The sequence below is a fragment of the Ambystoma mexicanum genome, chromosome 5p (assembly GCF_040938575.1).
Source record: "Ambystoma mexicanum isolate Mex_15411 chromosome 5p, UKY_AmexF1_1, whole genome shotgun sequence".
NCBI classification, from domain to species: Eukaryota; Metazoa; Chordata; class Amphibia; order Caudata; family Ambystomatidae; genus Ambystoma; species Ambystoma mexicanum.
Window position 1 is genome coordinate 181,188,808 of NC_090930.1, and position 72,089 is coordinate 181,260,896.

Here is a 72,089-nt window from a genome sequence, read left to right on the forward strand (position 1 = left end):
CATCAACCTCAAGGACAACACACCTTGTGCATGGTCAGACCATCACACAATCCTCTTCAATATTGAAACCACTGACCAATGCCCCAAACAAGAACATGCCCCAGCCACCCAGACCAGAAACAAAAGAGACATTACTAAGGCTAAACTACTCCCCCTTATCCTCCCGCTATTAAACAACATTGCATCTTCATGCACGGATCCCACAGCATTAGTTGACACCTTCAACCAGTCCATGCTTAAAGCACTGAACGTCATTGCCCCAATCAAATCTAGGAAACCCAAACCCCGAGCACACCTCAACTCGTGGTTAACCCCTCACCTAAGAGAACTCTGTAAAGTAAAACGCGCTGCCGAATCCCGTTGGACAAGCCACCACCTTGATGCCAACAAAGACTACTTAACCATTGCCTCCCTTAACTACAAAGAAGCCATCTTCCAGGCAAAGAAAGACACCTACAACGGCTGCATCATGGAAGCCAAATCCAACACCAAAAAGCTCTTCAAGATCCTCAAAGAACTTGAATCTCCCGCAACCCCTCCGGATACATGTTGTAAGAACAGCTTGTGGTGCACGAACATACAAGCTGCCCTTCTGGGTAAAATTACCATGCTCCAGGTCAAAATTAATGCCAAAAAATCTTGCCTGCGGACTGATAACCAGCCCCCTCCTCCCACTCGTACCACCTCCCCCTGGCTCTACTCACAAACTCTTCAGCATCACAGCCCTCAGTACATCTGACGTTGAAAACATCATCAACAAGCTTAAACTGACCAACTGCTTAAGCAACCTCTGTCCCGCCTAAACTATAATGAAGTGGCACATGAACTAGCCCCTTTTATCACCACCTTCATCAACACATACTTCAAAACAGGCATTGCCCCTAACAATCTAAAAGATGCATGGGTCATCCCCTTACTGAAAAAACACACTCTCAACTCGAGTGCACCTACCAACTACAGGTCCATTACTACGGTTCCCTTCCTGCTTAAAATCCTTGATGGGGCGGAATACCTCCAGATTCAGGAATACCTCGAATCCAATAAACTCCTTGGTCTCAGGCAATCAGGCTTCAGGCCCAGGCATGGGACAGAAACACGCCTCATCGATTTGAAAACACAAATTGAGGACCTTAAAGACAAAGGGAAACTGGCACTGCTGCTCCTATTAGACCTATCCGCAGCCTTCGACCTTGTCAACCACTGCATCCTCTGTCAACACCTCTCGTCAGCCGCCACTTTTTCAGATGCTGCCACCTCTTGGATCAGATCATTTCTTGACAATAGATCCATGCAAGTCTTCTCCCCCACTGCGGCGGCTGAACCCTGACCTGTTCCTTGCGGCGTGCCTCAGGGCTCCTGTGTATCCCCCACACTTTACAACGTGTTCACCAAACCTCTCTTTGATATTCTTGACTATCTGGTTGTCACCTGCACAAATTATGACGATGACACCCAGATACTCATCCCTATCACTGAAGACTATTTGGCTGACACCAAATCATTGAATGATGTGTACCTGGTCATACAAGCCTGGATGGCTCAACATGAGCTATGTCTTAATGATGATAAGACTGAGCTCCTCACCCTTGACTCACATCACCACCTCAGTAAACTTGATCCTGCTTTCAAGTCTTTCATCATTGACGGCAACACCATCAAGGTCTCTGAGGAAACCAAAACCCTCGGTATCTACCTTGATTCCACCCTGTCTCTCTCCAGACAAACCAACTCAGTTACATCTGCCTCTGCCTACACGTGCAAACTGATTATCGCTTGTCGTCCCTTTCTCTCCACGGCTAACTGCATTATCTTAGCCAGAACTCTTATCATGTCCAAGATCGACTACTGCAACTCTCTCTATTTGGGAACCAGTCAACGGAAACCTAAACAAGCTGCAGTTCACCCAGAACAACGCCATCAGAGCAGCCCTTAATATTCCTAGAAACAACCACATTTCAGACACCAGATGCAACATGGGCTGGCTCTCAGGAGCCCAAAGAATCTCACTAAATACCCTGACACTCACCCATAAGTGTCTCTCTAACCAGGCTCCCACATACCTCTCCAATCGATTTACACCCTGCACCTCCATTCGCCCGCAGAGATCTGCCCAAGCCAACTGTCTCACCCTCCCAAGGTTCAAGCAACAGAAAGCGTGAGGTTGCAGCTTCCCGGTACTAGCAACCAAATTATGGAACTCACTGCCCTTCACACTCAGGTCCGAACCCTCCCTGCATGCCTTCAAATGTTAAACTAAACTGTGGCTTCAGGATAGTGACAATTAGCAGCGGCCCTGATTCATTTCTGTATTTACCTGCTAATGTAAACCTTGTATGCATATGACCTGTATATACCTCCTATTGTCATTTTTGTAAATAGTTATTATATATCTCTTTTGTACTTTCATGCGCTACATGTCGTTTAATTTTATTGTATGTCTTTGTAAGCTAACCTAAGATATGCACCCAGATGCCCGAGGGCCAGGCGTGCTTTACAAATAAAGAAATTTAAATTTAAATGTATCAATAACATTACATGAGCTGTGCCCACAACGTGAATGGCTATTAGGCCTCGTACACATTGGCAATTTGACGAGCCACAACTTAACTTTCAGCGGGCCTCCTGGATGCCCTCTCTAACTTTGTGGGGGAGAGACCAAACACTAATCTTCGTGTAACACCATCACATTTTCTTTAGCCTCGTCTTATAGCCAGCACAGGTCAGTAGTAGCAGTTTACACCTCTCCCCAGAGATTATCAGTGTGTACGGTCATAGATGAGAGTGAAGTAAGAAAACAGTAAGGGGAGATCCAATCAAATACTAAGGCACACACTTGTGGTGAGCCATGAATCACAAAGTGCTCACTCTGCTGATGATCAGCTGGCAAAGGTGGGAGAGTTGGCTATCATGCAAATAGCAACTCTGGGCTCAGCTTCCACGTGTGGGGCAGATTCAGTGCTTAATGTGTGCGAACTGCAGTGTAACGCCAAATATGTTGACACTGTGGGGAGCCGCTATGGGGGGTGGAAGCAGTGGTGGGGAACAGCTCACCCGCAGTGTCACAGCAGTGCTACAAAATATTTGGATCCTGGCATACATTTTTTCCTTTTTTTACAAATGAAGCACTGGGCAGCGTCTATGAAATATATGTCTATTAGAAGACATCCACAATTTCTACCTCTTCTTTTCCTGTCCCTCTGTCTAGGCTCCCTTTAATGTTGGGGTTCGAATGGTGGTAAGGCGCTATGTTCTTGTATTAGCCACCATAGTTAATTAATACAGTGGATTTACAACGAGTGTAACTGTATGTTTACTTTTCTATTGCATTGTTTATAATTCAGTGTTTGTGATAAAGTTCTTATTTGGTTAATGTTGACAGGAGCTTTGGCAATAATTCTTAGACAGCTTCAGGAGTAATAACGGTCGGTGTTATTACGTTTTGTGTTGATGTATTCTGAAAAAAGCACTGTACTTAAAAAAGGAAGGTCTTCAAATATCTATCGTGTTTACACCAGTTTAATAAAAACAAATGCAGAACAAAGTTACAATGTTGGAAATTATTTATTAAATTAAGGAGGAACAAAATTTCACAGCAATAGCCCCTGGTTTATATTTAGAAGTATTGGATAAAAGAAAATAATGAGTGATGTGTGTCACAAATTCCCTTAATTGAACAGAGTTGAAAGACTTAAAATGAGTCTACCTATTGATGAGAAGTATGTATGTATGTAGCCTCTTACTAGAAACAGTAACTGTTCTTTTCCTTTGTTTAACAAGCCTAGACAGGACTGAGTCGCAATGTTTTGAGTGGTATGTTCTCTAATGGTTATGAAACTGATCAATGTGTTGTAATCTCTATTAAGCTGATCAATGAACGATGATGATAATGATAGGAATGAGTTTAGTCCTGCCACTCATTACAAGTATTGCAAGGGATGTTCTTTAGGTCTATTATAGGGCTAAAGTTTTTTACAGCAATAAACAACATTTCATACCAGACCTTGAATGTGTGAAACTAATTAATTCCATCAACACCAATGATAGTTACAGAGTACACTTAATGAATGTCACTAGTGTATGTGGGCCAACTTTGGATAATATCAGTTCACTGACTTTTGAAATGGCTATATTTGGAAGCAAGACAGCTTGATTTGGGTTTGGGTCCATCCGGGTCAGGCCTCTCTCCACTGTTCTTTAAGCTGACTGGTCTCTTCCCCCCAACTTGGAAAGAAAAACCGCAGCGTTTTCCAACACAACCGCATGTGTTTCTGCCTGCTGTGGCTATCACTTTGGGTCTCCGGTGCTCCGGAGACCCAAAGTGAAAGCCACAGCAGGCAGAAACACACGCGGTTATGTTTACTTGCCGCGTAGTGTTTCTACCTGCAGCTGATTTCCCATTTGGGGCTCTCGGGCTCCCCATGGGGAGCCCGAGAGCCCCAAATGGTAAAGCAGATTCAGGCAGACACAACGCGGTTGTGTTGGAAAATGCTGCGGTTTTTCTTTCCAAGTTTCTCAGGCTCCTCCGAGCCGGAGGAGCCTGAGAAACTTGGAAAGAAAAACCGCAGCGTTTTCCAACACAATAACATTGTATTTATGTTTGCGGTCGCTTCAAAAGTGACCGCAAACATAAATACAACGTTTTTAAAGCTGCGGTTTTATTGCTCCTCCAGCCCGGAAAACTTAGAAAAAAAAAAACACAGCTAGTGCTTATTTTTTGTAAAAAAAATAAATAGCACTTACTGAGATTCAGCTGCAGCTTTCCTGCTCTGGTCTCCGGTCCGCGTCCTCCGAGTCCCGGCACTAATGAAGGGAAAGCCACCCAGCGGTAGCCTTTGTTTACTACAGCTGGCTGGCTTTTCCTTCATTAGTGCCGCAAAAGCAAAAGCCAGCACAGCAGGGCCTCCATTTCACAAAATGGCTGCGCCCCTGTGCTTGCTTTTTCGAATTTTGAGCTTGAATAACTCAAAATTTTACATAGGAAGTTTTAAAATGGAGGATGCTAGTATTTTTTTGGCCTATCTATTTTTTAAATAAAATTTTTTACTAGCCCATCCCTTTAAGATGGGATGGGTTGAGATTGGGATAATACAATGCGATAAACTATGGGTCACTGTTCCTCCTGTGAATACAGTCATTTATAATTAAATTGGACCTTGAGCTCTGGTCAATGAATCGGGTCAGGTCTACCGGCAGCAGGGCACCTCCGGAGGGATTGGATCAGCGGTGCGGTTATGGTCGATTTTGGACTGCACCTCAGACTGGATTTGGATGGGCCCCTTCTGGTTACTGGACACGGTAGGTAGCAGGATGCAAGTTTCAGCGGGCAAGCCTTAATGGTAGCACGCCAGAATCAGAATTATTCTTTTAAGTTCCTTATGTTTGCAATTGGGTCAAGCTAGAAAGAGTTTAGAAATGCTAAGTCTGGATTCTGCAAAGAAATCTGGATCTTCAAAGAATTCTGGAGTCAGCTACAAGATGAAGAGTTCTGGAATAAGGTGCTGCACGGCCATCTGGATGGGATCTGGAAGCAGTGTGAGTTATGTGTTGTGAAGTTCCTATATTTTTACTGTCAAATGCCATCCCCCGGTTTATGGTGTGGGCAGAATTTCAAAAACGCACCCCCATGGCTGTGAGTGGCTGCAGGCATGTGCTTTGTTTTGGGTGGCAGTCAGAACAGAACTGTCATCTTTACGATGGGATTTAGGAACTCACACATGGATTTTTACCAAAATATAACTTTTGCACACATCTACATTTCTAACATTATGTACCCAAATAAATTCGAAACATACATGTTATATTCGATTGTCTATCTTCACTTTCACTCCCCATCTTTGTGCGAGCTTTCTTTCTCATTCTACGGATTTTTATCAATTTTAACCATAATGGTTCAGATAAATCATATCTAATTCTGTACATCTCTGGGTGCTTATAGGTGGATCATGTACACACAATCTTTAGGTTCGCAATATTAATCGTTCTGCTATAATGAGAATTTTTTCATAACTTCGGTTCCATAAATGGTACAGGTTTCATCAATGTCTTCAAATCACAAGCCTGAAATTAGGTTAATGTCTACCAATTTTCAGATTTATCCCTCTTTAGTTTGCTCAGTTAAAGTGTTCTAAACTTTAATCAAACATAAGGATTTAACATCAAAGTTCTCCTTTGTAACCTCCCTTTCCCAAGTAGCAGCTGTCCAGTCTTTTGATCAGGGGAGTGCATTCCCTTCCTGGAGGGGGAAGTTCTTGCCCATCCCAGCAGAGGTCAGTGTTCAGCCTGTCATTTGTTTTTACCTCAGCCCCAGACGAATGTCTAGTGCAGCCTCAGTGTGTTGCTTGTTGTCATTATGCGGGAACCATTAGGCTTCCTGTTTTCAAGGAAGTGTTGAGCTGAGATGTCAACTTTCCCAGGCCAGGCACTGCCAGATCAGAATTAAATAGTGGATTAGCTCCAGACTGGGTTCCTTTAAATTAAAGTCTTTTCACTTCACATATAAAATATAAGCGCTGTTTATAAGAGATTTGGACATTTTAAAAGAATTATCTCTTCACAAACATGCTTTAAATAGGCATATTTTGCAATTTTAATCAGGAAACAGACATACTTTTAAACTGGGTTTGACATCTAATTTCCTTAAACAGCTGCCAGACAGGGAGTCCTGGATTCCTCTGACTGCCTGGAGAATCCATGATTTCAGCACACTTTCCTTTCCATAATTCTCTGGGAAAATGACAAAATCTTTAAGGGCATTTTCGGATTAGGCCCTTCTGTGGCCTGGTTTCAGGTGACAGATGACAGGTGGCAGATGACAGGCGACAGCAGTGATTCCTGTTTTTACACCAACTTTGCCTGTGTGTGGCAGAGCATGCAGCTCTTTTGTGGTTTATGAACCATGTGCAATTTTGCAGATTTAGTGCGCACAGGGGTTATCGCCTCCTATTTTTGGCAGTTTTCTTTCCCCAATTGCAAAGGGATGCAGTGTGGCGCATTGGCGTGGATAAAAATATTCCACACATCTTCTGTGCCTTGACATAAATTCCCTACCTGCAGTCCTTTTCCTGCTTTCTGGTAGGCAGTTGGTGAGAGACCTGTTTCTCTAGCTCTAAAGTGGTTAAACGAATCAGCTGATCACTATCCCTGAATATCCTAGAACCTATGTGTTGGCAAACCCCAAACTTGCTTTTCCTAATAACTCTCATGTGGTTGTCTGATTAAAGTTAGGTCCTTTAATGCCTTGATGCTACGTAAAAGTTCCAACTGTGTGATTTCATGCTATCCTGAATGTCCAGAGTAGCGTTCCCAAATGTGTTGCTGTGTATCCTCCCCAGTGTTCTAAAGCACTGGTCATCCAAGTGCTGACCTCTGCTAAATGATTTGCCATGCCTGCTGTTGACCAGTTTCCTCTAAAGCAAAACATTGCCTACTTCCGGTTGTACACCCCTTTGCTAAACTCTTGTGCCAATAAATTGAAACACACCACACACTTGTTAACCCGCTTCTGAAATGTGCAGGTTTGATCCTTTTAATTAAGTGTCCCTGTTCCTTGCTCTCAATTCAGCCCAGCACCCACTTGGTGATCCATGTAGGTCTGCTCTTGTTCTTCTTCAACTGCACAGAGCAGCAGGAGACTCTTACATACCAGGATCTCTGAATCTTGGCTTCATGTTCCAGGAGGGGCCCATCTTTACACAAATAATGCTACAGTGATTGGCAGCCCATATTGTCCTATCCAGTTTTCAGCATTGACCAAGCCAAACATGTTGTCCTCTGCAGAGCTCCTTCCCACGATACCTGCATCGATGACAAGTTGACCATGAACTCACCAACAGGGATCCCTGTACTTGACTAGATTTCATGTCTGGTGGTGTACCATTCCCAAGGTACAGTTGGCAGCTAGAAGTGGTCCTTGTTAGTGGGGCATGATAGTTTATGCAATGGAAGAATAGGTCCTGGGAGCCTCAATGCCCTTTTCCAACTGCCAATCTCTGGACACAGATTCTGGGAGCTATACCTCCCTCTGTTCTTTGTGCTTGCCTGTAGTTCCATCTGTCCTCTGCAGAGCTCCTTCCTACATTACCTCCATCACTGACAACCTGATCATGAACTCACCAAGAGGGATCCCTGTACTTGACTAGATCTCTTCTCTGGTGGCACAACATTCTCACAGCACAGCTGGCAGCTAGATGTGCACCTTGTCAGTGGGGCATGATAGTTGGTCAATGGAAGGATAGGTCTTGGGAGCCTCTGTGCCCTTTTCCTACTGCCAATCCCTGGATACAGATTTGGGGAGCTATACCTACCTCTGTTCTGCTGTGCTTGCTTCTAGATCCATGTGTCCTCTGCAGAGCTCCTTCCCACACTACCACCATTGCTGACAAGCTGGCCATAGGCTCAACAACAGGTTCCTTATGCTTGACTAGATATCTTCTCTGGTGATGCACAGCTGATCTGATTCTTATCGCCCCTATCTCCAGAGTCCTCCCTCTTCCCCAGGTGAATGTCCAAGACCCCTCCACCTCCAGCAAGGGCTGTAGTAGGAATAGAGGTAGGGAAAAGCATACATCTGTCACTTTGCATCAGTAAAGAGAGTAAACAAAAACTCCCTGCAGTGAGCGACTGCTCTCATTCATAGCACAGGAGAGGTTTACTAATGTCACATAACTTCATATTAATAGTTCACTGCTCATACCTTCCAGTAACCCTGTGTGTGTGTATTGAAGACATGCTCCATGTATATCATAACAATTCACAGTACATTTAAATTGATGCCTCACATATATTCAAAACACTTCTGAAAAACGTCTCCGTTATTAAACACTTAATGAATCATTCTTGGGCTCTCCTGTATAATGTACATCTTTTAATTATGAGAAATAAGTAATAAAAAACTGCTACCATTAAAGTCACTATACATAAAACATTTAAAATGCAAAATGTCATCAATGAATAAGCATCAATCATTGTCATGGCTTCTACTTCTACTCAAGACTCAGACTAACCAAACTTCGCAAAGCATCCTAGTCGCCTTAAACACAACAGCTTGCCTCTCCAGGTCTCACTAGGCACCAACTTCTGTCTGGTCTACGTAAGGCTGATCTCCTGCCCTGCCTTCCAATGCCTCCCTTTTATGCTATCTGGGCTTAAACTGTCAACACCCCTTATTAGCATAATATCCAATGGAAACATGTCATCCCAAAAAGCTTTTTAGCTCACTGGTCTAGTATCAGCATCTTTTTAGGGAAGTAAAAAGCTTGTCTATGTTGAGAGCAAGACAAATGCACCTTTCACCCATCTTCGCTAGCTGCTGACATAATCGCACAGCAGCTAAAAGCTTTGCAGGAAGTGCTGTAGTCCCAGTAGTTTTTTTTGTTATGTTGACTATATCTGAAGCACGGAAACACATCTCAGAAACATTGTTTACATGATTCGCCTGTGAGTACCATAACAAGATAAGTCTTTGCATGGTTCCTCTGAAATACAAACCAAAACGTTATTCTCTGCACTGAGAAAGATGTCAATACTACTTCTTGCCTTTCTCCAAATGAATTACACTAGTGGCTCATATTAAATACTTGCCTTTAAAATATGCTCAGGGTTCATACATTAATCATAGTAAAAATTAAAAAAAACAACACAGCTGGCAGCTAGATGTGGACCTTTTCAGTGGGGCATGATAGTTGGTCAATGGAAGGAAAGGTCTTGGGAGCCTCTGTGTCCTTTTCCTTCTGCCAATCTCTGGATTCAGATTCTGGGAGCTATATCTCGCTCTGTTCTGCAGGGATCTGCTTGTTGTTCCCTTTTGGCACTTTCCTTTATTTCTTGTATGCAATTTTCTCTGAACCTTGTGGCCACTGCATTAGAGTGAAGAGAGTTTTTTGACTCCACCCTTATAGTGGTGACTTTGACTTTGCATAGTTCCATTGTTCAGTGATATCTTGAGAATTAATATTCTTAATTGCTTAAAAGTGAAATCTAGATGATTGGTTCAAAAAAATATCTGTGCACTATTGACCACTCTAAGTTAGAATCTGATATTAAGACCGGCAGTGAACACCCTTTCACCCTACCCACCCACCTGCGGTTTGTAAAGAATGAACCTGGATATCAGTTTGGAATGGGGTGACTCGCGCTCAGGGAATTGAGTGTCTGTGTAAATTGAACAAAAGTGTTCTAGTTGGGATGAAGTATTCCATATAACAGGGAATAAGTTACAGAAATCTAATGTTTTCTTAATATGAACAGCCGACACGTGTTTCGACCTTGTGGTCATTTTCAAGGCTGTGAAGATCCATACACATATGGTATATAATAATAATAATAATAATAAATCATAATAGATCCAAATCAACAGTCCATTGAAATCATGTGCATGATTTGGCTTTTGAAAAATAAACACAATATTTAATTGTAAAAAAATACAAAGAGAACAAATAAAATTGAAATGACATACCACACATCAGTTCGGAATAACAGGGTAGTGCGGGAGACATACAAAGACATCAAAACAAAAATAAAAAACATACATCCAGGTTCTTAATTGCTGGGACTGCAATTGGCTACTAAACATTAGGGAATAGTTCCAATGTACACCTACAAAATAACCAGTAGTTATAAGTGTGGGAATGTGCACAGCAAGTGTTGCATATTCACGTTTGGGACTACTCTCCCTGTATTTTAGGAACACCATGGACAGGCTTCATTTTTGTGCAATTAATCTGATTTTTCAGGTACTCATTTATTTCAATAATTGATCAAAATGACTTTTAGTAGACCATTTCTGGTTTGGTTTTAGCTTTTCCTATTTTAAATCTTCCATCAAAATAATACCTGTACACTTTTAATTGCATAATAATATTTAAGTTAACTGTAAAATTCATATATCGCCATCATGTTTAATGGCCAGACTTTGGATATGGCGGTGTTGTGTACATTTTTACTTATTAAAATATCGTTTCATTTTAAATTTGAATGTTTTTAAACCCCCAGGTATGGGTCCCCTTTTGCAACATAAGAATTTGATGTGGCCCACCAGCCCTCAGCAGGGACAATGTTTTGAGATCACTACAAGTCATACAGAAAAAAACATTTTGCTAGCCAGTGTAGTGTTAGTCACAATTATTCGACAGCTTTTGGAAGTGGCATTTACGGGGTGGGATATCAGTTCTGTATGTGGTTAAACTCAAGGCTGGGTCTTTGAGGCCAGAATCTATCGGTCTCATTGATGGAAAAAACCATTAGGGTCAGCCACGCTGGAAATCGTGTGTTACAGTAGATTGAATTTCAGTGACCACAGATTCCTACAATTAACTGGCTTTCTTTCGACAATGTGGCAAAATTGACAGTGCCGGTATTCCTGTGTCACCTCAACCCAACCTCTTATCTCTCATGGCTGGGAAATGTTGCTTTTGCCAGGCTGTTTGCCAAATTAAGCTACATTTAAAGAAATCCAGATTCTCATGAATAATAAATGGACCTACTTTGTTCTCAGGCTTAACTAGAAGTGTATTTATTGTTGTCTAAGGTTGTCTGAGTACAACCAGGATCACAAATAAAAATAAAATTAAAATTAAAAGAAAACAAAAAATAATACTAGATATTAGAGAGGCTCCCAAGATGTCTTATTTGGTATGTTTTAAACTTGATATCAGCAATGTTTGAAATATGGCTGCCACTCATGGAACAAGCCATTTTTCTGAGTGAACAAATGGGTCACTGCAAAACACTAGGGTGGCAGGTTTTTTGTTAAACATATATGCATTATGCTTGCCCGGTGTTTTAAATGGCATTTTGTCCCATGGGTTAGATTGCACTTTCCCATTGGCCAATTTCTGGGCTACACGAGTTGGTATGGCTTGCAAAATCATGATAGCCTAGAAACTTCCCAATAAGGGAATACCCGCCATTCCCCTGTGTCGGCAGCATGGTTGTCGGCGCAGAGCTCCCTCTAAACACGAGAGCATCATACTGAGGGTGCTCTCTCTCTACTGGGGAGTGATGCGCTGACAGGTGTGCTGGCTCTCCTTGGCTGGGCCGCACCTGACAGTAGTGGGTCAGGCAATGTAAATGTCCCACTCCCTTCTGATGCTCCTTATCTTTTTAGGGTGGTGGCAGTTATCCACCCGTATGACACCCCGAGCCCCCTTAGCTGCCTTCAGTCTTCACTTGGTGGCCCCATTGCAGACATGAAACAGCTTTTTCTAAGCCTTGCCCCTCCCATCTCATCACGTTTGTATGTGGTTGTTGGTCACATGCTAGATCCCAGCAACCACACGATGCAGAATGCCATTATAAAAATATTTTGGTGGGGGACATAATACCTGCGCTCAGGCCTTTAACTTGGCCATGAAATCCCACAACTTTGGGTACGGCCCCCGGGCTAGCTCTGTAGAGCTTAACCAGTGCCTGCTAACCAACACCCAATATATAAAAGTACATTGTTTTCTGCTTCAATAAGTCACAAGGCAATGTTGGCGAATTTCAGGGGTGTTAACAGTAACATGAAATTAGTATTAGTAGAAGAATATAGTAAATAGGCCATGCAATAAATAATATGGCTGTAGGTGAATAAACATAGCAGGGATTGTGCAAATTAAGTGACAAACGTGAACAGAAAAAGGAAAGACAATGACAGTGCTTTGTGAGGTAAGGTCATGAGGCGTGTTGGGAGGGAATGGTCTGCACGAGGTACACCTCGAGAAAGGCAAGCTGTTTCCATACCAAGAGAAATCTCAAGTGTTCGTATAAGTAGAGCACAAGGGGAGCCAAGAGAAATGTATAGTAGAGGTCTGCAGGTAGCGAGTGGTTGTTGCCACGTGGAATTCTGTATGAAAGTCAGCATAGAGCGACGAGGAAATGGCATATTATCAAAAAGAAGCACGTGACATGGAAAGACATGGTGTCGAATAGAAGGGATTGGCCTACGGTAATGAATAATAAACAGACACGGCGAGGTAGAAGTAGAGGGTTGAAATATAACCCTGGAGGAGAGCTCAGAGGCAACGTGCTCGCCGTGGAAGCAAGAGGACATGGAGCACCACAGGTTCGGTTCCCGGGTCCGTGCTTGGAAACTTCTGGGTATTAAGCACGTTATAAATAACCTATCATATCATATCAAGGAAAGGAGCCAAAACAAAGAGAGGAGAAAGGATAGGAGCGAGTTTGTGGGCCGCTTGGACTGCAACTGCTGGAAACTCAGAGGCTGGCATTTAGACAGTCGATAGCGGTGACCATCAGGATACAAATTACAAAAATGGTCTGAAGCCTATCATGGGGAGAGTGGTTTTTGAAAAAGCCAGATTTGGTAGCAGGAGACAGGGAGATGAAGATCCAATACTGGGGACGAAGATTCCAGTGACGGAGTAAGGAGATCAGTAAAAAGCTCTCTCCGGTGAGTCCAAGGATAGAAAGCACAGGCAGTGGCAGAGCCAGGGAGGCACGGAGCAGGGGGGGGGGGGCACCTGCCTCCCCTGGCTCCCTCTTGGTGCTCAGTGTGCCCCTCAGCCTCCCGCTGGCACCCTATTATCCACCCCCGGCATAAAACGCTGCCACCACTACTTTTCGAATAGTAAGCATTGCAATATAACTTGACTCACATACCTGACTGGCAAAGCGTCACATTTGGCATAAAACTGTGTTTTGTGGACCTTCTGGTACTGCAGATTGATGAATAGTCGGTTTCAAATTGAATTGAAGGTTTTCTTCCAAAGCAAGGTTTTGAAAAATAACTAGCTGTCTGATTAGAGATGTAGTTGCCAGTGAAGAGCATAATGGCGCAGAGTGAAAGCAGAATGTGCTTTTCAAATGCTGACTAAGTACATTAACTCATGAATGACGTGATTTTAATACATTGTTTACTCTGGGATGGCAATGCTGGATCAAATGATGTTTATACGTGCACGATGATTTGTGTAAATAACCAATTGATATACATTCCATTCTGTGAGTGAAACATTGTACAACAGTTATTGTCCCACAACTGATTAAAGTTGACGGGATTTTAAAATGATACCATAATTATGCTTAATGGTGAGAAAGTGTGAGAGTTTTATTTGTGTTATGCAGTGACTAAAATAATACGGTTCATAATGCACACATAGAGTACTTGTTTTGATATAGCGCCTTAGTTGAGGTCCCACAAAAGAAAACTAAATAACCTAAAGTAAGAGAGACCAGCAAATACCCCTACATCACATTAGCCTTGGCACACCCATCTCACTCAGTGTGAAATTAGGAAACTGAAGGCTGATGGCTGGAAGGGTTTCCCACCATGCTTTGCTTCTTCTTTTTGAGCAAATGCAGCCTCTTGTCTAGCCTGATAAATCACTGGACACACGCACCCTGTCTTTGTTGCAATATTTTCCTATGTTCCCTGTCATTTAAAAACACTTGTTTTTGTCTTGTCTGGAGCCTAGAAATGCCACTGCCAGCGACCCTCCCCGTCATTTCATAAATCTCGCCCACAGCATGTCCATGCTGGGGCACCGGAAAACCATATTTCTGTAACCTGCAGCGTAACTGTTACACTTACCAAACCATCCATCGTCTTTATGTCCCGTCTATGACGTCTTGCGTGGTGTCGATTTCAGTCTTAAACAATGTTGTCTTGAAAAAGCAATAACGAATTCTTCATGTTATTCCCCTTGATAACTTCAAGCAACCTTTTCCAATCCACAAAGCTACTATTTGCATCCAATTGCTCATTCCCACCTTATGTGTATTTGGTTATCTCCATCAGATCTATGTGCCAGGGCCACGGGTGCCAGAGCGAGTGCCAGCAAACACCCTCCCCGGGTTCTATGTTGTTACATCGCAAGTTGTTTTTTCAACGAGATTTTTGCATATTTCTTTTTTTTACTCATTGAAGATTGTGTTTTTTATATTTAGGGGTTCACCTCAAGCCCCCCTCCCCTATTAGTAACTGCCTATTCCACTCCCCTACCTCTTATATCCCCCTGCCCACCTACCCCTATATTATTTGAGTTGTTCCACTAAAATATTTGCAGCAAGAAACAAATTGAGTTTATTATGGTCATCAAAGAATGATTTCCCGAACGTGGAAATTTAAGTAACTTTGGGTCTCACCCTAAATTACTAGGGTAATCCAGATGTGGAGCTGTTGCTCACTAGTCTTAGAGAGGCACAGCTCCATTTTACTGATGAGGTCCAACCGGACCGAAACACGTGTCTGGGGATGCTGTTGGTACTCTTGTTCAGAGGAGAATTGCCCTGCATTTCGGTGCTGAACTGCCCCAGGGCAGCACAAAGACTGATATGTTTGGGATATTTCTCCTCTGTGAAAGATAGTGAGCTAAAGACTCTTGGTAATGCTCTTGTAACCAGGACTAATGTCTGGGAGAAAGACTCCCAGGACACCCCTTGTTTTTTGTATATTTCCCTAACGTGTGCATTGTGTAAAATGGGTGAAATATCGGTGGCTGTTGCGTCTATCTCACCATTACACATGTTATGGCCTTAAGCTGTGACTGTGGCTCACATTGAAGAACTGAGTTATATACATATAGGGACATGGTCGTCCATAAATGACTGAAGAAAGTTTCAGAATTCTGCATGTTGCCTACACTTTAGAAGAACACATGTGTGGCTGGGTAAACATTGAATACATATAGATTGTAGCTGTGATGAAAAGGGATATAGTCCAAACAGGAGTGATACGTGACATTTGAGAGGCAAGAATAGTGAAACACGTGCGGCCAGATTCTCAAAAAGTAGCACAAATGTAAGGAACACAGAGAATGTGCTACTTTCCTTCGTGCTACTTTCAGAAATGCATAGATCACCTTAGTCTCAAATGTGACTTGAGCATGCCTGGAAGCGCTCGATGGTGTTGCAAATATGTGCCATCCAGCTGCCTTGCATAAATTAGTGTCAGGATCACACTCCCAACGCTAATGTATGTCAGACTCCCAGCAACGCCGAGGTCCATCTCGGTGAAATGCTAAAAAAAAAAAAAAACATTTCCATCCAAGTTTGGGGGCTAGAAATGCAAGTCTGACAACCACGTTTTAAACCCTGGTGGTCACACTTCAAAAACAAATCATAACGGGGCCAGAAACGACCCTGTCATGATTTGCGCCTTCACCTGTGCCTCTTCTCACAGGCTCAGAGGGATGACCCTTAGTTCTGGCATTTGAGAATTTGAAATGCGTTTTTAAAGACCCAGAACCTCCCTCGCCCCCTTGATATGTGCAAATGCGCAAAAGGGTAACAGGGCATCTGAATGAGCACATCTAAGATGCACTCAATGATAGGCCTTTTGAGAAAGTGCTGCTGCTTTTCCTGGAATAAGTGATGAGAGGTGCCAAAAAAAGGTTTTGAGTATCTGGCCCTCGATGGCCAAGATGCCAAATCATTGCAATGGATCATGGAACCAGAATTGATGTTCTGAAGCTCTTGAGTTCATGTTTCTTAGGTACTGAAACTCCTCTGTGTAGCTTTCCTTTCAGTTTGACAGTTTGTTAGCTTGCCTGTGCCATAACCAACCGCAATAACAAATATACAAATCATTTGCGACCCCAACTGGGAGGGTGTAGTCTTAACGGAACTGCTAATTCTCCCCCCCCCACAGGGGAATCCAGGCAACAACAGAAGGTCTTTCCATCTTGTTGGGCATCATTGGGGAGTGGCAGCTTGAGTCTCAGGGACAGCGGGCCTCAGACCCACATCTGGGCAGTAATTCCTCCACTTAAGGGGACCCAATGTCAAAACCTGTAAGTGAAGGAGGGCAATGTGTGACCAACCACTTCTCAACATATAGAAAATCCTTCGAGTTGCATTCTATCCCATCAGTTGATTATCCAAGTAAACTCAGAAATAAGGCCTTTGGGAGATTATTTAAGCAGATCGCCCAAGGTAAAAAATGATGACACATTGTAACCTGATTTAAGAATGAAATCAAGCTGATTCAATGAACTGGCTAGCAGCCTCAAGAGACTGTGTCATTGCCCTAATGCTTCAGATGGTTTAGTAATGAACCAAAGACTTACATCACCAGAGCCCTGATACTATCTAAACTGAACTACTGCAACACGATCTGCATGGGCACCACCAAAGAGAACATCAATGCTCTCCAAATCCTACAAAACAAAGCCGCCAGGCTCATCATGGGATTAAAACCATGCAACCACATGACAGAATACTAGAAAACTCTGAAATGGCTGCCCACTAGTCACCAAATACAAATCAGAACCCTCGTCATTACACACTACCTACTACATATCAAGAAACCACACTGCCTCAAAATGTTCATTCACAAAACGACCACTCCCGGCACCCTCTGCACCTAATCCAAACTTAAACTACAAACCCACAAATACCACAGAAAATGTCACAGGACACAAATGATATTGTCTATAAACCCCCTTTGTGGAATGCCCATCCATAGCACCCAACACTGGAACCTAAAAGTCACGCCTTGAAAAAGCGCCTACAACAACGGTATCTCAACAACTAGCTACAAGAACAACAAGCCCCTCCTGAAAGTCTAATCAGCAACCCTCTGCCACCTTCAACACCCTCCCAATCCCCTCTCCACACACACCAGCAGTCACACTCCTACCCTCTCCACTGTAGCCTATGCCCCTACCCTTCTAGCACTTAAATCTGTACACTGACCTTCCTGTCCCTCCCTCCATTGCTGTCCCTAAATACGTCTCCCCAACTCCTCGTTGTCTCTTTTCTCACACCCTTCCCACTCTTTCTCAACCTTTCTAAACTATCCCCTCTGACAACAATCTCATCTGCCCTACCTGCCCAACCCCCTCAAACTACCTGTCTGCATTATCATTTGTTGATGCACTTGTCCTTCAACTGTCTTGTCACCCTGTTTGAATTTTCATCACGCTGGCTGCGGCCAGAGACTGTACAACCAGCGCTGTATAACATGTGGAAAGTTAGCGTTTGTAAACAAAACACCACATTAAAAAAAGGTAAAATATCAATCAGTCATTGCTCAAAAATTAGGAAATAGATGGTTTGAATATAGTACTTTTACTAGGAGACCTTCCCATGGCAGAATGAGAAGGTGGCATATTGCCAGTTGTCTAGCTGAAGCTCTGTTTACCTGATAGTTTGACATGATATATGCTATCTTAACCTAATGGGACTGACATCAAAGCCTTCAGATCAGAAAGAAATGCATCACCAGTCAAGATAAAGGCCCCATACAGCATGGCTTCCGCTTGCCTCCGTGATTGCCTCAAGATTCATGAACTGATTGGCCTTGATCTATCCTGGCTATTTAAGAGACAAATTAGAGCAATGCGCCTATGAATTAAATATGATTGATGTGTTCAACGCCAGAAGAATTGGACTTAATCAAGATTTTGGTTTCACATTATGACATGACAAGAGGCCAGCCCTTCTGTACTCTGCCGTTGTCTTTTCTGAGCCTTGCCGCCAAAATTGCCTTCCCAAATGCCTGATCAGTGGTTGTGTCACATTTTGACAATGTTTTAAGCAACATTTTGCCTCATCAGAGATAGTGCTGTCCTGATAGGATCTGACAGGCTGTCAGTTTCCCATATGAATTTAGATACAAACGCTGCGAGAATTCTAAAACATGCATTTATATTACGAACAGCAAATAGCACCTCTGCACTTGGCCCCAGCGCTGCGGGACAAATGTGCAACACCTTAGGTGAAATGACTGATAAATAATTACCTGTACACATCTTCAAATAGAAAAGATAGGCATTTATTTATTGATGTGATCATTTATGTTTTACCCCAAGTACTTATTGGCTTCTATTACACAATTTTCCCTCTCAGAACAAAACTTGCAAATCTAACCAGTTCATTGTATTACCTGAAGGACAGTGCTTATGATTGTCAATGTTAATGCACATTAGTCACACCTTCATTATAAAGTCGCTAGGTAAATAAATGGTATGGTAGGGATCCCGCTTGCGTTCTGTGGTTTTCTTTAAGCTAGTAATCATTTCCAACAATTACACTTTTATGGCTTTTTAGGGATCCTCATTTGACTTTGCTAATCCCCCAGATAGAGGATTTCATACTTAGGCAATAAGCACCGAACCTGGGTGCCATTACCGCATAAGGTAATGCCCCTGGGGCCCATAGTTACAGGCCTGAGCGTAGGGAACAGGGAGAAGGGACTACATGTAAAGTTTTTCCCTTGAATTTCAGATGTTTTGTTACAATGTATTGCTCACCTTAACGTCCCTGCAACAAAAGTGTTTTCCTTGAATTTCAAGGGTTTTGTTATTCCATAGATTTTTACAATGCTTCCAGACCACTAGCATGGTCTTTGACCATGGTCAGTAGGAACGGCCTTTGGCTGTGCCCACTATCCATTTTAAAACTCTACCAGGCCACTATTCATGGCCTTTGGATTGTAGGCTTTGAGAACTCACAATGTTTTAGGCAATGCGCAGTGAGATTACATTATTTGTCATGGACCCAGTGGTCGAAGTGTATGAAAAGAAGTAGTGGAGCTGTACAAGGTAATTTTAAAAAGTATAGGAGCACCGCTCCCGACCGCTCCCGCTCACTTCGACCACTGCATGGACCACACACTCTGATTAAGCCCCTTGTTTTATGGCTAGTCTGTTGGGGACTGTTGTGATACATCGCACTACCCCAACTAACCACATTTAAGCTGCACGGAAATGGGAAAAGAATGACCGGCTGCAAGGATAGCATATGCCCAGGTACTTTCTGCAACCATAGTGAAAATAAAAAGCCGGTCCCCATGAATATACGCACAGTACTGCTTAGCTTCAAAGTGAGGCAGGAGCTGGCCCCCTTGGGCCATGTTGCTCTAAGTGGTCTTGTAAGTTTGCATAATATATTAGGCACTGTGGCCTGAGGGGGGCTGGCCTTTTACTCACATTGACGGAAGCAGGGTCGGTCCTGGTTACTGCATGGATAGGAGACCCCAGTCACCAGTGATCTTTCACCCCCGATGTCACTGCAGCTGTACAAATATCTATTTTTTCTTATTATGTATAAAAGGATGCAGGCTTTGAGAACTCCTTATGTTTTTAGTTAATGCCCTTTGCAATTACATTCTTTTCAGAGGATTACACACTTTGTTTAGTCATCATGCTACAAGCCCCTTGTTTTATGGATGGTCTGTTGGTGACTATTGTCATACATCACACAACCCCAAATAAATGAATTTAAGAAGCACATAAAAGGGAAGGAAATGACCAGCTCCAAAATTAACATATGCTCTATTACTTTTGCCCCATAGTTAAAATCAAAACCTGCACCCATGAATATATGCACAGTAAGTGAACATATATCTTAAAGTGAAATATACAAATGTAGATCAATTGACCTTCTCCTTAGAAGAAAATGCGCAAGACAAAATAGCATTGGACTTTTAAAAAAAAGTAATGAACACCAGAAAAATAACCTGAGCGGAAATCATTCAATAAATATGCTGAAAGAGCATAAAAGGTTCTTACCTTTTAAACCCAGCAATCTATGGTGAAATATTCAATGGAAAACAAAATCCCAATACAAAATAAGTGCTTGTGATCTTGTGGTTAAGCATTTGCACTGGGAACATGACAACCTGAGTAAAATCCTGCTAGCCAAATACTTGAGCAAGCTTGCCAACCTCAAAAAACATGGGGTTGCGCCCGCACTCTGAAAAAAAGGTACACTGTCCACCCACATGTGTCCTTTACTGATGCCCTGAAAAGCAGCCAAAATCACTGGAGAATAATTGCACCAGTGTCCAGGATTGCAAATTCTCTTGCCGCACCATGGGTAAATACTCATGACTTACTTGCCCTCTCATCATTTCCCCTCCTCACCCCCATATCTGGCTTTCAACAATACTCTGCCTTATAAAGATAACTTGGAAAGTACACATACCATAGTGTCACTCAAATACATGAATCTAAAATCAACTCTGAAATTAATGGTTGATTGGAATAGCCATACCTATTTCAGAAAGTGTTTTGCATCATCACATCCTGACATTTTGGAAATGTTACATAAAAAATTATGGCATCTCAAAACTCTATGCTGAAGACTTGGATAAGCAAAATGTTTAGAAAACTGGAAGAAATTGGGGGCTCGCTTTGGTTGCTACTTGACAACCCCATGTCGATCAAAACTAAAGGATCAGGACTGGATATCTACTTTGGAAGCAGCGGAACAACACCAATTGGTTGCACTCATGCCACCGGAACCACGTAAATTGGACCTCGTATGTGGATATGTAAAACAATTTCCGGATAAGAAATTTAGAGACCAATTTCTTTGAATCCGTCTCAATCTCTACCCTGCAAACGAGATACAAGCGAGGCGGGGTTTGTCCAAAAACAACAAGTGTCATTTCTGTAAGAACGACTCTATGTGGAGACATTAAAGTACCTAATCATATCTTTTCCAGCCCTTCAGGAGAGACGTACTAAGCATTTTAGACACCTACTATCTGATTTTCAGACACAAGAGATAGAATTATGGTGGTCTGTGTTGTTGGACGGGAGTAAGACTTGTCATGTGGTAGGAATGGTTAACTTTATGGATCAATTGTTGGATCATGAGAAATCATGAAAGGAATGAATTTACTTATCTTTGAATTTTAATTGGATTAAGGAATAATTTAACTATTCTTTGCCTTTGGTTGGGACTTTAACCTGGAATGGATTTCTTTTTCCTTGACATTTTATTTCACTCTAGTTAGTTGCTAAAAAAATTGTTTCAGTTTTATGCAATTAAAATAAATATATACATCCTTATATAACTAAATGACGCAAAAAGCGTACAATTGTGCCATTATTCCCCCCATCTTGACTATGAGACTACAACTACCAGAATGCAATTCCACAAAAGACAAGAAAATGGTCTCTCTATGCAAAACTGTCAAGGTATGACAGTAGCACTGTTTGAAAACAAAAATGTATATGCCGTGTTATGAGATATTTAAATATTTAATATTTTGAGATATTTAAAGCTTAAAAGAAAACACACAGCGTTCAGGACTTTGGACTGTGTCCCATCCTTGCAATAACCAGAACCAATCCTGCTTAGTTTCAAAACAAGTAAGGATCCATCTGCCTTAGGCCATGTTTCTCTCAGCGGTCTTGTAAGGTGTACTCATTTATTAGGCAACATGGCCTGTGGGGCTGACCCCTTCCTCGCTTTGAAGCTAAGCAGGGTTCATTTCAGTTACTGTCAGAATAGGAAAGCCACTGTTGCTGTAAAAATATCTAGTTTTTTTATTATTGACTGGGAGACTATAAAAACCAGAATGAAATTCAGCAAAAGGCTAAACATTTTCTCTGAGTGCAAAACATTCAAGGATTGACATGGTTTAAAAAATAAATTCGATGCCCATTTGGTCGCCTATCCATGCTTAGCTTCATAGCGGAACTGACAATGCTTAGCTTCAAAGCAATGAAAAGGCTGGGCTGTTTCTCTAAGTGGTCTTGTAACGTTAACTCATTTATCAGGCAATATGGCCTGTGGAGGCTGGCCCTTTCCTCACTTTGAAGCTAACCAATGTCTGTCCTGGTTACTGGATGGATGGGACACCTGGATGGCAATCGTGTCACTGGTCATCACCCCCGACTTCACTATAGCTGTAAAAATATCTTTTTTTAAAAACTGTAACTACGGGTACTATAATACAAATACCCTTGGCTATGTATAGTCCTTTATAGCAGCTAATATTGGCAAAATGGCCAGAAAGAAAGACTTTCCTGCCCCCAACCTCTTACCAACTGCTCCCCTCATCTGTGTCAGCTCCCCCGCTCCACAGATGGCCTCCTCACATCTCCTTCTCCATCCCATTCCACCCACAACACAAGTTTTTTCTGTGATGCAGTTTTCTTTGAGATGTCGGCAATTTGGGGGTAAGTCTAGGCTACAGAAAGCTTTGTGTTGCAAACTCGGCCCTGAGACCCCTGCCAAATCCCATATTTCACTTGGTGCCCTCTAGTCACCCCTCACCTCTAGCCTGATGGCATTTGCATTTTTTTCACCTGTAAATCGCTTTTTTCCTACGTTTCATTTTCCCATATCCTCGGCTATGCTGCGGTTATCTTTCGCATCAAGAGAAAAACAAGATGGCAGACATTTCATTTCTAAAAGACCCCAGTGTAGGATAAATCCCTGAGATATAGCTAACTATATCTTCTCCATCAAATATTTAAATAACTACTGCACGGAATAACCCCAAACCATGCATGGATCGCGAGTCAATGCTTCATGCCCAAGTTATTTTGGACCGGGTCCAAATCCGTCCAGCTGTTTGGGCTGTGCGCTTTGGCAAAAATTGACTTGTTTGTCTATGGAAATATGAATGGGAATGGGAAGCAGGCCACACTTTTGGAAATATTTTATTTTGTCTTCTTAATGACCTTTTTTATTTTGTAATTAATCTTTATGAAACTTTGCAGTCTGGTGGGGGCGCGGGTCCTTAATCACTTTTGAAATTTCAGTCAAATCCGTTACTCGAATCAAAAGTTATTAACGATAGAATTTTGTGTGGTTCCTATGGGAGACCAACTCACCTTATATATATATATTCAGTGAAAAAAACTTGAGATGAAGTGACTACAAGATGCCAATTTATTGCCAGAAAACCCCTGAAATTCTGAAGGTGATGGAAGCTATGCCACCTTAACTATGAGGCCCCATTGCATTTTCTGGCTGTAGGAGCACAAAGGAAGAAGGAAAGCAGAGAAAGACTGGAGGCAGAATGTTGTCAAATCATTCCTGTTCTGGTGGGACAGGTTTTCCCTTGGAGGTGACAGAGGCAGGCAGAAGAATGAGTAATAAAAGAAAGGGTAAGACAGGATCAGTAAGGTGGAGCAGGGCGTCCAAAGTCTGACTCTTGGAGGAAGGAACAGGGAGGTCCTGTATACTCAAATCCCAGGGAGACAAGAGAATCCTGCCTCCATGTCCTCACCAACCATCAGAAGACCAGGCCCTCATGGAGGATGGGATATCAGTGCAAGTGCCAGATGTCCTAGCGACAGAAAAATTCCAGCTCTATTGTTCCCACTTCAAGGAGACCCAGCAAGGCCTGCAGATAATGGATGGACCTGCCTGTAGACATTTAAAAAATGAAGGAAACATGAAAACTGTGACTGAGGCTATGTGACTCTTGCAAATCTTTACCAACTTCTTTTTTCCTGTCATGAACCTCTTCCAGATCGTTCACAACCTCCTCTGTACTATCACCGATGACTTCCTCAGTATCTCTACCCTCCTCATCGCTCTTTTCCAAATCTCTTGCAACCTCCTACGTACTATCGCTTACACCCTCACTAGTTATTGAGTCTGCCTCACTCCACCAGCCTCCTGTTGGGTTTGGCACTCTATATATCTGCTGGTCACCTTTACCAATCTTGTCTCTGATGTCACCACCCACCTATGGGTTAAAACCGCCAGGAGTCTGCAGCTGGTCCCCAACCTGTTCATTTCTATCAACATGTCCCACCCACTGGGTCTCTATCCAGGATAGGTCACTCCTGGGATGGTCTCAACCAGCCCCCTATGCCTCATTCCGCTCACACCACTCCTGTGCCTAGTTTCACTTCTCCTGACTCTCCATCCAGGGTGTGCCCATCCTGGTATGGCCTCATGCAGTCTACTGGTCCTTGACCAGCCCACAGATCTCCCTTGCCTGACATCACCAAGTCTCCTGGACCTCTACTCCAAACTCCTCTGTGTGCTCTCCAGGCTCACTGCGTGTCTCCAAAGTCTGCTCTCCAGCTTGAAATCCTCTTCAGAACCAAATGTCCACTCTCCAAACTCCTTCCACTGCCAAGCTTCTACCCTCACTGCTCAGGGCCTTTGGGTTTTGTAGTGATATCCCTCCTCTCCTTTGGCCTATCTCTGATTACATATCTGGTTCTTTGCCATGTAATTGGGGCAGGTCTGGAATTGGTTTTTGCTTTTGGGAGCACCTGGCCTCCCTTTCAGCTTAGGGGCAGGAGCAAGCCTGCATCTTGCACATCTGCCTTCTTGATGTCGACTCTGCCTTTCCAGCGGCACTCTGGTTACAGTTCTTCTGTTTCTCTATTAAGTGAATGTAATACGGGAACAACTCTTGGCAAGCTTTTAATTTCCGCTGAATGTCTAGAGAATTGAGTCTTGCTTTGGATTCCCAACAGTGTATCGAAGGAATGATGTCATGGTAGACAATGGGTGTGTCACTCTCCAACACCTACAGTTAAGTCTGTGGTCGGAAAGATGTGATTTTCCATGCTCTGGGTGCAACCCTTGCACAATTTGAAATTATTTCCTCTCTACTGCAAGATGGTTTGCAGCAGTATCAGTATCGGCTTGAACAGTAATACATGTGTGAAACATTTCTTCCTTGGGACATTGGTCTGACTATGGAGAGATGTCGGCTCTCTCAACTGAGGAGGGGAGCGTCTTTATAGATTCTTTCTGTGACTATCACTGTCCTTTGCCTTATGATGAGGGTGACTAGGGGATTATTTCCATACCACCCCTCAGCCAACCATCCTCTAACTCGGCGAGGAACCCAACCCCATTGTTCAGCCCACCTGGAACCCCCATAAATAGTCAGGGGGCTCTGTCGCAGCTTCCTCAAGCAAGACGTGTGTAGGATGCAGCAAGCCAATGTATATCAGGGGCCAGATTACAGAAACTTTGCACTGGTGCAAATGCAAAGTTGCACGGTATTAGAACTTCGGCAAAGTTTTCCCTATTTCTGAAAACACTTGTAAATATTAGAAAACCATTGCACCATGAAAAATGCAGCTTGGCATGGTATAAGCATCAAGCCAAAAATCGGCCTAGTGCAAAAAAGTTACATTTTCAATGCATGTTTGCACCACTTCGTATTAGAACTAGGGCAAGGTTTGCCCTGGTGCAAAAACCCAGTGAAAATGTATCTTTTTTGCACTAGGGTTTGCCCTACTGCTTATAACACGACAACATGCACTTTCCATAGTGCAGTGGTGTTCCAATATTTGCAAATGTTTTTAGAAATAGGGACAACTTTGCTTTAGTGCTAATACCGTGCAAACTTTGCACTTGCACGAGTGCAAAGCTTCTGTAATCTGGCCACTCGTTTATACCTAGTGTTAGGAAATGCTCCGCTGCTTAGGTATCCATCGAGTTGCCAGTTGTGGGTCATTTGTGACTCTACATTTCAAGAATGGTCACATCAAAGCTACCAATGACCTGTATCTTGATTTGGACTATACATGTGTAGAGCTGAATATGGTCGAGGGTGCCTCATCCTAAAAATATTCTTCTTTACTGATTGTTTTAAAGGGGGTTGTCAGTGCAATCTTTGGTATACTACAGAAAGTAACCACTTTACTGCCACAGTCATGGCGTCCTGTGCTGGCCCTGTTTGTTGCCCATGATGTGGACTGGCACACGCTTGCTGCTCTTGGATTCAGCATTTCAATGCATTTTTCAATAACAGCAAAGTGGCTCAATTGTGTATTTCTCTCTTTTAGTGGGAGTGCAAAATTGTCCTAAATATTTGAGTCTCTGTAGCAACCGTAATGAAAACTGATTCCAATGACATCCAAAATGTGGTCAAGTACCATTCCGTGTTGCTCAGATACATGAAACAAAACAAAACATTCCAGACTGAAAATCCCTTCCACTACTATGTTCCACCTCGCACACTTACAAAATGACCTTCCTTCTAAATTACAAAACATCCTGATCAATCTTAACTTTTGCAGATGCAGTTGTAATCCGTTTGAGAGACTTCTAAAACCTTGCCATCCTGGAAGATGTTACTCTTAGGCTGGAAAAAGAGGAGCACACGGCGACACATGTAGTGCCTTCAGATCTGTGTGCTGTACACTTCATGTAACTAATTAGAGAACCTTATCAGCTGTCTGCACACACTGGATGCCATGTTTTGCAAAGATAATTTCACCACGGTTTGTTCCCCAGCACTCTTACCTTGGCGGACTCATCGTTCCACCGTTTCAGTATCTTCACGCAAACAATGCCATCACCAAACATCAGCAAAGCTCCATCGACATCAATCAAGCCCCGAAACGAGATCAAACTGGACAGGTTCCTTGAAAAGCTCGATTCACCCAAACTACTGCCCCAATCAGACACCTTACATGAATACAAGATGAACAAAGTAACTACATACTTGAATATCAGACAGACACCCTTGGCCTTGTATCCCCGAAGAGGGCCTTCTAAAAGAAGCAAGTCACCAAAAGGATCAGCCCAAACTGAGGCTTGAGAGGGGTTGGAGAGAATATTGCCCAGCAATAGAGAAAATGGCTCAAAACGGACAGCTCTGGATCTACAGAGTGCACGTGCTCAAAGAAAAAAGAGTTCACTATGCACAGTGCATATGTTTCACACAACACAACGAGAAGGACATCTGTAAAATGATCCACAAATTCTAAAACGCCGTCAACCTGAAACACAGCAGCAACATCACTGTAATGGCTTTATATCTCCATTTTGGAAAACTTTAGCACTTTAGCAACCTAATTTGGCAAGTGCAGGACTACCTAAATAAGCAAAGACTCACATCACCAATAATATTGATGAAAATGGCACAGAGCAGACCACCTACTCCAGCACGGACCCTTGCATCGCTACTCGATACAGGAGTTCTCACCCACGGCCCGCATGCTTGCCAGGTGAGCCATGCCTCCCTCCCCCAACATCTGTAAAGCAATAATGTAGCAACCTGGACTCACACCTTCCTTGCATGCACTCCTAGATGCATCCAATTAACAATGCACCCATCGCTCGGGCTTTCTACAAAGCCTCCATCACACTGCATCTGTACACAAAACCTCCAGCTGATCCCAAAGATCAAACACCTTGCCCGACAATCCCCAATAGGCCATTCACAACAGGTCAGGGAGCATGTGGAAAGCCGCTACACTATGCTTTATATGGGACCTGTCTACAAAATGATGGAAGTGGCAACTCACATAGTGCACTCTTCTTACTGGACACTGCGCCCGCATTCTAAGCATAGAACAGTAGTTAGAATAAAAAAAACATTGCTAAATCGATTGGAGGACATTGGGTTGAATCAAATAGTTTTACATTGGCTTAATTCCCTCTGATAGGAATGAAGCAACACACATGGCCCCTTTCATATCATGCTCCCACAGCCACACCTGTAGAGGACTGCAAATATCCAGCCTCTCGCCTCTATTTTTTAATAGCCACATGACATCCCTCTTTGAACATATTGATAATTCAGGCCTCACATGTTTCATCAACACAGACAACACCCAAGTCGTCTAAATGCCAAGAAATACCTCTACATCAAATAAACCTGAGCTTACCACTTGCCTCATGCATGTCCAGCCATAGATGATGACAGACAAATTGAAACTTCTTTGCACCCCCATTGTGCATTGCATTTATGTGCTTTTTGTTCATTCAAATCCTGGCGTGTTTTTAACATCTTTGCACCCCCATTTTGCAATGCCTTTCTGTGCTTTATGATAATTCGTACCCTGGTGTGTTTTTAGTTTTTAACATCTTTGCAGCCCCCCTTTTTTGATAATCAAGTGTTTCTATTGCATCTGTTTTTCTCACTTCTTTGGCTACTTGGCCGCTTGTTGAATTTGTGTACGTGCTGTGCAACCTCTCCTCTATATTCCATCCTTATCTCTCTGCTACCCCTATGGCACTCACCATCTCCCCTATCAATTCTAACTGCTATACTATCATCTATCCTACCTCACAAAGTATGGAAGGACAAAGTTTAAAAAATACTTCCTCGCCACTAACCCTGCTCTACCCATTGCAGACACCAACGTAAGTGCAACTTCCAAACAGATTGTCACTGATATATTCTTTTCTGTCCCCACAAATTTTCCTCCAGTGTATTGTTATATCATTTTCTGACACCAACTTGTCTATAGCTTGAATCATTCTCTCATGTTTTTGTTATATGTGAGCATGCCTCCTCTTGCTTTCCAGCCAGGCAAATATTCTACAAAGCTATTTCATGCACAATCAGAAATAGTTACCAAAACAATTTCCTTGAACTTGTTATCGACTGCAGTATTAATTGCTTTGTAAATGGCAGCTAACGCTGCTATTTGGCTACTCCTGGGGCCAATTCTCATCAGGAATGCCTTCACACTTTCTCCACACATTTCCTATCCCTGACACCAGCTGTTTATTGCTATCGTCTTCACTGTGATAAGCACACCCATCTACATACACAATTGGTAATTCCTTGTACGTGTCTTCATTAAAAGCTATGTGTGGTGATTGCTCAAACTCCAGCAAACTGTGCTCCACCTCTGTCTCTTCTGAGACACACTCAGCTGCACAGTCATGCAGATCTGCTATCCCTTTAGCAATCGGGCTCTGTTTGTTCTGTCCATATCTTACTTTTACACGGAATCCCTGCAACGCCAACATGGACTGTGCTAGGTTGCCTGATCTTATTCTTTTACTCTGTAAGAATTGCAACGGTTGATGATTTGTCTCAATAATTACCTTTTCTCCTTGAATAATGGGCGTTCTAGACCAAGGGTATTGCGTTTTATGAAATGAAAAAGTGCGAACAAATTCTGAATGTCTTCTGCCAATGGAACACACCAGTACCCAGATGTAAGATCTAATGTGGTAAACACCTTTGACCCATGCACCTGAGCAAGGCATTGATCAATGAAAGGGAGTGGCCAACTAGACACTGGCAACCTTTTATTTAGCTGCCTCAGATCCGCAAACAGGCGCCATTGACCATCTGGCTTTAATACACCCAAAATGGGAGTGTTAGAGGTGCTATGAATGCGTTGAATAATTCCTCTGGATTCTAGATTCTTAGTTATCTCTGCTAATTGTTAGGCCGAATCATATGCACTGCCCTTAGGGACCACTGCACACAATTAGGACTACAAGTGGTAATACAATTTCACCTTTGGTAAAAGCCTGTACTACACAGGAAAGTGGTAGGAATGGCTGAGCAGCCATATTTATCTCAAGAGCAAATGCGCAGTAGTAGAGATCACACTAAGGAGTACAATTACTGTGACTCAAGCAAACACTGACTCAAGGTTTCTGGTTAAAAAATATAAGTACATTTATTTTTAAACCATCTGTTCACAAAACACTTCTCTTCTATTAAAATAAAACCACACTTCAAAGATACTACACACTAACAATTCCCCTTGTGCAGATCAATTCAAGGTAAGTACATTGGGATTTGACAGACCAGTGTTGTGAAACAAAGATGTCACTGTGGATTCATACGAGATCACTTTTTGACAGTAATGACAGTTGGGTCTTACGAAAGATAAGCGTACCCGCAGGAAGAAATGTAACCGAAGTCAAACACACTTAGCACATGAATTAACACAAGAGAATTGGGGATAAAAATCTTAGGCAATTCTTTTGTCAAGGCAATTGGAATCAGAGGACACTCTCTTAAACCTAGATAAAAGTCAATAGGCCTGCGCCAGTGTCAAATGGAACAGGAATTCTGTTGTCGAGGATCACAAGGTTAGAACAGTTCATGATTCGAGATTTGCCAGGAGTACTTGGATTTTGTCAAAAAGGGGGAAGCAAAAGTTATAAGAGGGAAGGAAGAAAAGGACAAGCCTTTTGTGAGGAAGACGGGTTCGCCCCAATTCCTCGAAGTCAGACACAGTACCTTATTCGTTTGAAGAAAGCTGGTACTACGGCAGTTGTTCCTGGTAGTTCCTGCAGACTCACGGTTCCTGGAGCTTCAGTCTCCGGGACAAAAAGCAGCCGTCTGGAGTGATCTTCACTATCCAGGGATGAAGCCAGCAGCAGCGTCGCAACAGTGAATAAAAGGTGCGCTCCTTTAAAACAGAAGAGGCTCTTCAGATGGCTATCCGGACCACTACAGCTGTGTGCAGTGATTTTGACCAAGAAGAGGATTCTCTGGCTGTTGAGGGTGAGCTGGTTGATCCCACCAGGCTCAAGGGAAGAAGACTCCGGACTGGATCTTCTCTGTCGTTGAAGGGTAGATAGCTCAGGACTGCAACAGGGCTTCACCGGGACTCAGGAGTTGCAGCCGCCGTCTTCATCTCTGGTTCTCTTTGGTTCTTGCAGTTCCAGTGTTGACTCTGACTTCCAGCCCAAGAGTCCTGCCTTTTATGCCAAAATCCCCCATTCACACAGCCTGGATGTCAATCACTCAGCAGGGTACGACTTGGTTCTCCAAGGAGACCCTGTGCAGGGGGCGACTAAATCCCTCCCTCACATTCAGCACACCTAGACATCCAGACGCCAAAGGAGGGATCCTGGACAGAAGCCTGCCAAAGGATGGCGAACAAAGAAGGCAAACCTGTTTTTGCGCGAAAAGTAAAACACAAGAAGGACTTTAACAAAAAGAAATGGGGATAAAACCGACCGGAGCCAAAATAAAAAGTATTTGGTCAAGCGGGTTTATGTTTGAGGCTAATACAATAGCCTAAAACAGTACCACGTTTATATTATATAATCGCGGTAGAAAATTTAGGGTAGGTACCACAGCCACCAGCCAAGTCTTAATGTTAAGAGAGCGAAACAAAGCTCCCATAGGCACAGACAAAAAGGGGTAGGAATCACTCCTTCCCAATGCTCCATTTAAGATGGGGTGTACTGGGTCTGTAGTTTTAAAGAGACTACAAAAAGTTAATGAAAACTTTACATGTTTCTGGGGGACAGTAGTCAGCCCCAGAGTCAGTGGGATGTCTGAAAGGCAACCCTGTGTCACTGCACTGAAGGTGCTGTGTGACACACAAAAAAGTGGGGCTCATGGAGTGGTGTGGCTCCAGAGCCCAAGATCACACGTAAAGTAGAAATACACATGGCAAAACACATGTAAGAGTGGAACAAAGGCTCACACTCTCACCAGGTGGAAAGAAATAACCCCAGAAATCCAGCAAAGCTGCAGAGGGACTCACTAGGTAAGGGAAATTATCCATAAATGAGAATTCTCCCTAACACTAATGATTTCAAGCATGCCAATGGCAACCGATATTGGTGCACAAATACTGGATTTCTACCACATCCCTCTGGTAATGTGGCAACATGTAGATCAGTTAGGCCGCAATCATATGCATCCTTGGCAAACACCTCCTTAAATTCCATAAATTTTTCCTCAATTCATTCCTGTCCTCTTCACAATCACAGGCATCTGCTAACAGAATCTGCTCCTCTACCATTTTTGAAAATTCTGGGAAATCCTCCAGTGGAGGAACCTCTGTGCTTTCTTCTAACTGTGTGGCTGTATCTCTTTGCAAAGTTTCCACTCTTAAATATTTTGGAATATCAGCCTCCATTTCAACGGGCTGATTTCCTGTTTCATTTTCACTTGAATTAAATAATATGCAATTCTCTTGGTGGCAGCATACTGTCTCATTGGAATTATAAGGATACACTGACTGAATTTTGAACATCCCTTTGGGTTGAGAATCCAGAGACTCTGGCAACATACCTGTGCATCTACATACCTCTCAGGGATATTCCCAATGACCATATTGTTGAATTCTGCAGTATAATATGATTTTTATATTGCCATTCCTAATGTAGAATTCTCTAAATAAATGTCTTGACACCCTTTGTTATTCAGCATGATTTGAAATGGCCCTTCCCCAATATCTTGCAATGGGGTATACTCACAGTCCAGCCCTTTCTGCTTCATGGATTCAATTACTCATTCAAAAACATCAGAATCCTTCATCTGCTGTCCGCTTTTGCGCTTTAATGTTATAGCAACCTGTCTAGTTAATGCAGGAATGGTAATATCCTTTTTCACCTGTAGCTCAATTGCATATGGCACCAACTGCGCTCAATGATAAGCCTGTCTTTTATCTTCAAATTCAGGGGTAGGTCCCCCTAGTTTAGACCACACATTTTGATTAAGAAAATCCAACACATACACATTCTGCTCATAATGTCATTTCCCAAATAAAAATAACTATCCACACAATGTGGTATATGGTTTTCTGACCAACGGTAATTTTTATCATGCACCTTCCAGCAATTCTATTTTCAAAATCCGGATTGACCGACCCAGCAATGCATTGGTTTTTAATTCTGAATTTTGTGATGTGCTTCCTTTCCATTATTTTCTGAAGTAACTTCTCACTAATAAAACTCATTTCTTGTTCAAGTGCTAAAATGGCTTTTATCTTTTCAGAATGGCCATTTATACCAACATGAATTTATGGCTGCTCATCTTCCATGTGTATTTCAGAAAGGGTTGTGATATGTTTTTCTGTGGTTGCCTCAGGAATAATATTCTGCTTGCACTTCTCCTCCCTTAGATAAAATCGCAATGTATTATCATCTATTTCAGTTTGCCATTCTTTCCTAGGATCCAAATAAATCTGCATGGATTGTTTTTCCTTTTCACTTTGCTTTTCGCCCTGACACATCAGGATGACATTGACACTAGGTACACAGCATTTTCAAGATATGCCTCCGCTGCATTTGGCAACAATATGGCATTTGTTTACACTGCTGTTTTGTGACTTTATTTTCTTAGGCCTTAATGGTTTCTTTTTCAGAGACCACAAGACCCCATTGACTCCATCAATGTGGGACATCAACCATTTCAGGCAATCTGTTCCCATCAGGAATGGAATTTCACTAATAGATATGACCAGTACGTCCAGTCTCATTCTGTGTTTTCCTATCATTATGTCAATTTCAGTTACATCTTCGATAGGTACCTCTTCACCGCTAAAATCATGTACTGGACCTTCATTTTGTCTCACTTTGATTTGATTTTGTGGGGATCTTCCTTCATTGATACTTTTTACCAACTCTTTGGACATAATCGTGGCCTGATCACCTGTGACAATCATTGCAAATGCATTGCACATTTCTTCCACAGTAATGGGAGCATAATACCTGTCCTCAACATCTTTTAATACACACAAAAAGTGTGATGTGGGATGTTCTAACCCAATAGTCTATGCCCTGCAACATCTTTGTGTGCTGTTTCATGAAAACAACAGAATGGCCGCCGAAAAGTCTTATATGCGCTAAAAATCTCTGGAAAATGTGCCGGGAAACCTGAAAAATAGGCCGCCAATCCATTTTGCCTATGTCAATGATAACACAGGAGACCACTGTCAAAACCTATCATGGAGCTGCCCACAGAGGAAAATGAAACTACTTGAAAAAGCAGTGCTGCATTGCAAGGGAAACCCAGAACTGCTTTAAAAATCAGTTTTTCCTTGGCTGTTGAAAGTGCAAAAATCATCAAAAATCATCACAAAAATCATCACAAAAGATCCAACATCCTTGTTGGGTGTTAAACATCACTTTATTTAAAGAATCTACCTAAGCACAATGTCGTGACAAGCACATTTTATCATAAGAAACTCCACATTCAAAGGTGCTTGCTTGGAAAAATATGTCAGATATGGGCGCAGTACCGCCGCTCGCCTGTGTCAGAAGCTGGCATTTACTTATACTGTCATTTAAAACATGTACATTAAAATCAAAGTATGGTAAAGAAGAGATTTCCTATCAAAAGCGATATAGGTTGTACAATTCAATCACTATGTTTTAGAAAGGCTGGAATTAAGAGATGTGTGGCTATATTTGTTAAAAATGTTTATTGTATTTTAGAAAAAAGACTATTTTAAACATTGTTTTAAAAGTGAGTTAAAGTCAGCCACACTGGGCTTTAAAGACATTCCACAGTTTCTCCCAAACAAAGTAATCTCCCCCCCTGCTCTCTGCTGAGGAACTGGCAGGGAGGTGTTAATGGAGGTGGGAGGAGGACTTTGACCTGTTGCTCTGACAGGAAACAAAAGACTCCCTTGAATGAAAGGAAATGCAAATTTGGGCATCAACAGAAACCAGCTGCTTTCAGGAAGAGGCTCAGGTTGCTCTAGCCCAGCCAAAACCTTGGGAGTGGGGCAAGACTGAAATGTGTATCTGGAGCAGTAGAAAATATGAAACTGTGACAAACTGGGAAAAAATCTGAAAATTAAAGGTTGTTAAAAGGAAAATGTTGCTCACAAGTAGAAACTACTCTGGAATTTGTGCCATGTTCAGAGACTGAACCACGAAAATGTTTATATTATAGCCATTGTGATGATGCTAAAAATATGAAACTTCACAGGAATATGCCCAGATGTTATGTGCATGTATGTGGAATGATTTGTACAGATCTGTCCTGGGACCCCAACCAAAAGCGCGGAAAACTGTCATTTGTGAACCGAAACTCGTAAGAAGATGGGACTTGGAAAGATACGTGCCTTATTTAATTTGGGATATAAATATGTATTATTAGCAAGTTGGTGATATTGTAAATATGCTTTATATGAAAAATAGATTTTCTGTGTAAAAACAAAGGGGAGAGGGAATACTTTGACCAATCAGTTTCCTAAAGGGTGGGCTTATTATAATCATCCTATCCACCCCTTTGGGAAATACATAAATAGGGACTGTTGAGGACCTAGACACACACACATTCACCCATCAACTGATTTACTGGTGAAGCACTCTGCAGGAAGAACCCAGATCCAGACTCCAGAACCCTGAAAGCAAAAGGCCCAATCCAAAGCTAAACCCTTCTCAGCTGGCTTTTAAAATCTTGCAACCTGATTTTTTAACCCCAAACTTCCAAGGGGCACAACAAATTCAGCAGCCTGGCTGTGATGTTTTTCTGCTTCTAGCCAAGAAGCCTTGCTAGAACCCAGAGATCCAAACCAGTAGAGCAGAGCTGTAACCCAGAACCAACTCGTCAGATCCAGTCCAAGAGGCCGTGCAGAGACCAGAGTGCCTTGCTGAGTGCAGAACCAAGCGCCTGATCCTGTCTGGTGGCTAGCAGATTCCAGTCCAAAACCCTTTGACGAGATCCTGACGGGCCCATTCCAAAACCATAGTTGTGAGTATCTAGCATATAACTGTCCATAGCTAATCTCTTATCCCTAAGTAATCCCATCCAACCCATTCTATCATATCCAGAACTGCATTACATAATCTCTTTTGTCTGTCCTGAATCCTTCTCTCATCATATAGCCCTGTGATAATTGTAGTGATAAATCATCTTTGCGCTAATATATTTGCTGAGGAAGGCAAGTGTCACGGCAGGCAAAGACCAGACAGAGGCGCCTCTGGACTGGTGGCTGTACCGTTGGTATCTCGCATCTTCATAGCCCCTTAGTGTAAAGCCAATCCTTGTTTGTAATATTCAAAAGCGCATCTTTCATTTGAAATCTTGACTCTTTTTGAGAAAAATCTACCTTTATTAAAACCTCTGCAACTTTTGAACCGTACGTGCTAGAAACGAAATGTAAATTTCAAATTAAGGCTAACATCCTCAGCTTTTGCCACGATTCTGCATTTGGCTCAATTTCATCACATGTAAAATAGATATTTCTTTGCATTCAACCTCTGAATTCAGTTTCCTATCTGCCAGTCATTCAAACATCATTGCTAGTGTCTACCTAAAGCGGCTCCCACTAGTTTTGAATCCCATTTAGTGATTTAAAGTCATTTTCAGTGTTTTTCCCATTCATTACAAGCCACATTCAAAAGTGTCTGACCTGTTTCAAAATCATTCCTGTTTCTCTATGCTTGCTGGGGGAATTAGGATTGAAACTGCATTTGTTCAGATTGTATATTCCTGAAGCCTGTTTTCTCTCCTTCCATCTCTATATTGCATATTAGGGGGATTGAGTAGTATCAGGTGGAAAGAGTGATTACTTGCATTTGATTGAATACACAAAAGTATGATTTCTGTGCTGCATTAATTCCCTCTCATTGCATTTCATTGAACCCACACAAAGTTTTCTTCTACGCTACATTATTCTTCTCATCCATACTCCTATTGATTAAAGAGATTGTTGATTGTAATACAACCCATTGCTGATCATTGTATACATATTAATAGTGTGATATTTAGATATTGTTTCTATTCATAAAAGTGTGATATATATATTGTTCAATTCATAAAATACATCTTTTAACTTTGCAAAACAACCTACTTCTTGGTTCAGTGAGACCGGGGGGATTCAAAGAGAGGGGCGTGATATAAGGGTACATCGTGCAGAAATAAAAGAACTTTAGACATAAAAATATATAATTAAGGGTTCCAGCTGGGCATCTCACGCCAGGCATTGACTTAAGCGGAGTGCTGGGTTGAAACCACTTACAGTGAATTTCTGCTGATTTCAAGACTCACTTTTCTCAGGCCCTTCTCACTTTTTGCCATGCACAGTGGCAAATGAAATTATATTTTTCCCTCCTTTTTGCCCATCTCATCTCAGGAATCATGGTTTGTCTTTTCACGCTCAGAAGTCATCTGGGGTGTAGCATCTGTGCGCCTTTCTACCTGGGGACCATCAGCGTTTACACTGCAGTTCTTCAACTGAATATGTTCATAACCATCACATGGTAAGTCATCACTTTTTAATTCTGAGCACCTATTGATGTTTGGCACAGTATCAGCATTTTTAATTTCTTCAAAAATATGTGGCTCAAAGAACTCTTCAGGTAATTGAACTATACCCTCCTTCTTAGTAACTATTTTCCCTATTTGCATTTTACGGGCCTTTTGTTCATCTATGGAGAAAGTTTTAACAGCCATACCTGCTCCCCCATCAGTTATTTTACCAGTACATAGGATATCCTTTTTGAATTTGTCTCTTTGCCCTTTTGGAACGTCATGTTTATTTTCTCCTTTCTCTTTTCTATTTGCACATACTTCCATAGTCTGATTCAACGCTATGTTAAACCAAACCTCTTTTTTAGGTGTGATTGCAATCCCTGCCTCATTTTCATTTGCGGTTATCTTCATGTTTAAATCAGTAAGCAAATCAGGACCGTAACACAACACTAGTTTATGTGATTCTGTATTTTCATCAATGCAGGTACCATTAGCATTTATTCACTTATTGTTAGGGGTCCCAAGATCGCTTTTGCGACCTTCGGCCCCTTCATTTGATGACTGTTTTTGAACTGTAGAGATTTTTCCTACCTGTTCAGACAACATCTTTACTTGGGCATCAAGACATTGAAATCTGTCAATTTCTATAGAAGCTTCTTTTTGTTGCCTAGACCCGTACCCTGGTTAAATCTGTTCTAGTACCTCTCAGGAGATTGGTTTCTATTTAGATTGTTTCTGAACACTTGATTCATGGTGGTTGGGGAACGTGGTGTGCTCATTCTTTGGTTATCATCCATTGGTGGTGGTGATTGATCATAGTGGCACGGGGCATAGTCCACTTTTTGTCTTTCATTTTGTGAGTACTGTCCCCTATGCTGGTTTCCTTTTTCAATGAACCTATCCACATATCGTGGTCTGTCCCGGTTGCCATGCACCATAGTGTTCGGGTCAAATCTGCTCTGTGCCCCCAATGTCTGGCAGGGAATAATATTTCTTTGATCCTGATTTTGTCTCTGATTGTTATTTCTGCCTGACATATCAGGCCGTTATTCCACCCGGGGTCTGTCTCCCATGTACCTAGGACTAATGTAACTCTCCCTCTGATTGGATGCCACATTATTTCTAGTGGGAGTCTGGGCTGATTCAAGCGACATTTTGGCAGACCTTATCTCAATAACTGTTGCTGAGGAGTCTTTAGATTTTGGTCTTGTTTCTTTTACCTTATCTCCCCCTCAACTCTGGCAATAGAGCACCTCATATAGATTAGTACCTTGGTCTACAATCCATTTAAGGGGTTTCTTGTGATCAAACTTGTGAATCAATTGTGATATAATATCTTTTTGCAAGCCATAGAAATAAGCAGTCTTAAACTCAATTGAGTTAGGATTAAAATATACATCAAAGTGAGAGAAAGCTCTCTTCAACTCTGAAATTGTCGAGGTGACACATTTGACCCAGCTGCCATCGTGTATGCAGTTTTCTTTGCATCCTGCAATGACTGATATGGAGAAAAATGCTGCCTAACTTCCTTTTCAAATTCTGCCTCAAGACATGTTTTCCTGTTCATTCAAAGCTCTGATGATACTCGCTGTGGCAGCATCAAGAGTTAAATGAAAGTACTGTCTATATTGTTCCTTGGGTATATTGAAGGCTTTAAATATATCATGCACTGCGTCTAGATGATCTTCTGTACATCACTCCCCTCCTTATCTTGATCGGGCTACTTGATGCTATGTTTGGAGTTGTATTATTCCGTGGGTCAACCCTTTTCTCAGGTGTGTGGGATTGGTGGCATCCCCCAATGGGTGAATCAAATCCCCCAAAGGCTTTGCAACAAAGCCCAGGCACCGGCACATTCATCAGGCCATTATTCCCCCTGTGTAGACATGGATTTAACCTCAATCCCACTGAATGTGGTGCCTTGTTGCCTGCCCTGAGATCTGAAATCGCAAATCTGCTGTTCCAAATCTTTGCACTTTTTGAGGAGCCGGTTTGCCTCCTGACCCAAATAAGAATTCTCATCACCCATTTTATTAATCACATTCTGCATCTGATTTATTTTCATTTGGCATTCATTAAACTCTTTGTCCTGCTTGTTCCTTTCTTGAAATATTTTAGCTATCTCTTGCTCAATGGCTTGGAGCTCACCTTCTTTCTCTAGATTATCTCTTTATAATGATTGCATCTCTAAGATAATCTCCTCTTTGTCTTGTCTAATGTGGCTTACCAACCCTTTTAAGTGTTTCAACTCTTGCTCACTGTCTTCAAATTGTTTTCTCCTTTGAGACAATTGGGTGTTAATTCACTGCATTTTGATTGCATGTCTTTTTGACATAACTCTAGTTCTGCTTTTAACTTTTTCTCCTGTTCATTCACTCCATCTAATTCGATTTTTAGTCTGCTAATTAGTTTAGCATCATTTTCTTGCATTCGTAGAGACCTTTTTAAAATGAACCACGTTTTGGCACAGAGCCATATCAAACAGTCTCTCTCGGAATGTTTGTCTGCAGCATTAAATAATCTCAGAAGACAGACCTGAATTATGCTGCCATCTTCAAAAAAGCTGTCCAGCGGTTCTTTCTGCACTTCCCCACACAGACGGTCGTGACACTGTATGGCATTATCTGATGACCATACCCCATGCGCATACAATTTTGTCTCTAGATATTTTACCAGCTAAGGAAATGTGGCTTCAATTTGAGACATTATGGACTTCAATTTCCAGCGTTAGACTAATCTCACAAACTGTGTTCCCTTTAATGCACGTATGGTGGTTTGGAACACACTTTCCACACCCAGTAATTGCACTACCGTCGGTTTCCACAGGGCCAACACACCATGTTATGTTGGGTATTTTGTCTTTGGGGAAAATTTCAGATTTGGTGGTAATTCAGCACCAGGGTATTTTGGCTGTATTTTTGGTGGTAAATTAGCCTTACCGTTATTGGTAGTTCAGTATATTGGTAATAGTCTAGCACTATTTTTTCTTGGTGGCAATTTAGTGTTAGCTTACCTTGGCAGTATTTTAGAGGTATCTTACTTTTGTGGTATAGTGGTCATTTCACTGGTATCTTATTTTCTACAATACTGCCCCATAATAAGACAAACTTTCCCTTTTTTATAATTATGATAGACATTGGCTGATGATAAACAAACCCTGGACTTAGCACACTTTTAGGGAACCCAGTAAAAATATATAGAATGTCATTCATGGCATGTAACGCCTGTCACTGATTTATTTACATCAGTAACCTACGTGCCTTGGAAGGCACTGCTTCCTCTTCAGCATGCAGAGTGAAGCCCATCCACACATATACACTCTACCTGGCTCATCTGTATGTATTTACTTTTTTTCCTAACATTGTCCTGGGTGGTAAATGAGGTAGTACATTTTTACCACAGTGGTATAACACTAGGATCACCCACTGAATTTTCCCACTGACACAGTGATCATCAGAGGCAGAAAATAAAACACAAAAATCAAGCAGTAGCCTCGTTCTGTTTTCTTTTTTTTATGCTGTTACTGTTTGATTACCACTGTTATGTTGCACTAACAGAAAAATAAGAACAATACATTACATGATATCACAATTACATGTTCTTACCAACAGCGAATACAGCTTTGTGCCTCTAAAGGATAAACGGAAACAAACATATTGCAACATGTAAAATATTTTAAACGTGGTGTGCAGCTCTGTTTACCCAGTGCAGAAATGCAAAAAAAAGAGTAAGACTTTTGTTTTCAAACCTAATCTCACTACACTGTCTGCCAAAAAAATACAATGCATGTCATACATTCTCACGCTCCTCATTTTTTAAGGCCTAACTCACCTGAGTATGCAAAGTTTGAATTTCGTGGTGTTGGACCTTATCTGTACGAATCCCACACAGTTCATGGACACAGCCTATGGAATTTCATTTACTCTGAAGCCCGGTCGACACTCTCTCTCTCTGCCCCGTCTTCAGGCTCTTTTCCAGCATTACACCATCCCACAGTGTGCTGATAGGAACCAAAACTCCAACTGACTGACTACACTGACTACACCCTCCTACCCCTGCTTACATTTCCTCTGGCTGTCCATCAAACTTAGATCATCCTTCCCTGACGTGGTTCTTACACCTCCAGAACTGCCGATCACATTAGCCAATCACCTTACACGAGCATACATGTAACAAGTTATTTCCTGCAAGGACAATGGAAGTTTTCAGCCTGCACAAAGACAGCCATTCTGTTTTTTTTTACCATGCATCTCCCCATAGAAAAACACTAAATTAAATGAATTTCAAACTGTGCCTACCGAACTGCATTATAAAGTTAATTGGGACAGTTCATTGCTTACTGGGCTTTTATTAGTAACATTAGTTGGTTATATATTTCCAATGCAGTTCCACACAGATAGAAAAGCATTCATGTTTCTGCATTTTAAAATGACTGCACATTCTGCTGTGTTGGGTGTCCTGACCCACGTTTGAGCTATCATGCTGCAACATTTGGTGCTGTGGGCTTAGAAAATCCAAGATGGCCAAAAAGCCCACAAGTGCGCCAGAATCCAGGAGAACCACGCAGTTTGTGCGCACACCAAAATGGTTACCTCACTTGCCACCCACCAGTGTAAAGAAAGATCTTTGTTAACAAAATCCACTGTTACTGATGTCAAAAAGTTGCTGAAATCGTGGCTCACCGGACCACTTTAAAGATTCAACCCTTTTGTGGGGTTCCACATAACCATTTTACTGTAAGGAGCCCCATCACAACAATGTTAAGCAAGGATTATTTACTACCATGTAAGAACCATTCCTGTTTGGAATGCATTAATCCAAGAAAGATCCCAAAAATAGATGCAGTACCAACAAAATCTCAAGGCGGCGCTAGCGGTCTAAACTCTGACAGGAGAACTAAGTGCAGTTGCTGACAAAGGGATTTGACTCAGCTGACTTCAAAGGCTGCATTTTAATTAAAAATTAGCCACCTGCTGTTCCCAGAGGCCAGAAGCCTGGGAAACCCTCTCACCTCAAGAGATTCACACCACAGCCCAGGATATCACATGGTCATAATAACCAAATGCAAAGTGACCCCCTGGTCTGCTGACCTCAACCTCCTGGAGACCACACAATAGGCTATTGCACATGAACAGAATATGTTGATTATGACTGTTTCCTGTCAACAAAGGCCTGCCTGCCAGAAGACACATGTGATCACTGACCCACCCAAGTCTTGGAGGCGGACTCCAACACTCTGAGAACTGAATTGAAAGCAAAATATATATTTTACAGAAACACTAATAACTCTTTGTAATCAAATGACAGGAATGTATAACTTTGAGAGCCTTCATTTAAAACATGTACCTTCGATTCAAGCCCAAACTCCAATTTGTGTGATGTTCTGGGGCAAAACCCTGCTATTTATGTATACTACAGACTCTGTGTTTAAACTAGAGACATGGTAATTTACTGGAGTATGTATGGACAGGCTGTGTACATGTGTATAAATCTGGAGAAAAATCCGATGTTGCAAAACCCACTAAAAAGCACCAAAGGTTGCCATTTCTGAATGCAAGCCCCCAGGAAGAGCAGAGTTTGAACAGGGTATATCTCATGTGATATGTGATGGGTGCATGTAATTTCAAACCATTGTATATCTATAAAATATGTCTTTTTGATCAAATATAGATTTGTGTGCAATTTGACAGGGGAGTGTCCTTTCTACAGGCCATATAATGACATCGCTCTGACACTCCACTTCTTTTCCCCAATCAAGAGAGAAAGGAAAGCTTGACCAATGGGCAGTTGAGAGAGGGCCTGGCTAGTGATGCTGCACACACACCCACTTTCAAAACACATAAGAGCAGACAGTCAGAAGCTAGAGAGGACATTCTATTCCATCTGCTGCGAGACGCTCTGCCGGGAAAATCCATACTTTACCTCCATCAACCTCCAGAGAGCCAACACAGAGACTTCAATCTATCCACCTTCAGAGACCAAGACTTTACTTCAGAATTTGTAGCAGAGAGGTCAACTAAAAGCTAAATCCCTCTTTAGCAGGCCTCAAATCATTGCCACTATTCACAGCCAGGTGAGCTGTTTGAATTCTTTGCAAGAACTCTGGCCATTTGCCAGGGAGCAGTGTTGTATCCAGAGAGAGACCAGCTGAACCGGAGACCGCTGTATCCGGACCCACAGACCTGATCAGAACCAGAGACCCAGACAAGACCAGCAGAGTAGAGCTGACCCAGACGCTGTGAGCAGAAACCGTCCGTGGCGAGTAAAGAAAACCTGTTTACCAGATCCGTGGCGAGGCCTATTTCTAAATATATTGTGAGTACCTAGCAGAACTGTGCAGAACCAATCTCTTAGTTAAAATAATATAATTCAATCTATTTTAATCTAACCAGAACTGCCTCCTAACTGTCACCTGTCATTTGCAAAGCTGCCACTTGTCATTTTCTAGCTGCAAGCTGTAACCTGTCGCTTTGAACTTTTAAAATTTCAAATCCGAAAAACTACCTTTATTTAATCGTCCGTATCTCTGAAACCGTTTGGGCCAGGAACTTGGTTTAACTTTCCTCTGAAAGCTTAGAATCTTACCTTTCCAACAAGCCTAGAAGCGACTCCCCACTCCTTATACTTTCACCGTAATCACGATTCTCGCACTCACGAATTTTACCGCGATTTGCGATTTGGTTAAAAATCCAGCCACGTGTGAAAACAGCAGCTTCATTGCTTTCCTTTGCCAAAAATTCGTTTAACCTGTTAGTTACTCCTAGATCCTTGCTAAAGTGAGCCCGAACTCATCCCAAGTATATTTCACTCACCCTGAACCTCCTAAAGGGAATTAAAACCATTTTCAGCATATTTCTCACTGCATTGTCACCATATTCAAAGCATTTTGCCTGTGTTTCAAAACTCCTATCTGTTGTATAAGCTGCTGGGGGGAATTGAACTGAATTCTATTTGATTGCATTCCTAAGAACTGTGTCATCTTCATCTCCTTACAGTGCATAAAAGGGGGGGGGTGAATTGTCCAAGAAAGTGATTTCATTGTCTTTTGCTAAAATCCTATCAAGTTATTTTCTGTACTGCATTTCATTCCACATTGCATCCATTTGAAACCATAAAAGTATTGTTGCTATCGTATCCATCCTATAACCACTCATCATTGATTATAAAGAAGTGTGCTAGTGCCGGACTATCCATTATTGATTACTGCTCAGATTAAGTGTGATATTCAATTATTAATTTATTATAAAGTGTCATATATATATATATTGTTTAAATTATCAAATAAACCTTTTAAACTTGCAAAACAGAACTATTTCTTGGCTCAGTGGGGTCAGGGGGATTCCAAGAGAGGGGTGTTATATAGGGGTAGTCATCCAGAACGCATGAACTGGACGTAAAGATATATCAATAAGGGTTTCCATTCAGTAACCCAGACTAGGCATTGACTTAGCTGTAGTGTTGAATTGAATCCTCTTACAGCTGGGTATCTTTGAAATAACCATCCTTTGCTGGCTTGAATGCTTTTAAAACAACACTCATTTTACTGGCTTGTTGCTGAGAAAAGCTGTCCCTTTCACCCATTTAAAAATAACTGCTTCTAAACACTGCCAGTAAAATGCCAATTTTTGCTTCCCTTAGAATCTGTACACATGTTTTATTATTTACACAAATATATCATACATGAATATATCCCTACAAAGCATACCATTATTAAAGTTAATTAGTTTAAGTTGGTATCAGTGAGAAATATATATATATATATATATATATATCCTTGCATGCCAGGTGCAAGTAACTACTGTGGCAACTGGTCCCATAACAAATTAATACACAGTCGCCGGAGTGGCTGTTGATATTAGAGTACACACACACGTTAGGATAGCAGAGCATCCAATAAATAGATGACATTGAGTTCTGAACACTGGTCCTCTACCATGTGATCCAAACAATGGTCATTTATTCCAGGCCCAACTAAATAGTGCACCCGCTATTTTCTTAGTACACCCAGACATAGATACGACACTCCAAGGCCATGAACAGACCAGCAGATAAGGCCTCAAGCGTGAGAATGAGAAGGGAGTCACTTTTTTAAACTGGATCATAGTGGTGTGCCCATCTCTCCTTCCCTCACCACACATGAAGGTGTCCAAGGCCGGATGAGCACATAGATGGCCAATCGAACCGTGTTCTTCTTTTCGACTAGTGTAGTAGAGTGCCACCAGTAACATGTTAGATTAAAATGTATAATTTTTCGGAGGATGCACCTGGGAGGACTTGTTAGTTGTAGAAGAACCAATAGTAAAAGGTTCACTTACAGATAACTATATGTTCTTTAATCTACCAACCAATCCAGTGAGAGAGTAGAAGTGTTTTATGATGATTACTAACTATGACAGCTTTGACATTTTCTTTTTTTAAAAACTTGTGGTTCCTTGTGCCCTTTTGAGATTGTCTTTTGTACGCTCTCCCAGCAGCCGTTTGTATTGGAATAAAGCTGGGTTTTCTCGTTCACTTGGAGTTACTATTTTATTGGAGTTTTTCTATTTAATGATATATATGGGCCTGTCTGAACAATCTGGCTTTTCAAAAGACACAAGGATGTCACCAGTAAACTCCTTACCAAACCTAAGCATCTTAGACAACCATTCACCAAAAGTCACCCAATCATGGTAGCATTGACCAAAAGGAATCATCTCCATGACCCTGCTGTATGCCTGCAGATAAAGCGTCAGCCAAGTATGAAAGTAGATTAGATGCATTCAGGTTATTCTCAGTGCATCCTTTAAAAGAAGCCAGATTAGCAACAACCTTTCACCATCAGAGACAACCACACATTTCAATGACACAAGAACAATTACCTTTCTCCTCTCCCTCTAATCACTAACCGACTCATTTTGTCATCTCTTGTCACTTGCATTATAAATACAATCAAGCTGCCTACTGTGACAAAGTCCTTTGGCTGAAACTGGTAGTTAAGGATGTGGTGGCAAAGGGGGCCTGGCTGCCACTGCCAGTTGGGTGATGCTAACCATGGGGGAGAGACAGGGAGGGTCTTCTGGCTAACTGCACCAAGCCCCGGCAGGGAGCCAACGGCTTGTCACATCAAGCCATGGTAATTGATCCATATAAAAGTCAGCCATGTTGGACTAGGGAAGCCGGACAGACTTTCTTTTGGAAAATCCAGAGGCTCCTTAATGTAGACAATCTGGACCCTCTTTAATGTAGACAAAACTTGCAATCCCATATGCAGGTGCTTGTCAGGAGGTTGCAGTGTGACTGGGGGTGGAGAGGAGACAGCTAAAAAGGGAGCAAAAGAGTGAGAAAGCATGTGTGATAGACAGAGACAAAGAGCGAATACCCAGGTGAGACACATACGTAGAAACTTGCTGAATCTTACTTACGTAATGTAGGCTAAATAAAGCAGGATAATTTAAAGAATGGCCTTTCAATTGCCACTTGAAAAAAATGCCCTTCATCAGTGGTTTAATTGGAAATCCTAGGTGAGGAGCCAACACCATAATGTCCTGGTCCAAGGACATAAAGGGGAAGAGGACCGGGGTAGGCTGTATTGCTGGGCTCCAGGCATATAACGGGATGTCAGGAAAGTGAGTTTGGAAGGAGATATGAAGATGATTCAGGAGCGAGACAGTCATTTTCATTATCTGGAGTGAGGAAGGAGATAAATAGAAGGAGATGGAAGTAATTGAAGGAGGACAGTGGGTGAGAACAGAGGAGACAAAGAAAACACTACGAGGAACGAGAAGAAGGTGGAAGTTATTGGAAGAGATCCGATTGGGAAAATACATTAATATCATCCAAAAGGATACAGAGAAGCGAGAAAGCCATGATAGAAAGGTGTAGGTGAACCCAGAAAAGAGCAAAAAAATGTAGTTGTAGGACGAAGGAAATGGTGGAAAATGTGATAGGGTAAGAAATGTGATAACGCATAAAAAAGGAGGTGGAATAGGTGCTGAAAAGAAGTTGTAATTTGTAGAGAAGGATAGAAGTACAGTGGAGATGCATACAGAATCATTGCATGGACAGGAGAGTAGTGGGGAAGACAGACTACAGGAGTAGAAAGCAAAGGCAGCACCCCCTTTGAATGGGAGATGTCAGGAGGTACAAAAACCTGGTGAAGCATTGACAACATTGTGAGGAGTTAGAAGGTGGATAAGAGGATGATAGTGATTGTTGTGATCCTTTTAGATTGTCATATCAAATTAAGGAGATAGAGAAGCTTTGGTTGGGGAAGATCCAAGTTTGCCTTCCCACTGTGATGTACCAGACTAGACTGCCAAGTCAGCCTCAGGCAAGTTCCAAGTGCCACATCCCATGGTGTTAGCTCAGGCCTAGAGTCTATGGTTAGGCTCCACCATTGCTGAATAATGCTGATGAATAAACATTTAAGGCCTGGAGACTATAAACTGAGAGAACCAGGAGAACACATTTTGGAAAGGCATCATCTACCTCAACTTAGTGAGTCGCTCTATTTTATTGAGAAGTGGTTGGAGTTGAAGCAGGTCACGGATGATATCTCAGAAGACTGATGAAGTCCTCATAGCACTGACTTCAAATGACTGATCTTGATCTTAAGCTCTCCCATTTGGAAGAAACACACACATCCAGTGGTCCTGTTACTAATCACTTAAAATCACAGCCATACTCAGGACTCATTGCTTCCAACCTTCAAGCCTCAACAACACAGAATGTGCACATGACTTCCCCACCATCCCACCCTCCTCTGTTCTTGAAGAGCCATGCAAAACAAGTCTCCCAAATGTTCAGAGGTGCACTGTTGTGTATGCTTTCCACCAGCATAGAAAATGATGATAATGATGACTGTCATGGTGATAAGGGAAGGTGTTATCATCTCATTGAACCTCCACAGCACCATAAGGGGATATGTAAAGGACTATCAGTCAATATTCAGGATTTCTCCCCTTGCAGCTACCCAGACTGCGATAGTCAGGTTACTTTCCATTTATCAGGACCAGGATTCCACAAAACAGATGACCCAAAGCCAGGTGGAGGTGCTTGGTGCCATCAACCAGACCCAATCATTTTGAGGCCAATGAAGTGCCAGGTGCAGGAGGCATGGCTCCTTCGATGAGACTTAAGAGACAACGGTTGTGAGAGGCCATGAAGGATCTGAAATAATGGCTTCTCACTCCTCTCAGGAACATTACAAAGGACAGTAATAGGCCGTCACTCCCACCTCACATGGGGAGCTTATGTCTCTGCAATCAGCAGTCCCGTGCACAGAAATAGGGATGCAGTAGATGAGGGGTGACAGTGTGTAGGGTAGCTGTGTGGGTGAGGTGCATGTAGAATGTTGTGTTACAGTGAGTGTGTATGGACAAGTGTGTGTGCATTAGGGGTCTTGTTGCTATAATGGTGCAGAGATTGGGGCGTGTGATAAGCTTGAATTGAGGGGAGTGTGATTTGAGGGGTATTTGATTGATGTGATGTGGAGGGAGACAGGTTTGTAATATGTGGTTAGTTAAGATTTTGGAGTGGATGTTAGGATTTCCATTTTTGTCAGTGAAATGAATATCTGCCTAAATATACACACTTTCATGCATCAATGGTATTCTGAAGTAAATACTATTGACTATTGAATCTTGGTACCACCACACAGGAGCCAGCTTCCCTGTCCAAGCTGCCAAACGATGGAACTCTATTCCCATCCCTCTTGTAGACAGAAACCCTCCTTCCTCTTTCAAAGCCAGAATAAAAAACTGGCTGAGCAACAAACCTCCTCACTAAAATGCCATTACCATGTTATCTGATCACTGTCTATTTATCTTATTGTTCAGATTAGTTATAATACTGTACATTATCGCCTGTTTTATAACCCACCAGTAACCAGGGTCCCAATTGTTGTGTCCACATCTGATTGTAATTTGCCTGCCTCATTATGTATTGCCAAGGGTTTTGACCCATGTTGAATTATTAGACGGGGTAGATGTGGGGATGAGCTGTCGCCGCCCATCATTCTATCCCAGAACAAAACTAAATCAATAGACCGGGTGGATGTGGGGATGAGCTGTCGCCGCCCATCATTCCATCCCAGAACCAGGAAAACCACACGGTTGTGCGCACACCAAAATGGTTGTCTAACATGCCACCCACCAGTGCCAGCATGATGGACCGGAAGCGCCAGGGGTGAAAGGTGGCGTCAAAGGAAAAATAACAGGCCTGTTAGCTTACAAGCGCTTTAAAATCACCTTTGTTTCCCTGAATGCAAGCTCAAAATGTCTATTTTAAACATCACAAGATATTCAAAAATCTCAATGAACACCAGCAGACATTTGGCAGAATGTATTCTTGTGTGCATACAAAATCTGGGAAGATGAAGAGCCCAAAACAATGTTTATAACAAAATTGGTTGAGCTGTGGATGTCAGCAGCTTAAGTGAAATTGGACTAAAACCACTAAAATCGAAATGTTTAAATTAAGTGAGTGACCTACTTTTGAGTGTCACATAGTTTGCAACTGTTAAATGTCATGGTTTTGAACTTAGAATCAGCATTCTAGCTGCATGTGTAAAAATTGTAAGTTTGATTTAAACTGGGAACAAACAGGACATTTAGCTGAAGCTTGGCTTAAAGAAATTGAATTCTGGCTGACAACTACCCCCCACAGGAGTTGAACTGGCTCAACAACTATTCCCAGGCCTGGCTGCATCCTGCTGCCCCACCAAAAGGAGATCACACCTCTCTGATTGAATTAAGGTAGGGGTACCTGCAGACTGCAGGAAGTTGAACAAAACCCTCTCCTGGGCTCAGGCAAATGTTATATTGGGGGGGGGGTCGTAAAATGGCTTCCTCTTGGGAGAAACTGGGAGGGGCAGTGCCTATGAGAGCCAGCTGAGCTTGGGGGAAGTGGATAAACCAGTTATTCCACCATGTGATGTGGGAAGCCACACCCCTTTTTGACCAGGGCATAATTTTAAAAAGATAGATAACTCATAGTGCGGACTGGTCAAAATTATATAAATAATATCATTATTCTTGGGATTTTTCCGTGCACATTTTAAAAGGCGTTAGGACACTGTACCATGTTCTGAGGCAGAACCCCGCTATTTATTGATATTGCAGACACTGTGTTTAAGCTAGACAAATGAAAATTTACTGGAATGTGTGTAGAAGGGCGGTGTACAGTTGTGTCAAACCTGAAAAGGTTTAAAGGTCGTTATCTGGATGAAAAGGGGCAGAATTCTGTCAAAAGTGGACACGACATCGTACAGACAGGGATCGGATGGTTTGGTACTACAGAAAATATGTTAACTGGACCTATAATATTAGAAAAATGGTACATAGATAAATGTGTGTTTGGATCAAATATAGATTTGTGTGCAATTTGACAGGGGAAGGATCCTCGGACCATAAAACCTACAGCATCACTCTGACTCACATTTCCTTCACCCAATCAAGGGAGAGAGGAGGAATTGGCCAATGATAAGTGAGAGGGGCAGGTTTAGTTATAACCAACGCACACACCCACTTTCTAAAGACATAAAAAGGACCACTGAAAGACAGGCAGGACATTCACTTTCCACTTTCTTGCGGGACGCTTTGCCGGGAGACTCCAGACTTCAAATCCATCAACCTCCAGAGAACAGAGATCCAGAGAGACCAGAGATCCAGAGAGACCAGAGATCCAGAGAGACCAGAACTGTGCATTGCTGAGAGCAGAACCAGAGACCAGACCGCTGTGAAGAACCGCTAGCAGAAGTCAAGCCAATCCTGACCCGATCGGTGACAAAGCCATTCCTGTCCAAAAGATAGTGTGAGTACTCTAGGACTGTGCCAGACTAATCTCTTAGTTTAAAATAATGTAATTAAAACTATTTTAACCTATTTAGAACTACCTCATAGGAATCGTGTGTGTCATTCTGTCCTTTTTAAAGCTGAAAACTGTCACCTGTCATTTTGAACTTTTAAATTTCAAATCCGAAAACTACCTTCACAAAATCGTCCGTATCTCCGGAACCGTTTGTGCTAGCGAGATTCAACTTTCATCTTAAAGCTAAGATTCTAGGCTTTCCAACGAAACTAGAACCGACGTCCTACTCCTTATAGTGCCTCCGTAATTACGCTCGACGCACGCGACTAATTTGCCGCGATTTGACATTTGCAATCATTTCAGCCACGTGTAAAAATCAGCAGCTCCTTGCTTTCCTTTGCTAAAATTCATTTTAACCTGCTAGTTACTCATAGAGCATTGCTAAAGTGAGCCTGAACTAATATAATCTAGATATCACCCACCCTGAACCTCTAGAGGGAATTAAAAGCATTTTTAGCACATTTCTCACTTCATTGTCATCACATTCAAAGCATTTTGGGCCTGTGTTTCAAACTTCTACCTGTTTTCCTCTAAGCTTGCTGGGGGGGAACTGACTTTCGTATTGTATTTGATTGCATTCCTGAGAACTGTGTGCTCCTCTTTCCATCTCCTTATATTGCATAAAGGGGAGGAGTGAATTGTCAAGGAAAAGTGATTACATTGTCTTTTGTTGAAGCCATATCAAGTTATTTTCTGTACTGCATTTCATTCATCATTGCATTTCCTTGAACCATATAAAGCATTCTCTGCCACCTTATTCTTCTTTTCCTATTCATAAGTAACCAAGAACTGTGCTACTGTAGGGTTACCTATTGCTGATTACTGCTCATATTCACAAGTGTGCTATCCATTATCAATTTATTTATAGAAGTGTGATATATATATATATATATATATATTGTTTAATTTTTCATATAAACCTTTTAAATTTGCAAAACAAGCCTACTTCTTGGCTCAGTGGGGTCAAGGGGGATTCTAAGAGAGGGGTGTTATACAAGGGTTCATCATCCAGATTATAACTTGCCATAAAAATACATAAATAAGGGCTTCCCTTGGGCATCCAGTTACCTCAGGGTTTGGTGCGCGATACAAATAATAAACAAATACAAATACAAAGTGTATAATTGTTTTAACAATAGGCAATAAGGATTTCTCATAATTTCAGCACATTCCCAGTCTAATCCCAAAAATAATCCTCTATAACTGGCTCAGATGGATGTGGCTGCCTATGGACCTCTGGGTCAATGTCAGAATCCCTTTGCTCTGGATCAGGCATAGGCAGCTGACTTCTAGCCATCATGTTATGCAACACAGGATAAGCCTCCAGGACTTTGGGGATGCTAGTAATAGCATATAAACTGGCTTTTCCTCCATTATTTTTCATGGGCATTGCACAGATAAATTTACCTGTGGGTTTGGGCACCCCACACAGACCTCAGGAACATGGGAAATGAAGGCTAAAACATTTCATGAATTATCCCAATCGTATGCTGCAAGCTGATACAAAAATGCAAGACCGCCCTTCAACTTGCTGACAGGAACTGTGCTGGTATGGACTTTGAATGCTGTTCACATATTCTCCCTGCATGTGCCTCACAATGGAGTGAATGGTCCGCCTGTCTACCATTTGCAGGGTGAGGAGTTGGTCACTGCTCAGTACACAGGGAGATAAATACTCCTACCCTTTGAACTGGATTCCACCTCATCCTCCTTCTATGTAGCACCAGTCCACACTACTCTTGTGTTGGCAGGATCATCTCTCTCTCGCACTCCATCAACAGGTCATTCACATGGAAGTCGAGGATGCTGACACCTAACCTGTTCATCCATGATATGGATGCACATATCTGACACTTGTCGTCTTTTGGTCTTTTGCAGCTGATTGGCCGCCCCCGTGTTTCTTTCGGTGCACTTCACTATCAATACTTCAACTTTTAGCTGGTGGAAATCTCAGGTGGTCTGGGGATTTAATTGAAGTTTTTCAACTCATAAACAGGAGGTAAATACCACAGGCTATTCTTTAAGGAATGCTGGATGGGGCCTTCAACAAATGCAGTATCCCTCAAATACTTTATGTGGATTTGATTATATTCCCCATGTTGGAAATGATTCATACATGAACAAACTCTACATAGTCACACACTAAAAAGATCAATTTCTAAGATGTGTACATTGCATGAAGGGAAGCACCAACATGCACTTTGGTCCCATCTTTGCCATTTTCATCATTTGTACTACAACGTTAGACCTGGTGGGTTCAGGTTAACGCACATTGAAAGGGAGTGTATAAGCCCCCTGCAATGTACAGATGTGGACTATACTTACAATGGATTCTGTAAGAGGATTCAATTCAGCACTACAGCCAAGTCAACGCCTAGTCTAGAATACTGAATGAAAACCCTTATTGATATATCTTTATGTCCAGTTCATGCGTTCTGGATGACTACCCCTATATAACACCCCTCTGTTGGAATCCCCCTGACCCCACTGAGCCAAGAAGTAGTTCTGTTTTGCAAGTTAAAAGGTTTATTTGATAATTTAAACAATAGATATATATACCACGCTTTATAATAAATTAATAATTGAATATCACACTTAATCTGATATGATAAAGATTAACAACGGAGAATCTGGCACTAGCACACTTCTTTATAATCACTAAGGAGTTGACATGAAATGGATAAGGTAGCACACTGGTAAATAGGGACAGAAGAATAATGTGGTAGAGAATGCTTTATAGATTTCAGATGGATGCAATGTTGAATGAAATGCAGTACAGAAAATACTCAATATGATTTCAACAAAACAATGTAATCACTTTTCTCAATTCACCCCCCCCTTTTAGGCAATGCAAGAAAATGGAAGGAAGCACACAGTTCTCAGAAATGCAATTAAATGTGATTCAGTTCACCCCAGCAACTTAGACTACAGACGTTGAAAACACAGGCAAAATGCTTTGATAGGCGCTGGCAATGTAGAAAAAAATATGCTAAAATGCTTAAATTCCCTCTAGGAGGTTCAGGGTGAGTGAAATCAAGTTAATATTAGTCCAGGCTCACTCTTGCAATGATTCAGGAATGATTAGCAGGTTAAACGAATTTCTGACAAATGGAAGGCAAGCAGCTTCTGTTTTCACACGTGGAGAAATTTGCAAATCGCGGCAAAATTCGCGAATGCGTGTTCCGCGATTGCGGTAAAACTATAGGGGGTAGGCGGTTCTAGGTTCTTAGGAAAAGCCACGATTCTCAGCTTTCAGGGGAAAGTTACTGCAAATCTCTAGCACAAACGGTTGCGGAGATATGAGCGATTAAATAAAGGTCGTTTTTCAGATTTGAAATTTTAAAGTTCAAAAAGACAAGTGCAGCTTGCAACTAGAAAATGACAAGTGACAGCTTTACAAATGACAGGTGACAGTTAGGAGACAGTTCTACTTAGATTAAAATAGGATTGAATTATATTATTTTAACTAAGAGATTGGTTCTGCACAGTTTTGCTAGGTACTCACACTAGATTCTTGAGTGAAATGGGCCTCGCCATGGATCTGGTCAGGTTTTAGACGGGACTCTGGTCTCTGCACTTCTCAGTGATCTGGGTCTGCTCTCTCTCTGGATCTGAAGATTGAGGGATTTAAAGTCTGGATCTTTCTGCACAGCTTTCTCTGGAGATTGATGGAGGTAAAGTATGGATTTTCCCGGCAGAGCTTCCAGCTGCAAATGGATTTGAAGGTCGCTATCTGTCCTGTCTGTCTGCTTTTATGTGTTTAGAATGTGGGTGTGTTCTAGCATCACTGACCCTACCTCTCTCTCAGCTTCTAATTGGTCAAACTTCCATTTCTCACTTGATTGGGGGAGCTAAGTTGTGTCAGAGTGATGTCATTGTATGGCTTGCAGAGAGTCCACTCCTCCTGTCAACTTACACACAAATCTAGATTTGAAACAAATACATATTTGCACAGGTAAACATTGGTTTAAAATTACATGCACACATCACATATCACAGGAGATATACCCTGTCCAAACTCTGCTCTTCCTGGGAGCTTGCATTCAGAAATGGCAATATTTTGCACTTTTTAACTGATTTTGCAATTCCGGACATTGACCCAAATTTACACACATGTGCGCAAGGAGTATGGACATTAGTTGATGAAGTGTCAGATTTTTCACATGCACACATTTTGAGTAATATCCTCTTTTCCGCTAAAACCCCCCTGAACATGCCACCGGTTCGAAAAACCTCTTAAAATGTGGGCAGAAAAATCACAAGAATTATGGCATCAATTAAATTATTTTGACAAGTCCACATTGTGAGTTATTCATCTTTTTCTAAAACCAGATTCTGGCTACAGAGGTGTGTCTTCCCAGGTCACATGGTGGAAATACTGGTTTTCCCACTCCCCCCAAGCCAGCTTCTGTCTCCAGTTTCTCCCCCTCCCAGTTTCTGCCAAGAGTAAGCCACTTTTACGACCCCTGCAATATAAGATTTGCTTGGGTCCTGAAAGGCCCATTGTTCAAGAGGAAGCCATTTATGATCCTCTCAATAAACCCTCTGCCTGGGTGAAGGGAGTTGCATTGTTCAATCTCCTGCAGAGCACAGGTAATTCAATTATCAGATAGATGGTATATCCTTAGTGTGGCCAGCAAAAGGCAGATAGGCCTGGGAACACAGCTGTGACTCAAGTTTCACTCCTGATGGGGGTAGCTGTCAAGCAAAATCAAGTTCCTTAAGCCAGACTTTCAGCTAACTGTCATGTTTTTTGTTGCTTTTTAAATTAACTTGCAATTTTACACATGCAGCTAGAATGCTGATTCTAAGTGCAAAACTATGACATTTCAACAGTTACAAAGGCATGTGACACCAAACATAGGTCACTCATTTAATCTAAACATTTTCGATGTTAGTGTCTTTAAATCCAGTGCAACTTAAACTGCTGACTCCATAGCAGTTTTGTTATAAGCATTGTTTTGGGCTCTTCATTTCCCAGATTTTGTAAGCACACAAAACTCCATTCTGCCAAATGTCTGCTGGTGTTCAGTGAATATTTTGCACATGTTGCAATGTTTGAAAATAGGCATTTTGAGCCTGCCTTCAGAGAAACACAGGGTGGTTTTAAAACGCCGGCTTTTGGATAGTGGTGAGTACTGGTACTGCACCCATTTTTGGGATTTAAGAAATGAATTCCCCACAATTCTAGGTTTGCTTTTGGCAATCAGCATTGCCATTCCCAATGGTTTCAGACTACTGTGTGGGTAGTCCAATGGTGGTTTTAGGCAGTGTCCTTCTGTGCCCATAACATCGGCAAAAATGGGTGGCAGCCTATTCTTCATGCATTTCCCTGTGCATTTTCTGGGAAGCTCTGGCCATCATGAGGTTTTCCATGTCAGTACTGCACAGTTTTGAGGTAGGGCTCGGATGCATGGGTAAATACATCCCACAATTCTTTTGGAATCTGCTTACTATTAGCATGTGCCTTAAGGAGGTGAATTCCGTAGGAATCATCTTCAGCCTCATTCGGATGTGACGCTGGTGATGGTGTATGTCTGCCGACAGATGTAGAGTACAAGGCGGGCAGGAACTATAATTTCATTATGTTCCCCTTTTCCACCTGTCAAAATGTTCACATACACCTGCTACAATTCTGGTAGTAAGGGACCCATCTCCCTTATTACAGTTGTGATGACAGTATCCATGGAAAATGTTTAAATCTTAAGTGTTTGATTCTTTACTGAGAAATATCCCTGATTTAATACTCCCCACCGTGACAATCCCAGCCCACAATCTTGGACAACAAACAGAATGTTTGTAATCTGAATAGTTTGATGTATTTAAAATAATAGATCAAATAATTAATTAAAGATGATCTCTACCTTTCAGTGCTGGAAAAGTATGTATAATTGGTTATTTATAGCCCACTTAATACCAAAGAGGTATTCACGGACACAGGATTGGAATCTGTGTTGTTCTCCGCCGTATTTCTTCTAAGATGAGCAGGTTGCCAATGAGCTATACTACCAAAAGCATATCAGATAAATACAGGCAGCTTGTCTACAGAAAGTAAAACACAACCTGCATTCTATTGGCTCGCTAATGTTTTCATTCCAATTCATCCAAACATCCATACATAGAAAAACAAATAACAATACCTATTCTATATAATAAGATACAGCTTCAGCAATCTATTTGACATGCTTATTTGATTCAAAAGATGAACCAGTTCATCATATGTAGTTTCACACAGTACAATTCAGTTTCTTTTCTCTGAAGCCATTGACAAGTATTGGCATCAGAGAAAAACATTACTCTTGTATATGGTCTCTGATTATTGGGCTAATTAAAATCTGAACTATCAAGCATTATCTGTGACAAACTATTGGCTCCTAGCTTGGGCATGAGTACAAAAAGGCTGGTCACTTTCTTTGTGGTGTTCAATTAGATGCAATTTCTGTTTTGTTTAAATGCTTGGATTCAGGAATTCGGTTAATTTGGGGAATTTGAGGATAGCAGCACCTAACTATTCTCAACAAAACGTGTTTACTTGATTTACTATAGAAGATGCCAAACACAAAGGCGTGTCATTCCACATTTCAATTCCCAGTTGCTGGAGAAAAGCCTTATTATGGTGAAATGTCCTGGGGTTTCCGTTGTAATTATCAATAACAAAGCATATACACCTTGTACTATATCCCCCTTTCAGGGATGTAAACTGTAGACAGGGTTCACCCAAAATACCTCTTGTTGCTAACTAGGATTAAATTGCCAAGAAGCAGTTGCCACCATTGAGGTGGGAGAGCACCAGGGCCCAGATGATGGATTTGAAGTCTGAGGTGGGATGAAGCGTTTCATTCAGCGTAGGAGCGGCGGCTAGTGCCACGTTGTTTGTGTTTCCTTGGTGATGTGTGCTTTGAGTGATAGGTCACAATAGATGGTGAAGCTGGGGGACTTTCAAAAGCTGTCCAGATCCATCTCTGGCAGGCAGGTTGAACATGGATGGATTTGGTGGTGCCACCGGAGAGGATTAACTCTGTCTTGGTAGTGTTATGTTTCGGGGAGGCACTTGACCTCTAGGCTTGAACAGTGGAGAGGCAGTTTTTTCAATTGGGGAACGTCATTGAGGCAGTTGACCTCCAGGTATAGTTGTGTGTCATCAGCAAAGTGTTGTATTTTGAAGTTGAATTTAGCCAAGAAAGCCCCCACTGGCTCCATGTGTGAGTTTAAAGGTGACAGGGGTGAGCATGGATCCTTGTTGGACTCCATAGGCCACTGGATGTTGTTAGGACCTACAGGTGGCCATCCGGGTGAGCTGGTGTCTGTTGGTGAGGTAGCAGTCCCATGCAGGACAGTGTGTTTTGTGGCGCTTTGTGGTTGACCGTGTCAAATGTGGCAGAGGGGTTGTGCAGGACCTGGAGGCATTGCCCATGATAGAAGTGCCCCACCGATCACCTCTCATTCAATTTGTAATACATTTCTGTGTACAATTTCCTTATAGAATACTTACAATCGAGGTGTATAATTCGCCATGTTCCCTTGCACATAACAGAGTGAATACGGAACGACTTTGCATCAACTAATTTCATTTTCAGTAATGCCTACAGCATTGCACGTTTTCTCTGCTTATTTACAAATCAGCTAGAGTTTGAAAGCATTTGAATTTGTTCTGCTTAGAATGAGCAAATGGGACATGTTTTGCATTATTTCATCAAATTTATATTGAAAAATTATTCAGAGTAAAAACCATGTTTCATCAGGCAAACAGAAGTTCTTGTTTGGTCTATTGCCATTTCAGTGTGTAATTAACTCCAAGTTTTCCTAACTATAGAAAAGCCGTAGCAGTTTGTTGTACGATGTGTGCATTCAGACAGTAAAACTATTTTGATGTATGTAATTGTGACGGACAGACTCTAAACAGGAGCATATGTAAAGGAATGATTATTTTCTCCTAATTGAAAAATGAAACTCACTACTTTATTTTTATTATGACCAGAAAAATATACCCGGCCGCAGTTTGAGCTCGGCAGTGTGGTACATTTTTGGCGGTATTTCCATTGTGCCGCTTTTATTGGTGTTAACAGAATTACTGCCAATTGTACTGCACCACCGAATTCCGAGATGTGAGGTGAAGTGGAGGGTTGCCCTCTAGCGCATTGTGGAGGGGAATCCTCCACTTTACCGTCCAAAATGGACAGATCCAACCCGGCAGAATTACCGCCTGTGGTAAATCTGCAACAATCCCCATGGAATACTGTGGATTCCAAAAGTGAGGATGAACAGCATCAGTGTCCATCAGCAAACCGAAGCGGGGCAAGTAGGCGTAACGGTAAACAAATGTGGCTATAATCCTGCTGAAAAATAGAGGAATTACTGCCAACCTCATCCAGACAACCTTTATATGTTATTTCATTAGGCGAGCTGATATCATATGTGGCCCTACTACAGCGCTCATTTCAAAGGTTACGTAAAAATATCTCTAGTATCATGCACGTTCTGAATGCTCACAAGGCCCGGAAGGACCGCCGTCTCTCTCTTTCATTGGTATATTTGCCTTTCATTCCCATGATCCCGCCCCGTTGCCCCCTGGGCGCTTTGAAACACAAATTACTTGATGTATAAGCGCCTTACACATGCACGATAAATAAATAAATAAATAAATAAATGATAGTGCCACAGTGCTGCTTAACAGCGGTGTGCATCGCAAGGAAGCCTTTGCTTATGTTTTAGACATGCAACTAAATATCTTACTATTTACTCCGTGTGCCCGAATGAATCGAATTCTTTGTATGACGCAGCCTAATCCAAAAACATGCTTCTCCGATCAGTGAATGTAGGCTGACAACGAATTGGTATGCAATTTGGGATGGCGGTCTATAACCTAGACTAAAATGTGTCAGGAGCGGTGGGTGGCAAAGGACTGAATGGATTCTCTGCTTTTACCTATGCTTCAAAAACGGACAGGGCCCAGAGCGTTACAGCAGGTACAAAAACCATGCCTACACCTGTAATGCCAGGTCTTCTCGAAAAAAGACGCCCTAATCGTGTGTAAATGGAGGTGAACGCAACGTGTAGTTTCTCAAAATGTGGTAGGTCTTGAATTGATGCTAAACAAAGCCTGGGTGGTTAGCGACGCAGGTTCTTTTTTTTTAAGCTCTCCTGAATGTGAAAGCATGTGTGTTTTGAAACAGTGGAAGAGCCGCAGGGCTGCCTGAATAAGTGCTTTTGTGTCTGGGGGGAAATTACGATTCCACCTTCTGCAAAGCGCTCGGCGACTCTCGCTTGAAAGGTAATGCGCCCTGAAAAATGTCAGAGCCGCTTTTCGGCTGACTGGTAAAATGCAGCTCACACAATACTAACAATCTAAACTCACATTAAGCAGTATCCTAAACCGAAGGGTCTACAGCAGTGATAGTAAACAGGTTGCCAACACATCTGGAGTGTCACAGGCTGCACACGAATGCTCTACAGCATAGTACACTCTTATGGAAGCCTGCACAATTAGAATTACAGTTGTTCGCCCTTTCAGTAAATTGCAGTTTATTGTGGCATTGTAAACCTTGTTCCGTTGGTTAGGCGCTCTCATTAATGAACACAGGCCAGTCACAGATTGCATAATAAGATCCAAACCCCATCCACTGAGGAAAGCAGCAGCCTTTGCCGTGTGCAGGGTGGCCTGCAGGAGCCTGTGCTTGACATAATCTCAGGTACAGAAAACAAAGCCTTGTCTCTACACTTAGTTGTGCTGTGACTAACTAAGCCAACTGGGTGGACCAGATGGCCAAACTATGCAATGCTCTTTACACAGGAAGTGCCTTTGTATTCATTTTCGTTAAGGGAGGGTTTAGGTAACAATAGTATATCAGCCTCAAATTCTTTCTCACAAAGTAACCACAGGGCTGAAAAGTTAAAAAGTTAAAAAGGAATTACTCAATTTGCGACAGTGACGGATACGGGAGGTGGGCGTGGGTATCTTGAAACTCGCCACTCCTATGTTCCAATTCCTATTGGAAGATGACACAGGTCGTTGCAACTGATCCTTTTGGAAGAAACATGCAAAACGTTGTTCTCAACTTGTAATCAAAAAAGGCTTCTTTAACTTGGCTGGTCAAAGCTCCCACCTCTATCCATTGCTTTAAAGTCACACTATACACTTGCCGGAAGAGTAGCAGTGACTTCCATGTGCTCCTCCTAGCATGGAGCTGTAAGCCGTGAGCCTTGTACCTGACTGCACATGAGGAGAAGAAGACATTGCTGCAGGCTTTCTGTTCTCAGCACACCATAACATTTAATTCCAGGGGCTGAATGATAACTTGTGGTCCATGGCTCTGTTCTTCCAAGTGCTAGGAAGGCTGGTTCTCAACTGCAGGTGTCCTGCTACACAGTCCAGTCCTACGCTTTTGGCATGGAACTTAGGAAAGGCAAATCTGATCAGAAGATTCCCCTTTCAGAGATGGAAATACCCACATTATATTTTTAAATACAAATCAAGAAAGACAGGGCGTCTACACCCTTGCCAAATGGCAATCCATCACAGCCCCCACTGCCTTCAAAACCAAAAAATGCCTCTTTAATTACAGTCCTGTGATGCGGGGAATAAGCTCCACTTGACTTGTAAATTGGTGAGATGGGATTACATTAGCTTTTACCATATCTCTGCTCTTAGCATTTTCTTTATCACCCCCAGAGGGCAATCTGCTGATCAGATGTCCCTCTCCTAAACTCCATGCCAAAAGCATAGTGTGTTCCTACACCCTGATGCATCTGTGTACTGCAGGTCCTGCTCCACCAGAGGTACAGAGCAGGTTCAGAGGCCACAGGGGCCCATTTGACAGATGCAGTGACAGCCAAGTCTCTACAGTGCAGGAACCACAGCAGGTTCAGAGGCCACAGGGGCCCATTTGACAGATGCAGTGACAGCCAAGTCTCTGCAGTGCAGGAACCACAACAGGTTCAGAGGCCACAGGTGCCCATTTGACAGATGCAGTGACAGCCAAGTCTCTGCAGTGCGGGGGCCACATTTAAGATATGTAACCTTGCACCAGAACTAACATGAGGACATGTAGCCCAGGCTAGTGGTAAGGTAAACTCTAAAGAGAGACCAGAGCATGAATACCTTTAAGAACTATGCCTAAAAAACAGATATTAGACTCTGTTTTACCAGAAGCCTGCAAAGAAGTTCCAGATATGCAGAAACATCAGAAGACCAAACAATATTCTAATCACAAAGTGCAACGCTGAACATAGAGGTTGAAGCGAGTAATTAGGAAGACCCACATATAAAGAACACAGGCACTTAAGAAGAAATTAGGCAGTATTTTGTAACACCAACTTCATTGGAACATAAGGTTAACAGATCATGCATTTTTTTTTTATATTAAAGAGATAGAAATGAGAAGATTTGGTTATGGGTGAAATGTGGACGTGTAGTGAAAAAGAAGAACTAAAAAAATAAAATCCAAGTTAAGCAACTGATGCCCAATAAACAGATGAAACAAAGGAAAAGAAAAGAGACAGGACGAAAACATCACAGAAGATACATGAATAAAACAGAATTTCCATTTTTTTACAGTTAAGACAATGAACATAAAACATCCATGATTCAAAAATTAAATTAAATAAATATCTCAGTATCATCAGCGTAGAAATGAGCCTAAAAACCATGATCTGAAATGAAAGACGACAAATAAAACAGTTAACCAATACATAATAATAGATGTGAGCCAGATCCCTGGGGGACACCATAAGTGCGCGCATGTGCTCATGAAAATGGACACTTCCAAAAAACAACAAACGAATGGTTAGGTAGGTAAGAAGAAACGCACTGAATAACCATATCAGAAAGACGTAAGGATGAAAGGGGAGAAAGCAAAGTAGGGGGAACCACTGTGTCAAAGGCTATGCTACAATCTAATAACACCTGACGAGAAACAAGTCAAAGTCCCTGGCATGGAGTACAGCATTTCAGAAGATAAAAGAGTAGTGTCAATTGAATAACTCAGGCGAAGTCCAGCTACATAAGAAGGAAGCAAGGTGTGCAAGTGAAGATCTGAACTAAGTTGAGAATACACCGTACATTCAAGCAATTTTGACAGGCACGGAAGGAGAGAAAAAGGACAAACGTTTGACAGTTCAGCAGGATCCAAAGACATTTTTGCTGATAAAGAAATACAAGCGGCTACCTTGATTGAAGAAGAACAGATGGCAAAGAACTACTGAAAAGAATAGTTAGAACAGAAGCAAATGGGGTCAAAACTGACGTAACTAAGGAAACAGTAAGCGAACCAAAAGGAGCGGCAGTCGGATGGGGGCAGGCTATAGAAGAGATAACATTCCCTTCGAAATAGTATCAAAGAATGAAAAAGAGTGATAAAACTGGAGGGTTGAATTCACTATTTCATTCACAGTGCTTAGATTCAAAACTTAAGTGTGTTTTTATTTTCTATTCTTGGGGCTAGCACAAGGACTCAGCGAGACAAATTCATATTTTCTCAACACATCTTCCCTGGTAATTCATCCCCTTTTGCTGCTTGAAGAGACATCTGGGTGGCATCCTATTGCTGGTTCCCAGTAGGTAATCACATAGTATTGCCAAGTTACAAAGCAGTGTAGGAGGCCCTCTACTGAGAACGAATATGGGCATAAAACCCTGTTCTATGGATTTCTTCCACTCAGGGGGGCCTACAACCAAGTTTGAGGTCATTGCACCCTTCACAGAGGAGAAATATCCATTTGCATATCAGTCTTTGTTCCACCCATAAGGGCAGTCCAGCACCGAAATGCTAAGCAAATCTCCTCTGAACAAGAGTACCATCAGCAACCCGACACACGTGTTTCGGCCTAGTTGGGTCTCATCAATGAGGACGAATCTCAGCGTCTCTATATCACAGTGAGCAAGGGGTTCACATCTGGATTACCCTGGGTTACTTAGGCTGAAGCCCAAAGTTTAACAAAGTTACAAAGGAGTGTGGGAGCCCCTCTACTGAGAATGAACATGGGTCAAATACCCTGGTCTTTGGAATTTCGTCCACTCAGGAGGCCCTACAACCACGTTTTAGCTCATTGCACCCTTCACATAGGAGAAATATCCATTTGCCACTCTACTGAGAACTAAAAGATCTACTTGAGCAAAAATTAAAGTGGTTTGCTTCTTTCAAAACCATACAAAAAAAATCAGTATGTTGTATATAGTGAAGTAGGTCATATGTCAGTAGTCTTGTTTCCTGCATGTTTATGCAGAGCCATGCAGGGTTCAAGGCACAAGGTATCAACAAATAGTTCATAATCTGGGACCGAAGCCTCACACTGCTGCTTGGGCATGATAGCTGGCAAGGGTCAAACAAGTGTGGGATAACATCAACCTCTTTAGCATTGCCATAGCCTTTCCTTTCCCTTTCCCTTTTTTCTATTTTAGCTGCTGCTTTGTGGCTGAAAAAACTCATTGATAAAGATGTGGGGGGCTTGGTAAAAGTATTTAAGGGGTAGTGGTTTATGGGGAATAGGTAGTAAAAACCTTGGAAGAAAGGGATTGGGGGAACACCCCCAACAAAAAAAAGATCAATTCGTTTTTTGACCCAGAAATCGGCAGATAAAAATGCAGTGAAAAAAAAACCTGCCGATGGAATGACATATGACCAATACATACACATACAAGTTGGATCTCAGGTAAATGACAGACAATACACATACCATGGGTGAGGGGGTTTGTAAAGAGCCCAGGCTGACTGGAATACCTCTTGGCATTTTTGTGCACAGACTACAAGGGAGCAAAAACGTTCAATCTAGCTGATGTCAAGTAAGGCCTTTAAATGTGTTCTGGAGTGTAAAGAGTTGGCTTCAGATAAGAAAGAAAGTGGGAGCTTATCCCAATGTAGATGACACCATGCATAAAAGTGATGGACAATGTAGGAGAAGCAGCAACATCTAGAGGAGAGCAGAAAGGTTTTGTAGCTGTATGGAAAACCGCGGGAAAGAAACATGAATTTGGATAGCAAAATAGGCAGTGGTTGTGTGTTAGGGAAGCATCTGAAATTGCTCAATGCTTTTGACTGGGAGCCAATGCAAGATTTTGGTGCCTATCAAATATGAAATCTTTTTTTAAAAGCTGAAAATGAGGTGGATTGCAGCATTCGGAATAGCAAATCTGAGCAGGCACAGGAATGAACCGTCCCCCCCCTGGGATTGGTGGGAAGGTGCTGGGACCGTGGTAAGCCCTTGTGAGTCGGCAGATACCCCATTCCCACGTTGGTCTCCTGTGTCTGTTCAGGGGTGTATTGCCCTCCGGTTCTTCTCATGTGTGTATCCCTACATGCAATAGGATATTGAAGAGGGCATAAGGGCAGCAGCAAGCAGTTGAAGAATTGTGAAGGCGAAACGAGAGTGAGAGGACACGAAGTGTAGCTAGGTTCCAGGCAGAAGGGGTGAAAGGGAGAGAGAAGGGAGGAATTGAAGGAGAAGGGGATGGAGAAGGGGATACATGCCTTCCACACCCATCTGGCTATCGTCACTGGGGCTAACGCTCTGAACGGTTTTCTACACATGAGGAGTAGCTGAGACACTCCTGCAGGTCTCACCTACTCTGTCCTTGTTTCACATTCCTTGATGAATTGTGCCACACACAACTTCGGCTGCTCTACAAAATAGGGGTACCTTATAGTTGACGAATGGCACTTGGTCCTTTTCATGACGGAGAAAGTCACTCCTTTGGGTCCGAATGATTTCCCCTCTATTTCAAGGGCCTTCACTTCTGACACTCTTCTACATGATACCAGACATAACAGCATTGCTTGTTTCCCTGAGAGTTGCTTGTCGGATAAATCTCTGTTCTGCTGCCAGCTTTGAAACAGCCACAGGACCTCGCCGACATCCCACAGTCTAGCATATTTCCTACCAGGAGGCGCATTTATTTTGACGCCTCACATCAGTCTCGCCACTGCAGTACTTTCCCCGATAGGGGCCCATCTAGCAGGTTATGCCCTGCTGAGATTGTCGATCTGTAAACCCCTATGGTCCGGAATGCTTTTCCGCTTTTGGTTAGAGAGGCCAGAAAGTTTAGCACTTGCACTACAGGTACTGAAATGGGTAGAAGGTTGCACTGTCTGCACCATAGGCCCCATCCCCTCCAAACTGTCTCGTAACTCCCTAGCGTAGAGGGGCCCCAGGATTGTTTGATGAACTGCAGCCATTAACAAAATGCCTGGCATGGTCCATCTACTCCTGATAGTCTGCACGCTAGAAGAGGCAGTTGGCCTGCCCTCATCAGTGGATGATACTTTCCCGATGGGTCCACTAAGAGATCCTCTTCGGGGTGGAATGACTCGCAGAAAATCTGAATAATTTTCCATCAGAACAGGAAACCATGCTTGTGACTTCCAGTTCGGGGCTATTATGACCACTTCCGCTCCTTACCTCCTGACCTTTGCTAATACTCTCGCTAGCATCATGAAGGAGGTAAAGGCATAGGGGACTGCGTCTGTCCATGCTTGAAGGAAAGCGTCTTGCCCTTGTGCCTCCGGGTCCAGTCTCCAACTGAAAAATCTTGTTAATTGTATGTATAACCTGGATGCGAATAGATCGGTGTCCAGGGGACCCCAGAAGGCTGCAATGTGCACGGACATGCCTTTGTGTTGCATCCAGCTGCTGGAATAGTTCCAGTAGCGCAAGTTCCAATCCGCCACTACATTCTGCACTCCTAGGAGATATTCTGCTGTCATGGAAATGTTCTGATTGAAGTAGTAATGCCTGAAGTTCTTGGTGAGTTCCACTAGCATCCGCAATCGCGTACCTCCTAGGTGGTTTATGTATCAGACTGCTGAGATGTTGTCCATCCTCAGCAGAACGCAGCACTCCGCTTTGCCCTTGGTGAAGGCCATTATCACAAAAGAGCCTGTGAGTAGTTCTAGGCAATTGATGTCGAGGGCTAGTTCCTCCTATGACTACCTGCCGCCTGTCTGAAGATGACCGCACCTTGCTCCCCAGCCTGCTCTGCTAATCCGACTCTTATTACTAGTTCTGGGCCATCCCTGAAGTTGGCTAGCCATTCCAGGATTCCATGTTCTGGAGCCCCCATTCCAGTTCTGATTTCCCTTCCTGATCTAGTGGTACAAGCTGGTGATATCCTAAATCTTCCTGGTGGTGTCAGATCTTGAGTCTCTGCAGGGCCCTGTAAGGCAGGGGTCCCGGAAAGATGGCTTGTATGGAGGCTGCTAGGAGTCCCACAATTCTTGCCACGGCTCGAAGCGATATTATGGGCTTCGCTAATGCAGCTCTCAATTCCTTCTTTATACCTCTCATCCTGGGGGCTGGCAGCTCTAGTGTCGCCTTTGTTGTCTCTACTACAAAGCCCAGAAACTCCATTCACTGCATGGGGACTCTGACTTCCCTTGATTTATAAGAAATCCTAGGGTGGATAGGCGCTGAGACGATAACTGAATCTGGTCGTCTGCCAGCATGAGGATGTTGTCTAGGTACGCGATCATGCATATACCCCTCTCTCTCATGGCTGCCACTACAGGCTGCATGATCTTCGTAAATGGCTAGGGTGCTGAGGCTAAACCAAATGGTCATTCCAAAGAAAACTGAGGAACTTGCTATGCTCCTGGGCAATCAGAATCATCAGGTAAGCATTGTTCAGGTCCAACCTCACTAGCTAATCCCCTGTCAGGAGGATGTCTCGGTGGACGTGCACTCCTTCCATCTTGAAGTGCCTGCAAACCAAATACCCATTCAGCTCCTTTAGGTTTATAACCAAACTTACTTTCTCTTTCCTGTGCACCAGGAACATGTTGCTCATGAATAAAGTCGCTGCCTCGCTGCCGTTCTCTCTATCGCACCTTTGGCCACTAACTGGTCAGCTCCTTCTCTAGAAGGGCCTATTCTTCGTGTGGTAAAGTGAAATGCTTAGGCTTTGATCCCTGCACTGGCAGTGCTCTGAATTCTAGTTAAAAACCTGTCATGGCTCGCAGCAGCCATGCATCACCTGAAAACATTTGCCAATTGTTTAAGCATAAACAAATCCTGCCTCCAAAAGTTGAGTAGGTTATCGTGGTCCACACCTGATTGTGTGTTTGGCTGGAGGTAGTATCCTCATCCTCTGTGTCCTCGATTTCCTTGCCTGCGGATCGGGAAGAAGGTATCTTGTTGGCTGTAAATGTGCCCACAAATCTCTCCATCTCTTATGCAAATGCTTTGCAAAATATGAATCCCTGGGCAGCTTTGTCCGCCTCGTAGTACTACAGGTTGCCTAGCTTCAAATCTTTCTTCAATAGAAGTCCTCTCCTCCTTCCGGAAAACAGGGTGCAATTTGCATTTCCTAAGAGACACGCCATCCTTTTTGCCTTGTTGGCTAGGGTGTCCAGGTATACCGGATCTCTGGTATCTTTGGCCCTCTCTGCTAAGAGCATCATTTTTGCTATGGGGACCGCCATGTCCGAAACCTTTTCCTGGAACAACAAAAATGAACCTGGGAGAAACGAGATCAGAACACCTGTACACATTTAAACAATACCAGGTCTTGTCAAAAAAATATATATTTATTTATAAGCAATTTACACAAATATTTATTTTTCTCAACATCCACATTTAAACACCACCATTCATTCCATCATTCATTCACACTCTCACTATACATGTCAATATTCCACACTTGTGGTACTAAGACCACCTAGAACCAATATATCAAAATACATTTCAACACCTCTTGGTGATAACAGTAAGTGTTAATACAAAAACAAATCGCATATTGCTTATTTGCTGTAACTCAACATATGTTTCGGTCGTCACAATAGGCCCCTAATTCAAGCCGGGAAATATAACAACCTCCTTCAGGAGACGGATGGTTCTGTTGCAACCACTTCGAAATGTCAAAAGGTGGAGGATGTCATCAAACCTCAATCTACAAACAAACAATATACATAACATCAGAATTCCGATCTCTTATTTGTTTAGACACAAATATATCTTGTGTGTATATCTCAGTTTATGTGTATACAGATTGGCACTCACCTCCACGTGAAATAATGGAGACGTGTGTCAACGATGGACTAAATCCTGCAGCGGTGCTAGATAACTCTGCGCCTATACTGCAACGTAAGAGGATGACAAAGCATCTTAGTAAGCCTGCCCTATAAACAATACACCATTGTATATATGGTATGGACACACTATTTTACCTGATCAAAGATTCAGGTATGGGGGTGTCTTGCGTCTTTAGTCAATAAATCCAAAAAGGAAAAATCCCTGTTCTCGCCTGAAATGCAACACAGAGACTCAATACTCAAATATTTTCATCTTAACAACACTGGAGGTAATCAAAACCTCCAATCAATTTGCCTCACCTCATGTGGCCGAGTCCAGATATGTTCTATTCTGGTACCCCAGTTTTTTCGCAATGCGCAGTGATTCCAGTTCGATGTTCCTGAAGGGATACATGGAACGAAACGTCATGCTCATATATGTAACTAGCTCAGAACATTGTCAAGATTTTGTTAATACTGCTGTCTCACTCCCCTGCCCCTCCCCACATAGAGTTTTGTGGAGGAAACAGATTAAAATTCCTTTAATGAACCTGTGTTCGATCATGCTGGAGGTCTATAATCTTAATCTGTTTCCTCCACAAAACTCTATGTGGGGAGGGGCAGGGGAGTGAGACAGCAGTATTAACGATATCTTGACAATGTTCTGAGCTCGTTACATATATGAGCATGAGGTTTCGTTCCATGTATCCCTTCAGGAACATCGAACTGGAATCACTGCGCAGTGAGAAAAAACTGGGGTACCAGAATAGAACATATCTGGACTCGACCACATGAGGTGAGGCGAATTGATTGGAGGTTTTGATTACCTCCAGTGTTGTTAAGATGAAAATATTTGAGTATTGAGTCTCTGTGTTGCATTTCAGGCGAGAACAGGGATTTTTCCTCTTTGGATTTATTGACTAAAGACGCAAGAAACACCCATACCTGAATCTTTGACCAGGTAAGAAAGTGTGTCCATACCATATATACAATGGTGTATTGTTTATAGGGCAGTCTTACTAAGATGCTTTGTCCTCCTCTTACGTTGCAGTATAGGCGCAGAGTTATCTAGCACTGCTGCAGGATTTAGTCCATCGTTGACACGCGTCTTCATTATTTCACGTGGAGGTGAGTGCCAATCTGTATACACATAAGCTGAGATATACACACAAGATATATCTGTGTCTAAACAAATAAGAGATCGGAATTCTGATGTTATGTATATTGTTTGTTTGTAGATTGAGGTTTGATGACATCCTCCACCTTTTGAAATTTCGGAGTGGTTGCAACAGAACCATCCGTCTCCTGAAGAAGGTCGCTTATATTTACCGGCTTGAATTAGAGGCCTATTGTGACGACCGAAACATATTTTGAGTTACAGCAAATAAGCAATATGCTATTTGTTTTTGTATTAACACTTACTGTAATCACCAAGAGGTGTTTAAATGTGGATGTTGCGAACAATAAATATTTGTGTAAATTGCTTATAAATAAATATATATTTTTTTTACAAGACCTGGTATTGTTTAAATGTGTACAGATGTTCTGATCTCGTTTCGCCCAGGTTCATTTTTGTTGTTCCATTATATTTAGCCTGCAGAACCTGTGGCAGTAAGGCAATCCCTATTTAGAAACTTGAAACCTTTTCCTGCCAGCTCTTCAAGGCTCGGTTCATTCCTTTCCTCAGGTCTTTGGAGGCTTAAGAAATAAAAGCAGAGATTTTGGGATCTAACTCCGCCGTCTCCACCACCTTCCTGGGCAACTCTGATCTGGCACATTCAGAGCACATCCAGAGTCGCATTTCTTTCTCAATAGGTTTACGCAGCCTCTGGGTCATATATGTTGTCACCCTTGGTGACGGCTGCCAGTCATTCGATCTCAGATGTATTATTGACTCTGTGTCTCAGGGTTCCTCTAGATACTTCTGAAGTGGGAGAATGGAAGAACAGGCTCCCGCCCTTCCCCTCTCGCGCTTGGCCTAGAGGATCACGGCCCAGACACCCGCCACGAGAGGAGTTTGCCTATCTACCGGACGACCAAATACCCTGGTACAGGAACATACGTATGTGCCCATCTACCTGCCCAGCAGCCCGCTCTGTCCATGCGACACCTGCGGCACGGACCAACTCGACTAAACCTACACGTCGTTAGAGATGCCATGACGACCTAGCCAACGGTCAGCACACCTGTGCAAATATACACACCGGACACTCCCGCACCAATCTACACAAAGAATATACTCAGTGCTATGACGTAGGCGACAGACATACTCACGGACGTACATCTTTATTATTTTCCACATAGGCTCTCAAAATGCAGAAACGCAAGACGCACCATGAACTTATATAAAAAAGGCTTGCTCACGCTTCTTCTAAGAGCCATGTACCATAACGAAGAATATAACGGGGACACGATACTGAGGATAAAGCAATATGATACCGTAACCTAAAGCGCCCTGCATCAAACGGTTCCACCTATGCACCCGGCCCAAGTAGGCCGCAGGCAAAAGCTTCCATGAACATTGAATGAGCAAGAACTGGGTTGTTGACCCTGCAAAATGAGCCCGGCGAAAGCACACCGCCAAGGGCACGATGTTGCAATCTCGCACGCTGCAAGCCAATGCTAAGGTCGCACCTGCAAGATAAACCAGGCACACAGTAGGAAAAACAATATTAATTGTGTTGAATTTTGCCTCAAACACGGTCCCACCTCACGTGACAAAGTCAAACCTGACAAGATGCCAAGCCCAGGAGGAAGGAGACGCCTGAATCCCACGTTTCAAGACACAGGCAGATACAATTAAAAGACTCATTGGACATCTGCAGCAGTGGGAGTATTCGACCTCCCAACATATGAATAAATCCTCACATTGTTTACACCTACCCATATTAAAACATTGTTGCAAATGACAGGTGCACCGCAAGCTG